General features: G+C 41.1%; 4 protein-coding genes across 7 annotated transcripts; 2 read left to right on the top strand and 2 right to left on the bottom strand.

The window, feature by feature from the left end:
• Positions 1 to 10,113: 10,113 nt before the first annotated feature.
• gdf7 (growth differentiation factor 7) lies at positions 10,114 to 13,141 on the top strand. Its single transcript, XM_070842335.1, has 3 exons — positions 10,114 to 10,221; positions 10,338 to 10,578; positions 12,186 to 13,141. The coding sequence occupies exons 1-3, from the start codon at positions 10,114 to 10,116 to the stop codon at positions 13,139 to 13,141; spliced, it is 1,305 nt and encodes a 434-aa protein (XP_070698436.1).
• A 1,162-nt stretch (positions 13,142 to 14,303) lies between these two features.
• Positions 14,304 to 19,436, bottom strand: ldah (lipid droplet associated hydrolase). The gene is made up of 7 exons (XM_070842747.1): positions 19,370 to 19,436; positions 18,555 to 18,703; positions 16,911 to 17,045; positions 16,545 to 16,714; positions 15,986 to 16,226; positions 14,947 to 15,029; positions 14,304 to 14,789 (listed from the first exon to the last, which is right to left on the bottom strand). Exons 1-7 carry the CDS (start codon positions 19,390 to 19,392, stop codon positions 14,601 to 14,603), a joined length of 990 nt encoding a protein of 329 aa, XP_070698848.1. The 5' UTR covers positions 19,393 to 19,436; the 3' UTR covers positions 14,304 to 14,600.
• A 4,915-nt stretch (positions 19,437 to 24,351) lies between these two features.
• Positions 24,352 to 49,015, bottom strand: apoba (apolipoprotein Ba). The gene is made up of 29 exons (XM_070842739.1): positions 48,958 to 49,015; positions 47,748 to 47,789; positions 47,062 to 47,174; positions 46,802 to 46,947; positions 45,126 to 45,273; positions 43,596 to 43,748; positions 42,578 to 42,702; positions 42,416 to 42,492; positions 41,877 to 42,333; positions 41,525 to 41,669; positions 41,278 to 41,424; positions 40,956 to 41,167; positions 40,071 to 40,278; positions 39,801 to 39,971; positions 39,478 to 39,681; positions 38,777 to 38,944; positions 38,457 to 38,662; positions 38,186 to 38,368; positions 37,876 to 38,006; positions 37,138 to 37,348; positions 36,602 to 36,774; positions 36,328 to 36,503; positions 34,900 to 35,021; positions 34,332 to 34,705; positions 26,434 to 34,005; positions 26,228 to 26,339; positions 25,955 to 25,987; positions 25,649 to 25,835; positions 24,352 to 25,527 (listed from the first exon to the last, which is right to left on the bottom strand). Exons 1-29 carry the CDS (start codon positions 49,013 to 49,015, stop codon positions 24,352 to 24,354), a joined length of 13,230 nt encoding a protein of 4,409 aa, XP_070698840.1.
• Positions 49,016 to 52,463: 3,448 nt separating this feature from the next.
• dglucy (D-glutamate cyclase) lies at positions 52,464 to 64,954 on the top strand. 4 transcript variants are annotated; one of them, XM_070842848.1, is made up of 15 exons: positions 52,464 to 52,525; positions 54,517 to 54,599; positions 57,586 to 57,739; positions 58,530 to 58,616; positions 58,923 to 59,076; positions 59,610 to 59,760; positions 59,914 to 60,036; positions 60,143 to 60,379; positions 61,082 to 61,199; positions 61,471 to 61,613; positions 61,762 to 61,861; positions 62,331 to 62,479; positions 62,666 to 62,785; positions 63,138 to 63,295; positions 64,337 to 64,954. In XM_070842848.1, the coding sequence occupies exons 2-15, from the start codon at positions 54,524 to 54,526 to the stop codon at positions 64,496 to 64,498; spliced, it is 1,932 nt and encodes a 643-aa protein (XP_070698949.1). In that variant the 5' UTR covers positions 52,464 to 52,525; positions 54,517 to 54,523; the 3' UTR covers positions 64,499 to 64,954. The 4 variants fall into 4 exon arrangements, with proteins under 4 accessions (XP_070698949.1, XP_070698951.1, XP_070698950.1 ...); XM_070842850.1 differs by lacking the exon at positions 52,464 to 52,525 and adding an exon at positions 53,820 to 53,844 and having other exon boundaries at positions 54,523 to 54,599; XM_070842849.1 differs by lacking the exon at positions 52,464 to 52,525 and adding an exon at positions 53,838 to 53,852.
• The last annotated feature ends 6,092 nt before the right edge of the window (positions 64,955 to 71,046 follow it).

Raw genomic sequence — 71,046 nt, 5'->3', positions numbered from 1 at the left:
AGCCAGTTGCTGCCCCCGCAGTGTAAGGGAGGCTGTTACCTAGGTTTTAGGGGTTAATCAGGGCCAGCGCGCGAGTTTTGTAATTTTGGTGACGTCATGGCTGCATCGAGGGGCTCTTCCGGGAGTCCGGTGGATTTCTTCCGATGAGACCCCGTGATTTGAATCCAGGCCAAACCTTCCGCTTAGTTTAGGTTTGTAACGTCCGAGGGAGTTTTGGCACCTGTTCCTTTGTTTCAGGCTTTGGAATGTACATGTAGACCTTCCCTTGTTCTCCCACGTGGCGAATACCCAACAACAGTTTCACGTCACAGGTCATCCACCACGGCAAGACTGAACACAGCAACAAGACACAAGGTAGTTATACTGCATCAGCAAGGTCTCTCCCAGGGAAAGATTTCATCTTGTGGATCCTGGTTCTGGTTCTCCTGCTGTGGTTCTCTGGTTCCTGTGGATCCTGGTCCTGGTTCTCCTGCTGTGGTTCTCAGGTTCCTGTGGATCCTGGTCCTGGTTCTCCTGCTGCTGTGGTTCTCTGGTTCCTGTGGATCCTGGTCCTGGTTCTCCTGCTGCTGTGGTTCTCTGGTTCCTGTGGATCCTGGTCCTGGTTCTCCTGCTGTGGTTCTCTGGCTTCATGAATCACTTATAATATTAGTCATGTTATTCACTGTTAGCATATTGATCATTATTAGTCATATTCCTATTGTCAGTAATATAGTTGCTCTGTCCAACCCCCACCCAACACGGCCCCCTGACAGAAAGACGCCCTCCTCTGAGCCTGGTTCTGTTCAAGGTTTCTTTCCATTAAAGGGGAGTCAGTTGTTATGAATTGGCGCTACATAAATCAAGATTGATTGATTGATTGAAAGCAGACTGGGGTTGCAAAATTTGTTGTTCAAGCTCTTTTGATCTTACTGTAGAAGCAGTGGTCGGCCAAGGAGCGTAGTGCAGCAGATGAAAGACACATTATCCTGACTTCCCTTCAAAATCAGAAGATGTCCAGCAGTGTCATCAGCTGAGACCTAAAACTTTTGCACAGTACTGAATATCATTTTATCGCACTTCCAAATAGTGAAATGGTAAATGGACTGCATTTATATAGCACATTTCAATCTTACTGGACAAAGTGCTTCACAGTGCCTCTCATTCACATGCACACGAATGGCTCCACAGTGTTTTCATTCTGTTTCAAGCTTAAACATTCACATCATGGAAAGAGAACTACTCAAGTTGTGATGACAAAACTTGTAAAATAAATATTAAATGTGTTTTACAAAAGTCTCAGCCTGTGTCTGTGTTCTTGATTCATCAGTAACTACTCCAGGCTCTTTTACATGACCCTTAAAATCTGAGGGATATATATATATATAATTTTGTTAGACAAAATCAAGTTTCTTATTATCACAATTATTTTTTGTGAAATACGGATTGTGGAGACCGTGGTCCCTGAAGTGCCTCACCAGGTGAGTATTGGTCTTGTGGTCTTTCCTTATGTTATACTTGTGGTGTGCGAGGCGCGTTGTAAGCGCGTTTTCAGTTTCCCCCACATATTGTAGGGGGCATTTTCTGCATTTGATTACATATATCACGTGTCAAACTCAAGGCCCGCGGGCCAAACGTAGCCCGCCAAGTCATTTTATGTGGCCCATGAGAGCTTACTTAAAAGGTGTATGTATAGGTGGAAACCCGGGGGGACATGTCCCCCACTTAATTAAATTAGTCTTAAATTAGTCTATGCTGCTTTAATGCTTTAAAGCATATTGACAATACCTAGATAGCACACATATGTCGACATTCTACTCCTAACATCTGTAAATGCATCAGAGGAGCATCGGCCCATAGCTAGTTTAGGTGAAGAGCTCAGACGCCGACTCCTAACAAGCTTGCTAGCTAGCTGAGTAAACATTAAGCCACAGACTCGATTAGCAAACGCCATTGCTAGATAGCTATACGTTTTTCCAGCACATGAACAATCCCCTTCTAGATAATAACTTAGTGTTGAATTCGGGAAAGGATCAGGTAACGTTAGTTAGCATTAGCTGTTAGTAGCAGCGGTTAGCTTCGGTGTTTGTACAGCTGCGGAGCTAGCGGTTAACCGGCAGCTAACGAAGGGAAGCGCTGAGTTTATTTAACACGGCCCGGTGTTTCTCATGGTTCTGTACTGGTTACGGGTTGTTGGTGTGTTCGTATTAACAGTAAAGCTAATATCCGTATCAGGGTATGTTTGAGTATAGTGCACCGTCTCTGGACTGAGAGACGCACTGCGAGCCGTTTGCTGAGCTCCGCAGCAGCCTGTGGATGCCAACGAAATCTGGAACTGTTTCAGGTCAATGTCATGACTTTTAAAACACCAAACGACTTGTTCGTTAGATTAAAATATGTAGGACTGTGAAATGTCACCTCCATGAGGCTGTTCAGTCAGACACAGATCACAGCATTACATCAAACGTAAGAGAAATGATATGGTGATTAAATTAATCAAAGTGTAAAATGTGTGTTTTATTTTGTCATGTTTTTTTTATTTATTTCAAGTAACAACATTGAGTTGTCACTAGTCCTTTAAACCCCTTACTTACCATAAAATCATCTTAAACCTAGTGCTGGGTAGAGTAACCAAAAACTGTAGTACTCAAGATGATTTATTTATATTTTTTAATCTCCTTAAAACCCCTTCAGACCCTGCGTCCACTGGAATGGACATGACACATTTATGGGTCTAGACCAATAAATATCTGAGATTTCATCATTTGAATAGTGCTTTCTTACTGATTGGTTCCTGATTATCCAGTCACAATGAAGTTATGACTGGTAATTTGATCTGAGAGAGCTGCAGACATCAGACAAGACAAGCATGGCTCTGAAGCTTGACAGGACGAGGGGTAAGCACCTTTATTTTCTTATAAACATGCATTTATGATGATTGTAGCCTAATCAATTTGCACTCAGCATAATTCAAACAATTCAAAGTGATGATATTTTATGTTGTTCTGAATATATTTCATAACTGCAAAGTACAGGATTTTTCTAAAGTTCAGTGTCCATTCCAATGGACATCAGGAGTTGGGTGATGTTAGCCAACAGTGTCAGTGTCACATTATTTAGTGTCACTATGCAAAGTCTGTGAGCATTTCATAGCTAAACTTTGACAGTTTATTTAGTATATTTTATGTATTTATAGTCCAACGGTGGGACAAAAAGCAGGCCCGATTTTTGAATGTGCCCCGTGCAGAGGTGGTCAAGTTGTACAATGAAGCAATGGGTGGTGTTGACCTGCTCGATCAACTTGTCAGTCTGTACCGTACCGAATGATCACATATGCTTTTTGAACTCGCTGTGGTCAACAGTTGGTTGGAGTATAGGCTGGATGCCAAGAGTGCCAAAATAAAGGCCAAATACACTCTCGATCTCCTCCACTTCAAGATGAATGTGGCCCAATGTCTAGTGAGGGTCCACAAACCAGTGGTAGCAAAACGTGGAAGACCCAGCATGTCTCCAGAACCACAGCATGTCCACCACAGACCACACATTCAGGATGTAAGGCCCCTACCCGAAGTGCAGTTAGACATGGTTGACCACATGCTAAATTATGACGATAAGAGGGAGGCCACCACATACAAGAGGCCCTACTGCATGGGAAAAACACACGTCTTTTGTGGCAAATACAATATCCACCTGTGCTTTGTGCCACACAGAAACTGCTTCAAGGCCACTCATCAGAAATGAGTGACTAGACAAAAGTATCCACAAGCTGATGTATGTTCCAATTCTTTGTGTGATCAATTTCTACATGCAGCCTACTATGTTAAAAAGTACGGCAATGCATTCATGAAATGTTACTGACAAAGACATCAGAACTGATGTCTTGATTTTATGTTTCCCAAAATCATACACAGGTTGTTCAAATTGTTCATGTCCAGACCTACACACAGACATACACATAGACAAACATGCAGACACATGCAGACATCTACTTCTAAATGTCAAAAACATATCCTTTTTCTCTTAAGTTTTTATGACATTTCACGCCCATCCAGTCGTGGCGTCCATTGTAATGGACATGTAAAAATACTAATAAAAAATTGACTTAGCAAAAATTTCCTTTTTTCCCTGCATTTCTATATTGGAGAGGAGTAAAAAGCAACTGTATAAAAAAATTTTTGCTCAGCAGAAAAAAATCAGGTCTGAAGGGGTTAAGTTACAGCGTCGATTAGGGGGACAATGACCAACCCTGGGCTCCCCTGCAGACTGCGTCTCCCTGCCTGTGTTCGTCTCCCGACCTGCCACGTTTTCTGTTCTCTTTATCCTTTCTCTGCTGGGGCTCTTTTGGCTTTGCTGCTGGAAATAAATTTATGATCATGAACTTGAATCATACCTGTCTCTTTATTTTATCCACACACAATAATATTACAGCATATTTTTGTTATGATATTGTCATATTCCTATCACATTTTAAGTAAATACATGTTAATTTCGATTATGGATTGGAGATATTTATGCTAATTGAATGATCCGACCTAAATAAAGGTTAGGCCTATATAGAAGCTGTAGAGAGGCCGCGCTGAGCATCTTTGACTCATCTTCCAAACATCGTCCGGAGGGAATTTTTATTTACCAAATGCTGATGTCTCGGCGACATCTTCCCAATGAACAAACTCTCCATAATACGTCTGCAACTTTATTCATCACGCTGACGTCAGCGAGATTTATGCATGCTATCTAAGTAAACTACATCTCCCACAATGCATGTCGATCTTTAACCGCGAAGTGACGGCTTCCCGCCACTAGAGGCCAGTATTTCTACATCAGCGATTAAGGACGGCGATTTTTCCAACATAAAATTTTAAAATACCTTCAAACATTTAAAAATGGCTAATAAGAGAAAAATTAATAACGTGTAAGGAAGGCAGTTTCAGGACAGATGGGAAGGCGAATACCTGTTTATTCTTCAAGGAGAAAAACCGGTATGTCTTCTGTGTTATGAGACGGTGTCCGTTGTCAAAGAATACAATTTACGTCGGCATTTTGATACTAAACACGGAGCTAAGTACAAGTGTCCAAGAAAAGCAACAAATTGCTGAAGAATTAAAAGGCCGACTAAAATCACAGCAGAATATGTTCACAAAAGCTACGGCCAAAAATGATGCAGCAGTGAGAGCTAGCTATATAGTAGCTGAGAACATCGCTCGTGCTTCCAAGGCCTTTTCAGAGGGAGCATTTGTGAAGGAGTGTATGCTGAAGGTTTGTGAGAAGGTGTGTCCCGATCAGGTACAAGCTTTTCGTAACGTCAGTTTGTCAAGAAACACCATCGCAGACCGAGTGAAGGAACTGGCAGGAAATCTGGCAACACAGTTACAAGAAGAGATTCGCAGTTATCTGGTGTTTTCACTATCCATTTTTATTCGTGGTGTGAAGTCGGACCTCTCTGTAACTGAGGAGCTCTTGGTTGTTGTTGCCATGCATGGGACCACAACGGGAAAGGACGTTTTTGATGCGGTAGAGAAGTCCATAAATAAAAATAAATTACCGTGGGAAAAGTTGGTTGGGCTAACTACCGATGGTGCACCTGCAATGTGTGGAGGGAAATCAGGCTTGGTTGGACTTGTGAGGTAGAAAATACAGAACAGCAACGTTCACACGCCTCTGATAGCATACCATTGTATTATCCATCAAGAAGCTCTGTGTGGAAACTTTCTGGAGCTGGATAATGTAATGGCCACTGTCGTGAAAGCAGTGAATTTCATTCGGGCCCGCGCCTTGAACCACCGCCAGTTCCAGCTGTTCCTCCAAGAGATGAGCTCCGAGCATGGAGATATGCCCTACCATACAGAAGTAAGGTGGCTGAGTCGGAGCAAAGTCCTCAAACGATTTTTTGAACTGAGGGAAGAAATAGCTCTTTTCATGCAAAGCAAAGGAAAACCCTTGTTTGAACTGTCAGATCCAGGCTGTGTGACTTTGCGATGTTGTGTGACGTAACCGAGCATCTCGCCCAACTGAATCTGAGGCTGCAGGGACGTACGCAAGTCATCACGCAGATGTATGGATGAGGGTGGAGTGTGAGATGGTGTCTCAGGTTGAGGAGAGATCTTCTTGGTGTGTTCAAGGACAGGCAGCATCATCTCATCAGCTTCAACCCGAACTTGACAATATTGTTATTAACTGAGGCAATCTTTTTTTGTGTTAATTAAATATGATGCTCTGTATTCACTGTGTTTTTCAGATTTATGTGTTAATACAACAGACATTTCTTTGTTTTTTATGTGAATAGTTTTGTTTGTTGATTGCTAGACCAATATGGGGACCTTAACATGATACATTGAAAGGATTTGTTACAATAACAGGGCAATAAGCTAGCATATATTTTTCTATCTATGTAATATTTGTAATTTGAATAATAAATACAGAAATTGTTATTTAACAATACGGGAAGGAGTTGTTACATTTATTTTAAATTACATCAATCATATTTAGTTACATTTATACTTACAGTTACAACTGGCCCTTTGAAGGCAACCATAATGCTGATGTGGCCCTCGGTTAAAATGAGTTTGACACCGCTGACATATATGCAGTTAGTTTGCTTTAGTGAGATGTCGGGTAGGGGGTAAGTCATTTTTGAAGTCCTGTTCTTGATAGTCCTTGGTTTTCTTGGGAATGTCTTTTGTGTCATAGGTGGCGGACGTTTTGCTCTCACTAAGAGGTCCTTGAGATTTGGATTTTTTCTGTAGGCTGATATGATCTTAAATCTTTCTGGTATTGTAGTTTCGGCCAATACTTCTTGGAAGTTTTCTTTGAGTCTGTGGTTGGCCTGTGCTTCGTATGTTGAATAGTTGGTCATTAGTGGAATGATGTGTTTGTCCTCGGGTGGGTTTTTTTTTTCTTGGATGTTCTGGAAGGTTTCTTTCTTGACTGTTTTCAATAGGGTTTTTGGGTAACCTCTTTTCTGTAAGGTGTGGAAAAGGGTTTGGACTGCTTCCTCTCTGTCTGTCTTTCTTGTGCAGATCCTGTTGAATCTCAGTAATTGAAATTCGAGGATTCCTCGGAAGGTGTGTTTCGGGTGGAAGCTAGTCCTGTGAAGGAGGGCGTGTGTATCCATGGGTTTGAAATACACCCTTGTGTCCAGGGTGCTTGTGGTTTTGAAGTCTGGTCCTTTAAAGGTCACTGTGTCGAGGAAGTTGACCTCTGTGTCGTGTGTGTTTGGTGTTACCGTAATTAGGTTGTGATGTTGGTTGAGAGTGTTTACAAATTGATCATAGTCTTCCTTGCTGTGGGTCCAGATGCCCCAGATGTCGTCCAAGTAGCGGTAGTAGTGTGTCGGTTGTTTTTTGCACTTTGTGAGTGCCGTTTGTTCCCAGTCCGCCATGTAAATGTTGGCATATGCTGGGGCAAATTTCTTGCCCATAGCGGTTCCTTTAATTTGCAGGTAGTATTGTCAGTCAAATTGGAAGTCGTTTCTTGTCAAGCTTAGGTGGAGTAGTTGTAGGATTTCTTGGTCCGGTCGGTTGTCGTCTGGGTATTTTTCTAGCCATTTTTTTATGGCTGTCATTCCTAGATTGGTGTCGATGTTTGTATATAGGCTGTTAACGTCTATGGTAAACAGGAAGCATGGTTCCTTGGTTCTGATCTTTTGGATGCGTTGGATGAAGTCTTGAGTGTTTTTGATGTAGCTCGGGTGTCGGTTTGAAAGTGGTGTTAAGAAAGAGTCCAGATATTCTGCGATCCCATAGCTCTCGCTTCCGCAATCTGACACTATGGGTCTCCCTGGTGGGATTTTGAATGGTACTGTCCAAGTTTCTGGGGGTTTGTGTATTTTTGGTAGGAGGTAGAAGTATCTTGGTCTTGGGTCTTTTTCTCCCTTGAGGTAGGAGACCTGTCTTTTTGTAAGTTTTCCGTTTTTGAGTAGTGTTTCCAAAATGTCTGAAATTAGTTGTCCCGTTTCCTGGTAGATAGGTCTTGGTAATGGTCTGTAGTATTTTTTGTCTTGTAATTGTATACTGCATACTTTGTCGTTTGTCTCACAGTTGTTTCTTAGGAGGTGGGCTGCGTTGTAGAGGTTAGCCCCTGGATAGCAATCCACCTGGATTAGTGGTAGTCTGTCCAGGTTGGAGTTGCCTATGATCAAGATTGATCTTTTTGGTTCTAGCTTCCAATTTTCCAGTTTGTTGCTGTAGTGTTCGTGTCTTTTGTACAGGTGTGGGATTTTGTTTGGTTCTGTTGTTGTCTCTGTAGTCTTGTTGGTTTGGTAGTACTCGTTGTCGGTGTCTGTGGCTGCCCCCTGGACTCCATAGAGGTGGTGGGGGAGAGGAGGATCTTGGCCAAACTGTCCTCCATCATGGATAACACCTCCCACCCTCTGCATCAGACTGTGGGGGCCTAAAGCATCTTATCTTATATGTTCACAAATTTCGTCCACATGTAGGCCAATCCTGTGATTAGAACTCTAGAGGATCTGGAAACACATTGGTCTTTTTAAAATAGTCCAGAGTCAAAAATGTTGGGAATCAGTGACACAGTGACATTTGCAAGAGGTAAATTGTTCAATACAAAAGACATGACAGTGTTCTTATACAGAACACTAGAAAAGCACTTTGGAAGTACATTAGATTGCACTGCCATCTGGTGGCAACACCTCCACCACTACAATCATATCGACCAAACCTATGAAATATGTGTCCCACAGTGCAGGTGGGCCTCCCTAGTGGGCTTCTCCTCACCAGCTCCTCCTCACATAACTTCACATTCTGAATTGTTTGTTCGTAGATAGAAAAAGGCACAATTCAAGGAGTATCTCGCCTTAAAAGTGAGTGATGGAAGTTAACATGTTACTCAGGTAATACATATATCAATCATACATGTCATATTTGCCCACTATAAGTGGTATGGAGTCACTGGGTCACAATACACAAAAGCAATTGAAAAAATGTATAAATGAAAATAAATATTTAATTTATGAAAAAAGTAAAAAGATAGAAACGTTCTAAAGTCCAATATAAAGAGAATCTGTATCCCACGCAGTCGTTAGGAAACAGGTCCACACGTTAAGGGTTGTACATTGGACTCGTGGTTTTATTATTGACATCCTTTGGTCTGATGATAATCTGGTATGATTAGTTTTATTGAACCTGTGTTTTTGAGTTTGACTCTGCCCAGTAAACATATTTTAAACCACCTGTCAGTATTTTGGGGTCAATTAAATGTTACTGTTTGACATCATTGGCTCATTGACTCCAAACGCCAGTGGTCACGCCTGCATAGGGAAATCTTTGATTTTTTTTGCATAACCTGCAGCAGGCAGCTTAAAGCCTTCCTGATACTGTGTGTTCTTTTAATACTAGACAGACAAAACTTGGGAAATTAACGTTTTTACCGGGACACACATTGTATGGGGGTGGGCAGTCCTTTGAGGCCAATCAACTGTTGATCTGACTGACTTTCTTAGTCCAGACTCAGCCTTTTGCGTGTCATGGTGGCGAGGTCTGGAAGGGGATATCATTGACTGTTTGCATCACCCTAGTGAAGGCCAGGTGGAGCTTTCTGAAGCACTGAAGCTTGTATCGAAAGAAGGGTTCATTACTTGAAGCCCTTCAACACAGCGCTCTTTAGTGCCATCTGGTGGCCAAAAGTATGAAGAGCAGCTTGAATCTCCAACTTGAAATGAACTCTTTCATTATGGTCGCCCTCTCTACAGAGTGGAGTTGACGGCTTCTGTTTAATATCATGTGCTTATGTAATTAATTAGCCAGTGGACAGGTAAGTTTAAATACATCATCTTGTAACTTATATGTATTTCTCATGTATTTTTTTGAGCTGGGGGTAGAAGTGCTTTTGAACTGGTAAAATGAACACATGAACACGCATATAAGGTTATTTTATTTGGTTTTTATTTAGGAGGAGGATTTGTTCCACGGTGGCTGAGTCTGTATCGTTTTCACGGGGGCTGAGTCTGTTTCTCTTCTTGGATATAATTTCTCTCCTGCCTTAGAGAAAATCCTCTCACATAGCACTGAGGAGGCTGGAGTGCACAGAAACTGCAGTGCAAGTTGATACAGGTGCGGGTAAACCGTCTTCCTTGTTGCCCAGAAGTGGAGTGGATCCTCCGTCCGGGGAATTAAAGGATCCGCCATGGATCTTTGGACTTCCACTGTGGTGTCTGCGGTGGCATTCCTCACCTGCCTCTCCACCACATGGCCTCCGGTAGGAGGCGCTGTGTACCCGCACATCTACACTCAGGTAGCGGGCACAGGTGAAGTGAAGGGTGATGATGCTCTGTCACCCTTCCGAGAGTCAAAGGGGGTTTTTTGGGATGTCTCCATCTCTCTTTATTCCACCTCGGATGTCCGCATCAGATGGATCGGGCTGTGCTCTCTCTGCTCTGGATTGCTCTCTGCGTCGAGATGGAGTCCACCGGACCCCCGCGGGACAGCGGCGTGGGGAGGAGGGAGCGCCCGCTGAACCGCACGGTGGTTCTCCACGACTACATGATGTTTCTGTACCGATCGCTGTCCGACCTTCACCGGGGAGACGCTCACTTCCCACGTGGTGGAGGGTCTGCGAACACAGCCACGAGTTTTGTGGACGAGGGAGCAGGTCAGAGCACCATTTAAAAGATTCTCCTCAAGCATCGTAAAAAGAAGCTGTTGGCTTTGTAATAGATGGAAGTAAAGACAGAGTAAATATTATTTTTTAATATTACAGCTAGATACATTTTTCTCACATCCTTCTGTGAGCTTTCCTGTGACTTGGCATTTGGTTTGATTTAAATGTTTTTCAATTGTAGACAAATTATCATTATCATTATTATTATTATCATTATTATTACCACCATTATTATTATTATTATCATTATTATTATTATTATTATTATTATTATTATCATCATTATTATTACCACCATTATTATCATTATTATTATCATCATTATTATCATCATTATCATTATTATTATCATCACTATTATTATTATTATTATTATCATCATTATTATTATTATTTATTGCCTCTGTTGGTTTTTAGTTACCCAATAATGGTAATAAAGCTCCCGTTTTGGCAGTTATGTTAGTAGCATGTTAGTAGGATGAATGAGCAGTAAGCAGTAGCAGGATCTTTTCAGATGTTCTCATTTATTTCTGAATCAGAATCAGAATCAGAATTACTTTAATAATCCCCAGGGGGATTAAAAAAAATTATAATCTGTATTATAAAGTGTTTATAATTGTTTATGATGATTTATTAAGTGGTTACACCCTGATGATTAACCTAATCATGAACCATTTATAATTCCTTTGTAAAGGTAGTCTTATTGTAAAGCAGCATTATGTAAACTATATAAAATGTTTAAAAACCATACTCAAACCGAGCAGAGATCCAATAAAACTTGGGTTTTGCCTGCAAAGACAAAAATAGTAGCAATAAATAAATAAAATAAAGCAAAACAATATTAGTTGTTCCCAATATGTGCTCCACACATACACTGAGCATCACATTCAAAGCTGCATACATGCATTTGGGTGCAATATAATGATGTGAGCATTTAGAACAAATGACAAACTCTAAATCATCAGATGATCAGACAGAGATCAGATATATATCACTTTTGTTTTTACTTTCTAGTGATACTAGTTAGTATGTTATGATAGTTTGTTAATCATCCTTAAACCATATTAAAATTTTGGGATTTGCTGTTTTTATTGCTATTATTAGTTCCCAGCAGGTCCATTTATGTACCATAAAAAACGTTTTAGGGCTGCGACTAACATCATTTCATGTTAGCAGCTAATGTATGAACTTTGTTTAGTACAGCAGAACATTGTAGAAAAAGTAATCATCAAAATTATCCAGACCTTTACGTAACATTTTCACTTTGCTTATGCTGTCAGACCAACAGGTGGAAACCCAAACACTTGCTGTTTACACTGCTTTGATTAATCGATTAAAAAATTTGGTCTTGATTATTTGACTAATTGATTATTTGACTAATTTCTTAATTGAATGTTCTTTTAAACACATTTTTGCATGTTAAAAGTATTTCTTCTGTTTCCTGTCTAAAGGTTTTATAGTGAAGGTGTAATCTAGTCTTGAGTATAGCTACCAAGCAGCCAGAGGTCATGTCCTCTGTATGCTTTTAAACAGCATTAAGAGAAGTAGTTCCAAAAGTGGATGTTGTATTTCTTATTGTAATCCCTCTTCATCAACAGATCTTCCATCTTGGGAGAGTGGTCAGTATTACATCTTTGACTTGTCCAACCTGCCCAGGATGGATGAGCTGGTGAAGGCGGAGCTGAGAATCCTAAGGAAACCTGCGCTAGACCTCCTAAGTGTCCTAACAAACGGAGGAAACTGCTACACCATCCGTCTGTACTCGTGCGCTCCTGAGCCGGCTTCTGATAGACAGCTCCTGGCCTCCCAAACTGTGGACATTCTGGATGGCAATCTCCCAAAATGGGAGGTATTTGATGTTTGGCCCAGCATAGGGGCCCACCAGCAGAATCCCAAACAACTAACACAGGTTTGCTTTCACCTCCTCGTGTTGTCCGAGCTGACCAACGAGGTGGCCGACCCGTCGCTTCTGGGGTTGGGCCGCCTCACTCGGCCGCCACAGGAGAGAGCTCTGCTGGTGGCTTTCTCACACGGCGACACTAGTGACAATCTGTTCAGAGAGATAATGAAGATGAATAATGAGGGAGGCGTATTTAGGTTTCCCAAACGTTTTCCAAAAGATGAGAAGATACGCCGGAGGAGGTATCACCAAAGAGCCTTGTCCAAACGGTCGCCTGGTGGTAGAGGGGGCGGAGGAGCAGTAGCTGGAAGTAGTGGAGGGAAAGCTGGACGTAGGAGGACCCGCTGCGGCCGTAAACCCCTCCACGTGAACTTTAAAGATCTGGGCTGGGACGACTGGATCATCGCCCCTCTGGACTACGTGGCGTACCACTGCGATGGGTTGTGCGACTTCCCCCTGCGCTCCCACCTGGAGCCCACCAACCACGCCGTCATCCAGACCCTCATGAACTCCATACACCCAGGTCTCAGCCCGCCCAGCTGCTGCGTCCCCTCCAAACTCAGTCCCATCAGCATCCTCTATATCGACGCGGGCAACAACGTGGTCTATAAGCAGTATGAGGACATGGTGGTGGAGAGCTGTGGATGTCGGTAGCACACAGAGCAGCTGAAGACACTGTAGACTGGACAGATTCTTAACCGTAAAAGACGGCCATGAAAAAGTTATATTCAGTTATTTTACACGCACACGTGTCCGATACACGTTTGAATGTACACATAACATTCACGCAATAATTAAGTGCACATACCATGTTTGTTCTTATATTAATGATCTTATTTAGACTGAGCTATGATCACAACAGATTATCTTGTTTTGTATATTAACCTGTTACAAGAACAATAAATTCTTTTACATTGCTTTATAAAATGACCTCAAAGCTGGATTTCTTGATTTCGCATATGTGTTGCCAGATGATTGTCAATCAGATAAAACACAGTGTCTGAGTGCTGAACTCTTAAAAAAGAATACCTTTAAGCAGAAAACTGTTATATGGGAATAACACTGGAAAATATCTAAACCACACATTCAGTATGAGGGCTACCTATCACACAGTGGCTTTCCTTTGTTGGTTAAACCTTTTGTCATCACTTGTTCAGCAGATTAGTTGTTACAAAACAATAACTAGGACGGTGTTCCAGTTCCAAGTTAGTAAAGCACATGTATGAATTGGGTTATTGTGTTTTTCAGCTAATAACCAGTTTGGAATGAAATTAATTCAAAAATAATAATTATTTGACTTAGCCTTGCTTCGTAAACAATATGTGAGCTTCACTTCGCTCTGGTTATCAATACTCTATGTATTTAGTGAATTCAATTTTTAATTTAATTTAATTTAATTTAATTTAATTCAAACTGGGCTTGGAATCCTAAAAGTGCCACCAGTCAGATCCCATTACAACTATAAGCTGCTCTGATGTGTCACTGCACAGTGAAAGTCAACTACTGAAAAATACAATATATGAAAAATAAAAAGGTGTGTAAGATGAATTCCCCCAGTGCATATATGATGTTTAAGTCACCATACAAAGGAAAGCACGAATTCCCACCTACACCATTGTGCATGTGAAAAAGAATAGAAAATAAAAGTGGCATAAGAGCAAAACGACTTAAAGGATTAACACTTGCCGTATACTTACATACTTACATGTGCTACAGTAGTGCATTTAATGGTTGCCTTGGAGATGGATGGCTGAATCTATATAATATAGTCAAAACAACACTCTGTTCATTTAAAATATGTTTTAGTTTCATTGGATCTTGTATCATTTCTTATACACAAGTAAAAATACTTAAAATATATCAGTTGTCATGTCACATTTGGATTATTTATTGTGCTTATTGTGATCAAAATAATGCCACTGTATTGACCAAAATATATTAAAATTATTTCTATTATAACACCGTCTGTGTTATATGTGAGCTTGCTTTTATTCTCAATTCCATTCCACGATTTCAGCTAATGAAACACTCAGCGCCTGCTCTGGACTCTGAGCGTTACCATTGGTGTTCCTGTCAGACAGGCAGAGGAGAAGACGGCGAGAGAAGGATGAACTCATGTCTTCAAATCTCCACTGATCCATTCCACCACCATTTTGGCAACTTCTCTTCCAGCATCCAGGACAAAGGCATGGCGGAATCCGTTCTCACAAAGTCTTAAATCTCCACGTGGGAAGTCCTGTTTGATGTCATGATAGTACTGAACAGGACACCAGTGGTCTGTAGCGCCATAGTAGAATATGAGCTGAAAATGAGAGCACACAGGCGGTTTGCAGCGGATTTCTAGTTTAAACGCACAATAGCAATTGAAAAGAAGACGTCACAAGTAAACCGTGAAGTGATAACTCAAGCATCTTTATATGTCATGAGGTTTTTATGTTATGGTATGTTATGTTTCTCACCTTTTTAAGATTTTTCTCGATGGTTATATTGTCTCTTTCCAGAACTTTCCTCATTTCCTGAGCCCCCATGTACATGGCATTGGCTACAAAGAGAAGCAAAGTCTCAGTGGCCTTGTCACAGCTTAACTGTCTTCTAAACATGCTAGAAGTATTAACCGACATGCAGACTTGCCGTTTGAAACGTCTGTAAAATGTGTTTTACACAGCTGATTAAAAAAAAAGTAGTTTTTTTCTTTTTGTGATGCTTTTTGATCACTGCTGGGGAGGCTGATTATGTATTCTCACACAATTTCTGTGCAAATTCTCCACCTCTGAAGACCAGATGTTAACATGGCACAGATGGATTTACAGGAATCACAAAGAAGGTTATGGTGGTAGAAGACATGCAAATTGAATATGGGGCCATTCAACCGGTTCTTAGAAAGAAAAGTTGAACAAATGTTACCAACAAACACAATGTCTGCACTGTAACAGCATTCATTACATTTGATTTTTATATATATATATCTGTTACATCTTATCATGCCACTGCATCTCCTTTTAGGCGCCCATGAATGTGTTTAACATTCCCTACCGTATGATTAATTAGATTTAAAGTTATTATAATAATATTTTGAGCCAGTTTTTCACCCAGGGTCAAATTGAACTGCAGCTCTGCAAAGTAATAGGAGAATTTACAGAAATCCCACCTCTGAACTAAGCCTGTGAGCTCTCCCTCCCTTGCAGAATATGTCTAGTGTCTAGTCTTGTGGCCGCGCTAAATCTGGCCCCTTGTGTCCTCTCCTGTCTTTTCACCTGTTGTTTAAACATTTCAAATTCTACAAACCACAGCTGACGTACAATTTACAACAGCACACATTTTCCCAGTCTGGGATCAATAAAGTACATCTGTCTATCTACCTGACCGCCAGCTGAGTAGTCAGTGTAAATGGTGGAATGATGTGCTTGGAAAACAAGTCCCCACCTAGCCTGTAATCACTGTAACACATCCTCAGTGAAAAGGGAACATCACAGGAGTAAAACAGAAAGCATGACCAACCTGCACAGTCTCCACTGAGTAAACCTACAGTGGGTTGGACTACAGCGTGGTCCAGAGAGCGGATGCCGCCAAACACCAGTTTGATGAGGGCGGCTTTGAGGCCATCGGGCAGCAGAGAGAGCAGGAAGAGAGGCAGGTAGGCCACATAACGCATGTGACACAGCACCGGGGTCATCACCTTCCCCTGAGGAGTCTGAGCCATGCGCTCAATGGTGGGAAACAGCATGATGGCCTTCATAATCTGTAATCAAGAAACAACGGGCGACATAAAATATCCCAATAGAAAATAGGCAGATCATAGGATGTAATCATGGAAACCCCCTCAATATAAAAAGGGAGTTTTTATGTAATTTAATCTACTTTCTTTTAGCATGACGACCAGACATTGGAGGGGTGTTTTAACAGCACCTGACAGCCTGCTCTGTTTAAGATGTTTTTAGCCACAGGTGTCACTATATCCTCTTTATTATACTGCCCTGTGGACTGGGGGGCAATTTTCAAGGTTAAATGTGATGCTTTTTTCCTCCAAAAAAAAAAAAAAGACAGATTGTAAGAAAACCTTGAGTTGGGGATCTCTCTTCATCATGTCCAGGATAATGTAACACCCGATGGAGTGCCCCACCAGGACCAGGTTGGTGTCTCTGGGTACATGTTTCCTGAGGAAGGCCAGCTTGTGTTCGATCTGCCCATTCAGACCAAACACGTCACCTTCTGCTGCTGAGGAGGCATCTGTGGAGAAACAGATTTAGAGTGGACCTTATCTCCACTGAATTAAATTCCCACTTTAATGTTTATGTCTTCTTTCAAATGCGACGTGTTTAGCTACAGAGAATCTTTGCCTACGCATTCTGGATGACGTGTTCAGATGTATTGTGAATACAATGCACAGTGTGGGAGCCCTGGTGAATTTGAAAATGAATCATACTTTCTACCATGTCCATGAAGTCTGGTGGTGCACAGTGGCCAGCGTGGCTCACAGCCCACACTGGGTGGCGGTATCCAAACATACTGTGAAGTGTTTGCATGAAGGTTCTATAGAAGCCCACTACACCTGGGTTACCTGTGTGGAAGGCAGCGGAAGGTTAGCATATTTCCTCACATACCTAAAGAAGGGCACAGGTGCTATTTCACTTTCAATGTTTGGATTCTTTCTAATACCCTGTAATTTAAACCGGTGGTCTTCTGCCTGCAACAGTGTTTCTCATTTTCAAGCGTTCATGATACCTTTCAGTCTCAAAACAATAAAATCAAAGACAAACCTTCTCTATTCTTTACATTTTCCAAACTGTACAGTACGGTTCAAAAGTTTGGAATTGCCTGCCACAGAAACTTTGATTCAGTACATTTTTACACAGTAATCTATGTTTTTCATACTTTCAGATTGTAGAAAAGTCTCTTTGCAAATGGCTGTTAGTATGTAAAGTAATGTTTGGTACATGAAGAACAAAACACTGTACAATGGTTTAACCAGGCTGACAAGTGAAAGGGCAGAAAGAGACAAAGGTTCTTTAACAGCAACAGTTAAATAACAATAGAAGAAATCCACAGTCACTGGTAAAAGAAATTGGAAGCTTAGCTTCAAAATCTGTGCAGATTTAAACCAGTGTTCAGTGTTAAGTGCAAAATAACACCTTTAACCAGCTGGAATGAAACTAACGTGTAGCTTTAGCAAAGCTGTCTAGGGTTAGCATTACTGGAACTGTATCACGAAATATCAGCTGAACATGCCATGGGTTGACAAATAACAGTTTACACGTATTGTGTGCAACCAGTGAATAAACTGCAGAGGTCCCAAAGTAAAACTCAAAAAATGTAGAGCCAAATGAAACCGTTGTGGTTCAGTAAACTAGGATCATCTACCCTTTTCTGGACTGGAAAACTCATTTAAAATGAAAGGTATATGGGAGGAAACAATGGTTACAGCTGTGTGCTCTCTCCATGCAGCACTATGGGAACATGGACTAAATGGACATCTGAATGATTTAATTGTCCTGCTTTTTGAGCCAAACTTTTTAAAATGTAAATAATACATATGGCGTCTTAACTGTACAGTTTTTTCAGTTCAAATAGCCGTTATTGAAGGAAAGAAGACAATCAATGAAACAGTGGATTCCAAACTTACTGACAATGTACATTTTGTATCTGACAACTTCTGAGTCCACTTTACATTATGATGGAGAGCAATGTTTAAGTGTGACCTGGGACTCACTTTTCAAATAGCTCTGCCTAAAATAACCTGAACTGCTGTTCCAGGCCACTATTGACCATTCCAGTCGCTACAGTCATGGGTGGGAACCCTGCAGCCAAATGTAGCTATTGGGCCCCTACTGACTCCTACCAACCACCATTACCACCAACACTTCTGTGCATTAGTCAGTTTGTGGTGATTCTATTTAGAAATGTGCACCATGCAAGTACAGTAACATAATAAAGGTCTTCAGTCTATATTTGAACAAAGGGGCCCTCTAAAGGATAGGGCCACCACGTGAGCTGATTGTGAAAGACCTCTAAATTGTGACCCGCGGGATTATATGAATACAGAACATTGCCTAACTCACTACTAGCTCACCTGGAATGATGAGAAAAAGCACCTTGCATCCCGAGTGTAACTGACAGGAGCCAAATTTAAGAACCTCTGTGATAGCTCCATCACAGTAGAGAAAGTCTGTGTGCGCTTCATCCCTCCTGTCTGGTGCTATGTTGTCCATCTCATTAGCTCTGAGGAAGAGAGAGGAAGAACAGAAGCGCCATGTATCATCATTTTACACACCCTTTAGGAACCTTGTGTCTATCTAATCGCATGGTAAACACATGTATGTACACGTATGGAAGAGGTGCAAGTGCATCACTGGGATAGGACAGTGTAATAATGTCAGCTGCCTCTAATAACTGACACTTTATCAGCAGGGTCCAAAGGTGATGCATTTCCTGTGTGGGGGGATTAGAGGGCCAGTCCATGGTCTACATGTGAGATGTGCTCGTATTCACAGAATTTCTCTTAAGAGCAGAAGGTAAACAACTGGAAACCCTTCAGTTTCCACCAGTCCAGTCCACAAACACACACCTGTATACTGTGGGACAGAGCAGTGAGAGGATTTCAACGTGCCTGATACGATTATTGCTAATTCGATGTGGCCGAACTACAGAATACTTTCAAGTGTCGCATCTGAACAGAGCAACTCAATACCAATCACCAATGTTACTCAATATCAATATGAAGCCGCATTAAATGTACGTATTTTAAATGGAGTTTGGTGTGAGGGTCGACACTTGCATCGACAATAGCTTAAATTAGTGAAAATTAAAAGGTACTGCGTGTAACATTAGCTTGAATCCTAGTGGCTGTTTTTTCCGAAGTATAATGTTTGCTAGAATATATTTTACCTCTTAACAGCGGTAAAAAGCATAAAGTAATGTCCTCCCCATTGACTGCGGGCTCCGTTTAGCTCAGTGTGAGGACTTCCTGCTTTACTCACTGCTGGATACTGATTGGTCAGTTTACCGACCGTCCCACAATCCCTTTCTTCTTTCTGTTGGTTAGCGTCACTCAACAATAACATCACTCCATCACTTCATTTCCCCTCTCTAGTCTTTCCCTCTGTGCAACAGTGCGCTGTTGATTCACATTATTTACATTGTTTAATATCAGTTATTTATTATTTAGTGCAAATCTGCAAAAGAAATGCAAACTTGTTGTCTTCAACAAGTAAACAACAACTTCTAAAAATCTAATCGTATGTAAAGAAATGCAGACAAAGATACGTCCTTAAATTACTCCCTACCATAAAGTTTCTAGAATTCATCTAAAAGCCTTAATATCTGGACGTCTGCTCAGTCTCTGAACCTGCAGCTGCATGTGTGCATGCATCATCCTGTAAATATAAGATTAAGCAGCGTGTTAAACCAAATGTAATTAGCAGTGTAATTTCAAAACTGCAATGTTGGAATGTATATAATGTATATAACCTTGGATTTAAACTAAAATAATGATATTCTATAATGTTAATACAGTTAAATGCAATACAATACACACCACAGAATATATGGGCTGTTACAGTAAAGTCTTTAGTTTTGAGTTCTCTGCCATTAAGGAAATCTGTACCAAACTAATGATAGAAATCACCAGTCATTTGAATGGTTGGACACCTACACTCTTTGATGTGGTACATTGTGACTGAAAGAAACACTTACAATCAATTGGAATTTGAAGTTATCATTTCAGGTGTAAAGGTGACAACATCTACAGGTGACTGGGGGCATTAGCCTGACCTTTAGTGAAAAACTGTGCACTGTCCCTGTGCAGCAGAGACTGGTTTCTGTTTGGGAAGAGTGAAAGTCAGATCAGATGGTGAACTTTCGCAGGTGCAAAAGGCAGCGACAAAGACAGGATCTTCACCATGGATTAGAGGGAGAGAAAAAAAAACATGACATTTTGACTAATAGGATTCAGTTGAATGTGCTGATGACACCCATATGCCAGTGTCTAGTCATAATAAAGGTCACCGTAGAGATGCAAGTGCATAGAATACAGTATATGTAGTATAGTATAGAATATACAACAGTAAGTTCCCCTCTCAGTAAAAAAATCTTTCAGTCTCCTCAGACTGGAGGAAATGGTGCATTTCCCAGACACTATTTTGAGCTGCAGATTAAACCACACTTGGTACTCTGAGTATTAAGGAAATTCAGAAAAGTAATTTCTTCTTATTATTATTCATTAAGGTAATTAAGTAACATGTCAGTGTAACATGCAGCGGTGAGGCTGACTGATGTGTTTTAAACATTAATGGAGCTCTATGGCACAGAGGGATAAGATAGATCAGCCGGTGAATTCATGAACAATACTTAGAAGGATCGATTCATTATTGTTGGTTAAACAAATATATCTTTTCGAGATATTTGTTTAACAGTGAGTAGAGCCCAGTTCTGCGTCAGATTTCATTTCATGAAAAGAATAGCCTCCCTATTCTTTACATTTACGGTTCAAAAGTTTGGAAAAAGTTTGGAATTGCCTGCCACAAAAGCTTGATTCAGTACATGACTGATTCAGAATAGCATGCTTGACTTATTAGTCTATGGTCATGTCTGTGAAGCTGTAATGTTCACCACACACCAGTAAACACATTTAGTGAATGAATAAAGCCTATGTTGTCTTTTTCTATAGTGATCCCTCTCAATAGCCAGTGTTTTTCTCCTTTGATGCTGTTGTTCTTGTAGTACTCTATCTCTTTATTGCACTTTATTTCTCCCTTCAACGCTTTTATGGTCCTTGCTTGAAAAGTTATTATTATCGGTGCAATTAGAGACCAAAATCAGCTGTTACAACAAGTCGGTTCAACATTTTCATATTCATATCCCTCATTTTTCATACTGTCTGAGTTCGAGGATCCCTTATCAGACTCACCAAACTCTGTTAACTGCACAAACGTGTCGTAAATTGGTTGTCTCAACCAGGTGAGTGTCGCCTGTTGTGACAAAGTGAGCATTTTGAAGATTTGATCATTTGCATAGTCGACATCCACGTGTACCTGTTTTGTTTTATTCACAAAAATGACACCCAAGAACAGTGGTGGAAAAAAACTACATACATTTATCCAAGTACAATATATCAGCACATTTTGATATACCTACCTATATCCATATTCTTACTGCTACTGCTACTACTAATACTACCACTACTACTACTCCTAATAATAATACAGTTTTCACAGTGTAAAACATAGTATGATCATCATATAAAGTGGTTAAAATCACGTCCACCTTGAGCAGCTCTTATGGCTCGTCGAGCTTCTTAGTTAGTTCATGTTAGTACACATGTTACAGTGCATGACCTCTATTTGTAATGGAGTACTTTCACACTGTGGTATACTTAAAATAAAGTAAAAATAAAGAGTAAAGAGATGAATTTCACGCTGCTTCAGCTTCAAGTCTTGCTGAAAGAAATCAGCATCAACAGAGGATGTTGGAGTTCCATAAATAAGCTGAGGCAGCTTTAGAATATACTGAACTCTATAAGTATTCATGCCTAAATATGCTGCTAAAACCTAAAAAATATCTATTTTTGTTGATTTTAGTAGAGTTCACATTAAAGCATTAGAATTAATCATAAATCAACCAAGTGTTTTTCCCCTCGCGAATAAAGGCAGACTAACATTTGTGAATGCCACTTAAGAACAAATCTGTTTGTATGAGGCCCATTGTTTTTCTATGTGAGGTGTAGACATATTGTACAATATGTCTATTGTTTTACCTGGGCTTAGTCATGACAGAATCCCACCACCTGACAGAGACAAAGAACATAATTGTGTAATTTAGTTCATAACAATACTGTGTTTACTTTACCCGTGATTCATGATGATGTGTGGTAAAACTAGGCAGAACACCGAGAACTTTAATACCTTTTGTAACCAACTATAATTTCCCCTTTCACTCATAAAACAAGCATGTCTTCATTGTCTTCAAACTAACTGCATTACTAAGCTGCAATACTGTCCTCTTTGATCAAAAACAGATAAAGAGAGCATGGCATCCTGAATAGGAATCATTTTACTACGACTTTCCATACAACACATTTTCTGTAAGAAACAGTGCTGCAGAGTGTGCAGTATCACAGTGTCATCATAGGAGTTCAGAAAGAGGTCATTTTTATCAAACAAGCCTTTTTCCATCATGCCGTTCTGCAAACATTGCGATTTTATTTGACAAGGGTAATGTGAGTTTACCACAGCTCTACCATTCCTAACTTTATCTGACATTAATATGAGGCTCCAACAGTCTGAATTTGACAGCATTTTTGGTATAAAATTCCCTCCTGGTTTTTGCCCTGACAGTATTTCTGTGCTGAGCTGCTCTCAAGGGATGGCAACACAAAAGGAGAAATGTGTCATAGATAAGCCGGATAAGCGGCAGAAAATGGATGGATGGATGGATGGTGTCATAGAAAGACTACAAATTTGGAAGATATTTGATTTGTCCATACTATAGAATTTGTATTTGCTTAGTGGATATTATGGATTTTGATCCTTACTGACATTGGAACCGGATGATGAAGGGATCTCTCCATGTACAGCATGGACTAGAGGAATGATTACAGCAAGACAAACAGTTTATGGACATGTGGGTTTTAAAATAGACTTAAACAAATGTGAACCTATCCTTTGAGCAGCAGACATTAGTGGTCAATAGTCATTGCTTAAGAGAAAGATTAGACAGAAGGAAAAATAGCGGCTGAAATGAGCCTGGCTCAGTAATAGTCTGAGCTGTGACACACAATGATAGAGAGGGAACCTGTGCTTAACAACATTAACCTGTGAGACCTCTGACCCTCTGAGCCCATATTAACTCCCTGTTCATCTCTATCACTGCCAGTACTGTATGATATCCTTCAGCTGGAAAAAGGTATTGCTTCAGGTTGGCTGGTTTTAATATGAGTAACGACAAACAAAATGTAGGATAATGCACCACACAGTCACAATTTCATCTGAAAGAATATAACACCCAGACCACTCTTTAGACCACTTGGGGCGACTGTGGCTCAGAGTTAGAGTGGGTCGTTCATCAGTTGGAAATTCGGCGGTTCGATGCTCAGCTCCTCTTAGTCAGCATGTCAAAGTGTAACTTCAGTGTAAAAGAATAGTCTCCAACTTAGATTACTCCTGTGTGAATGATGTGGGGAATGAGGATGCAATGTAAGGCTAGAAAGGTGCTATACCAATACAGACCACTTACACTCAAGATAAGGCCTCAAGATCAGGTCCAAGTAGAATCCACTTCAAGGTTCTTATCATCAGTGGTGGAAAAAATAATTATTAATTCTGAAAAATAATTCAGATCTTTTACTTTGTACTAGTTTTTACTAGTTAAAATATCAGTGCTAAAATACAATTACAGTCCTACTTATAGCTCATACATATTGCTAGGGAAATGCACTGGTTCTACAAAAAAATGGCCCTAAGACAAATATATTATTATATGACACTATTAGATTGTAAATACTGATGCATCCATGTGCACTTTCTGTGAGACAAATGTCTCCCTTTGCTACTACTCTACCCATTCTTCCATAAACATCCAAATGTTTTTGGTCTTTTGATTTACTAAGGATATGTTGAGACAGTATGACCAACACAAAAGTCAGCATTCAGCAATGTTTAATTGAACACCATTATCAAACAGTAACTTTACATGGAAAAACATCGATAGGCCATAATTGTATAATAATAAAGAAATCTTGTATGTATTTCATGAGTGAAAACGCATTTTAAAAGTTCTCTCTCGGCATCAAACAAAGTGTCATTTTTTTTCACACAGGCATATAAATTTGGTCATTTAATTCAAATTACCTACTTTATGAAGTGAGCCATTAATCACTGTCTAAATTGCGACGGCCATTCGTTGAAGGACTTCCAATGGAAGGGTAAAGGAATTTCAAAGTCCATCTTTTTATCGGTCACTCTAATGTATGGTGCTGTGCTCTGGGAAGTCCTTCTCATTAGATTGATGCCTTCATTAAGTCCACTATAGAGATGTGACTGCAAAGTATTAATAAACTCCTTGGTGTCATTATTTACACTCTCCATACTTAAAGCATCATAAGCCTCTTGAGTCCTCAGTTTGCCAAGGTCTTTATACTCAGCCACATATCTCTTTGCCTCCTCAATATGTTGTTTTGAAGACTGCAGAACCTCTGCATATATGGCATCAACTTGGGCAGCAACTTCCACATTTTCATCTCTTAAGTAAGTGATGAAATTGTCACTTTTTTCAGTAATCTCCTGGAAAAGGTCATTAACTGTCTTGTGCAGGAAAGCGAACCCCCTGTGCACAGAATGTCTTAGCTGATCATATATAGATTTAGTAGAAGACAATTTATCCATGATCTCATTTCCATTAAAAACAACGCCAGTTACAGGTATGGTGAACTCTGTTTTCCTGATGTATTCAGAAATCATCTCCACGAGGCTGGCAAGAGCTTGCATTACCCCGTCAGCGACTCTGGACAAAGATCGTCGAGCTCGCTGGACCATCTCCAGGCTCGAGATCTTCTCCTCAGATCCGGGCACTGTAAACTTTATGTCACTCAAGAACTGTGTGCTTGAATCTAGCAAGACATACATTTCATCTTCAATGCGTTTCAAAACTTGTTTAACATCCTGAGCCAACCTGTCTATTACATTCTGCACTCTTAAGGACATCAAGCTGTCAGAGGCCTTCCTGTATATGTCTGTTCCTTGATCATCAAGGTGTTTGATTGAATTCTGCAATTTGTTAAAGGGAACCTCATGATAGGCTCTCTCAATGACATTGGAAACCGTATTTTTCAGCTTCATGCCACCACGGTTGAGATCAAAGCCAAAGTGGGCAGTGTGATACTTGTTAATGAACTTGAGCATGGCATCAGTCATAGCAGGAATCCTATCCTTGGTCCCCTCAAACACATCATGGAGGAAATCCCAATTCCATGAAGTTTGTACAATCAACTTTTCAGAGTTTCTTAGCGTGGCTTTGGTGGTGAAAACATCAGTATCCTTTTCAGGAGTAGACTAAAGTTAAGGGAAGAAATTGAGAGGAATAATAGTTAAAACAGTGTACTACATATAGCATCACTCCATCTGCAGACACAACAGATAATATGCAAAGAAAAGAGTTTAAAGAGTGTCTTACTAGGTAGCGACCGAACAGTTTTCCATACAATTGTGATGTGGACCTCCGCTGTAAATGCAATCCAAGGAAACCAGATGATGGAGAAGACACAGATGCAGTGATGCCATCTTTGCGGGAAGCAAAGCGAAAGCTCACATCAGCAAATGTTCGGCTGGTAATGTCAACATTAAGAGCATGATGAGACTCCCTGTAAAACAGAGAAAGAGTTAGTTAATAGAGATATTTTCTTCTGCATCTTTGGTCAACCCATTCCTGAGAACTGTTCAAATATGCAGAAAACCAGCCTTTGGATGAAAAAAATCTTACATCAAATCAGCCTGAGGGGTTTGGCGCTTCATCCTAAGAAAAAAAAAGAAATTTTTTTGATGTTCATCATACATTAGCATGTAACAACATCAGACCTCCTACCCAACATAAGAATTCTTCTTCATTTCTTCCTCACAGTAGCTCTGACAGCTAATTTTTTTTTATTATATTGGCAGAAATTAACTTCCATGGAGATTAAATTAAGCTACCAAATGTAGGTTTCAAATCTAATGACAAAAAGAATGAAGCAGAAAATATACTCAGTACACTTACCTTAGGTTTTGTGTCAAAACATGTTGCCAGTCAACATTTACATCATTGTGAATCAAGCTGCACTTCCCATTTAGATTGATTATTCCATTATCAAATCCAAGGGATGCACTCGCTAAGGGGGCATAAGCAATATAAAATATTATATACGTTGCAATGTCTTAGATCCAGTAATTCTCACAAAATTCTCTTATCAAATTAAGTCTTACCTGAGAGGTCATATTCCAAGAAGATTAAGGTAGAAGTACAGATGGAATTCAGCGAAGTTATAAGGCTCGACTGCTTTTTCTCCACACTGGCAGTTGTTGACACATTATAAATGGAGGAGGAAACCTCCAGAGTAGTAGTAAGGGCTCCAAAAGTTGGGATAAAAACACTTGAAGGCACATGTAGGACAATTTCAGGGATTTCAATTTTTTGCTCTGGAATAACAATAGTTGGAAGTTCAAAGTTTGAAATCTGGCTTGTGATTTCATTTAGGCTGATTGTGTGCTCTCCAATAGTAAAAGATTTTGGTAATGTGAAAGATGAGACTGTGATGTCATAATGTGGAATCTTGAATGCAAGGAATGACATTTTCCCCTGTAGATACTCTGTGTTTACATCATAACTGGGCACTGACACTATTGGCAAGCCAGGTAACATGATTTCAAAAGGAGTGGTGGTGATCACCTTTGGGATGTTAAGATTCTTAGGATCAATTGTAAAGGGTTCCACATGCAGGTTGGTAAATGGCACATCAAAGGCTGGAACTGAGATTGCAGGAAGAGTGAAATGATGAGAAGCATCAGGGTTTCCTAATTGCATATCTATATTCCCTATGGAATGCTGCATTTCTTTAACCCAAGAAGGTACTTCGATGCTTATCTCAGGGATGTAGAAAGTGACACCATTTTCAAATAGTGTAGATGGTATTGTATACTCCAGACCATCCATGGACTTTGTGTATACAATGCTGGAAGAGATGTTAAGGAACTGTAAGTTGTCCATATTTGTGAACTGATCAAACTTTAACACGTCCCAGAGATTCCTCTGATATACAGGAAGCTTAACTGACTTCAAGAAAGCTAGGTGGCCTTCCACTGATTCGGTTATGTCCATGTGTACAACAGATTCATCATTGGACATGAGCAAATCAAAAGCATGGATGAGAGATGCCAGCTGTTCCTTTCCACTCCAAGTGAAAGACTGCTTCTCTGAGTTGATGGAAAGGTTGATGGTCTGAATGAGTCCAGCATGACCAAAACTACTCGGCTGACTTATATCAATGTTCAGTGTTGTCTTGAGGGTTGTTAGAGGAACAAAATCTAGTTCTCCTTTAATAATGTGCTCTCCATTTGTGTTGAAAGATGAAAAGTCAACATTGTTCTTGCCCGTGTAATCAACTGTTGCAAACAAGCGCCGCAAGGAGACCTCAATGGCCAAGTTCTTATTCAAGTCGAACTGGAAGATGTTATTGTTTGCGCTTCGTTTTTGTTTCTCCTGTTTGTCTATGTTTGAGTTTAAGGCAGTCCTGATTGTTGAACGCAGACCATTGGCACTAAGGTAGAAACTGACAGAATTTTCTACATCTCCAGCAAAGTTACATCTGTCCATTATCATTATGTCTGACTTCCCTTGATTAGAGGTCTCCAGTGACACATAGGAAGACAGTGCTTCCAGTGCCCAGTTCATATCAATGCTTCCTTTGCCTGCAGACTCAATCAGAGGAATGTTAAACATGTATTTTAGCTTTTTCACTGAAACAACATTTGGCTTGGCCTTGGTATTTCCAGTGAGTTCTTGACTCAATTCCAGATTAAGGAAAGGTAGATTTATTTTTGCAGAGTTGGCCACAGAAACTTCCAAGCTCCTTTTGGTGAGACTAAAAGCACATTCATGGTTTGCTTCCACATTGTCATGCTCCAGGGACACAGAGGTGGCCAGTTTTATACCCCTCTTTCTTGTCAAACTAGTGGTGCCATCAATTTTTCCATTCAAAACTTCAAATACAGATGTTGAGGATGCACCAAACCGAGCAACAACATCAGCCTGGTTGTATAGGCCAGCATTAGCACTTAGGGTAATCACAGTGGATTTGAAAGAGAAATCACAAGTTATGTTACCCATGGCCGGGATCACAATGTTGTTCTGAATAGCTGGTAGAGTGAAAGTGGGTAACTTTATTTCACTTAAAGTTTCTGGAACATGGATGACGGGTAACTCCAAAGATGGTAGCACAAGGGTATAGGATGGCACAGAGAAACCCAGTGCTGGAACTTTGAAACTTGGGGTACTAACCTCCTTTGGGACAAAGTAACTAAAGGCCGGCATCTCAGCCCTAAAAGCAGAAACCTGAATATTAAATATTGGTATTTTGTATCCCGGGACAGTGAAGATTGTAGGAGGCAGACTAGAAGTATCAATTTTGTGTTTGATATATCGTGACTTTGCTTGGTTGTATGAATCTTTTAGAAGTGCAACTACTTTGTCTCTACATTGTTCAAATTGTGCCTGAATGATGTTGGCATTGTCACTAATTACACTGTAGATTGGCTCAAGGTGCAATTCAAAGCTGTGCACATCAGGGCTCTTGTAGTAATGAAGCTTCAGGTTCATGTCAAATGACTGTTGAGGAGTGGTAAGCAGATTTTGGAATCCAGCATGTTCCCACAGAGAGAGATCCCTGACCTCAGGGGTTTTCATTTTGAGATAAGGTATGTTCATTTCAGGAATAGAGAGAGGAACCGTCAAAAATTCCAGATTAGCCTCTCCATTAGCTGATGAGTGAAAGAAGATGTCCATTTCATTGTTCTCTGCTGTGAAGTTGTGATTATACTTGTACTGGTTGAATCTTGCAAAAGCAAACCAACAAGCACGCTGCTTCTCAGAGTTTAGTACAACACTATAATCATGCTGGAGATCTACCTTACCAGTAAGTTTAAGCGGGAAGAAAATCTTTGAGTTTACTTTGTTCTTAACATCAAACTCAATTTCAAATGGATGGGCCCTGAATTCCAATGAGTTGGCCATTGATCCAATTAAATTTCCAATGAATTCAGCATCATGAGAGCCTGCCAGTGCAACTTTCAAGTCCCCAATATGAGCCTCTCCATTTAAACCCATACTACTCTTCATGACAGATGGAACTTCAGTGTCACATCTTGCTTCAACAGTGATATGGCTTAAGATCACTGATTCAGTAGTAAGCGATTGCTTTGATTTCAAGGCTTTACAGTCTGTTTCTCCAGCAAAAGTTAACTTGACAGTGTTAAAATTGATGCTTAATTCTACATTGCTTTTGTGTTTACCTTCATCAGCATAATTTTGAATGGACCATTTTCCATTACCAGTAGTTTCACCAGTCACAGTAATTCTGCCAGATTCCACTGTGCCTGCTATATTCTGTTGGATTGATGCCTGACTTGAAGTTTCTATCGATGCGATGTCCAAATTGTGGTTGTAAGTTGTGTCTATGGCTGCAGAGATTCCACTCTTCAATGTAAGGGCCATATTGTTCACCAAGTCCGCTGTGTACATTTGGGTTGTGGCCTTAGTAGTAGTCTTAGCAAAAGCCTCTGCAGAAGAGCCAGTGAGTGTCAAGGATCCTTCGTGATCAATGGAGAAGGCCATATGCGTAGCTTTCACTGTTTCTGTGAATAGCAACTTCTTCATTCTCGGAGCTTCCAACTGAGCAGTGGCTTCAAAGGTGTATTCGAGGGACTCAATGGGTGATTTGGCATTGGAAGTAATAGTGGCTGTAAACTGTGGGTTTTTTGGTGTGGAAGTAGAGTTATCAATCTTTCCTGTAGTTACAAGACTGTAATGCGGGGAGTCCACTTTAAATTCTCCCTGGAGTTTGCCAAAAACTGGGATACAAATATCACTGGGAACCTCAGGCAATTTAATCTCTGGAATTGGAAGCATTGTGATTTCAAAGTCCTTTAGATCTAATTTGGGGATGGTGATGACTGGAAATTTTACTTCTGAAAGTGTTATTTCTGGAAAGGTGAGATCCGGTAGTTCAAATAAGTAGAGAACTTTTAGGTCACCAAAGATGTCTTCAGGGTCAGGCATTTGGATCTCAAATTCTCTGATGTTGTCTATGATTGCAACTATATTTGCTTTGATCTCCTCAAAGTCTATAGTAAAGGCAGGAATTGTGTATGAGTTGAGGATGGTGAACTCAGGGACTGAAATTTGAGCTGGGATGCTGATCTCCTGCAGTTTGTTGAGGTTGATTGTAAATGCTGGAATGACAAGGTCAGTGAGAGGTATGGTAAACACTGGAAATTCAATCTCAGCTCTTTTCAGCATGCCCAGAACACTATCAACAGTTTGCTTAATTTGGTGGATGGTCTTGCTGTCCTGTGCCATTTTTCTGATCTTCTCCATCAGCTGGTTAACCTGTGCAGAAATGTAGGCAACCATGTTGCTGTAGGACTCACTTGCTCTTTGGAGGTAAATGTACAATTCATCTCTGATATCCATGTCAAAGATTCTTTGTCTCATATCCTCAAGGATATCCTTCACTTTTGTCTTGATGTCATTGTAAAATGTAACATCAATCACATTTTTCAGTTTCTTTAAAGTATCAGCCACCTTTGTGTTTTTGAGTTCATCCAAATATGTGAAGATAGAATTTTGAATCTCTCTGAAAAAATCCCTCACTGCCTCAATTTTTTCCACAATCTCATATGTTTTAATCTGCTCGTTGATATAGCTTGTTAGTTCGACAATCATCTTGTTGGTATCATCGACGAATGCACTGTAGTCAAATTCCTTGATTGATTTAAGCATTGAAGAAATGCCCTCATTAAGGTCATCAATGCTTTTCTTAAAGTCAATTGCTCTGAGCTGACTTGTCATACTGTGCAGAAATTGCATAATTTTATCATTAACAAATTCAAATTTGATAGATTTCAGAGCGTCCACCACCGACTGCACTGTCTCATCTATTTTTAATTCATCGATGAGAATTACTACCTGATCCATGAATTCTTTAAATTTAGAATCAAGATTGTATTCTAAAAGTAGATCCCGAATATAAGTATACACTGTATTGAATTTTTGGGGGATTTCATATTCATCAATCCAGTTGACAATAACATCATTCATAGATTCAATCACTTTTGCAATCTCTGAAGAGGGGATTTTATATGATAGCTGCTCAAGATACATGGCCAAATCAATTGAGAGAAGGTAATTATTAACATCTTGGAAAAATATGTTGACATCAAAGTTCTCAATGGCCTGTTTCATTTCAGACAGTTTGTCTTTGATTTTCTCCAAGATTCCATATTTAGAGTCAAGCTCTCGCAGCCATGCAGTGCTGTGTTCTGTGAGCTTCTTTAAATCAATCTGTCTGATGATGTCCTCGATGGCATCGAGCACTTTGACAAGTGACTGCTTGATTTTATGCTTCTCATCAAACACCTGCAGCTGATTTCCAATTTGTGAAAGTATATTTGTTAACTTGTCTGATAAGTGTCCAGCCTCGACATAGTTTTTGACTTCAAGGATGAGGTCTCTAATTTTGGTGGCAATGTCTATCACCGTATTTTCCAAGTACTCTCTCAAGTTGTTCATTGCAACCTCCAAGTCATCCATTGTTACAGCAAACTCATTCATTAAATAATCAAGTTTTGCTTTTACTTGATTCACTTTGTTCTCCAAGTCCATTTCTTGCATGAAGTCACTCACTTGCATTGGTAGCCTATTTAAGTTGGCTCTAAAGTCAGTGATTAGCTGATTAATATCTAAATTGTTCATGAACTGCTGAAGTGATTCTAAGGCTTGTACAAGTGTGCTCTTTAGCTGCTCGAAAGCAGCAGGGAAGCTCTCGATGAATGGGATCTGAATGATCTGACAGTTACTGCTCTTGTCGTACTTAAGGAAACCAGCCACACTGAATTGTTGTTCTTCTGGTATTGATCTCTTGGATTTGCTAAATTTGCTGAAAATGTCCGTTAACATTCCTCCTGAAAACCCAAATCCAATCTTCTCAGGATTATTGTAGGTACTGATTTCCTGGTTATAAGCATGGTCGTTCAGTTTAGATGCTACTTTCCAGATTAGGGATTGGTCACTTGGTGTCAGAAGGCCATCAAATTTGTTTTCTAAACTAGTGGAGGACTCGCCACTTGCAAGCATATGTGTAGTTGATACCTGACTGTCATGTGAGTATGCAACAGCTAGGGGTTCAGCTTTAAGTAGCAACTTGCTGTACAGCTGACCGGCATGCTTGCCGTGTAGATGAATTTGTCCTTCACTGTTGACAAGAGCATCCACAGTGAGGCTAAAAGGCAGGGCCATGGTCTGAATTCTGCTGTCAAAACGTAGAGGCTCAGAATTTACGCGTGCTTCACATTTTGATTTAGAGGAAAATCCAGCAAACTCAAGTTCACATTCATGACTTAGCTGGGCATCCATCACACTTCCAGATGTGCTGCATTTCATTGTTCCAGCCATATCATCATAGTTGAGTTCATAGGTATGTTTAATGTTGTGTTCTTTTCCATAAGCTCCATTCATACTCCCACTCAGATCCATCTTAAATGGCTCAAGCTTCATATGGCCTTCATTGTCCAAACTGACATCATAAAACTTGATGTCATTTGTCATATCAAGTGACATGACAAACGGCTTCATGTCAACCTTGGTGTCTTGCTTATAATAAACATCTTCACAGATGAAGTTTTTAGTCTTGGAGTGGAGGGCAAGGGTCCATAGAGTGAGGGTAAGTGTGTTGATATTTTCTGTGTTCATTTGCTTTAATGCTGCCATGGTATTGCTAGAAAAGGTCAGAGCCCTTCGGTTCAGTACAATATTCATGTTGTTTCTTGTGCTGGCATCGTATGCATGGCCCTTGAGGACACCTTGCAAAGCGGCTTCTGCAGTTGTGATTTTACCCTCAATATTCAACTCTCCTCTGCTCTCCTCAGCCATCGCTTTGGTCATGGAGGACAGGGTTGCTCCATTGTTGTCGATGGTACCACTGAAAATATTTTCCACTGCGACAGGGCTACACTGAATGCTGTTGGTTCCACTTGTGGTCAGACCATTACTGTTAACCACAACAGAAGCTTTATGCAATCCACGACCTATTTCAAAGGTGAGGGAACCCTCAGAATTCACCTCAAGTCCATTCGAATCCACGGATCCCGTTACAAGTGAGTATGCCCTATTTGTGTCATCATCTGCCTGTGACTCAATTCTGAGGATGGCCATTTGTTTGGACACGCCAAGCTCAACTTTATTATTGAGTGATTTACCCATGGCTGTGCCAACAGCGCTGCACTTGAGGGTCAGTTGTGCATCTTTATACTTGAGCTGTGCTATATGCTTGAAGTTGTCCTGTAGGGCATTGGTTTTGGATACAATGTTTAACTCAGAGTTTGCGTAGACTCCATGGATCATGTTGTGAACTTGGATAATTGGTGAGTTGAAGTGTAAGGTGGACTCTCCTTGTCCTTCTCTATCTAATGGGCGCAGGTTGTAGCTGTGAGAGTAGGAGGTATTTGTGAAGAATGAACCTATTTTAAGTGATCCATCCACAGTGCCATCTCCTGAGACTTCATCTGAATCTAGAGTGGAAGTTGACTGAGCAGAGTAGTAAAGAGAGGCTTGCAGGCCTATTGGACTAGAGGCTTCAATCTTGTAGTTGGCTCTTGCATTAAATTTGTTTGTTACTCTCAGTGTTTCTGAGACACTGAAGCTTGTGTCAATGAAGCTATGGCTGAAGGAACTATTCAGAAGATACTTCAGATTATCATCTGCTCTTCCTGACATCATTCCAGCCCCTTGAAGCAGACAAAGAAATTATATCAGTATCAAAATCAATATCTGTTACAGCACAGGCAAAGATGAGCTCTAATGAGCGCATGCTTTATGTTGAAAGCATTCCCACACCTCATTAAAAGCTCTTAATATCACTAGATTGCATCTTTCCGGATAGGTCACACAAAATAAAATATATATTTTTGAACAACTATCAACCATGTTTCTCGCCAAACATGAGGAAAGTCTGCAAACCCTTAACCATCATGCCACTTTCTCTGAGTGAATATTGCAAAAGCCCATACCATTATTCAGTAATCATAAAGAATTGTCAGTTTAAGATGTTTACCTTCAAGTTTGTATGACAGTAGGTTGAAAGGTGACTGGGCCATTGCCTTGTACTGTGCAATGTAGTTAGGGACGTCGACAGTGTTGTTGCCCACAGAGATGGAGCCTTCCCAGCTGTAGAAGTTGCTGTTGATCTTGGCGGATGCCTCAGCCAGACCAAGAAGGGGAACAGTGAAATCTAAAGATGCCGGTACAGTGAATGATGGTAGTGGATAGGTTTTGGAAGGGATATATAGGCCGATCTCTGGTAAATTTATAAGAGGCATAGACAGTGTCGTTGGAATGTTCAGTTCCTCTGACTTTTTGCCTCCAAGTGGAAGAGGAAGCAAGATGATCAGCTTATCCTTGTTGAACTGGTATCGGAACAAGGTGTCACTGTTGAGGTTAAAGAAAAGCATAATATTGTTCCAATTTTAGACTTGTGTCTGAAGATATATCTAAAGATTGTGAAAGGGAAATGTCGAAAGGGAATCGGAGGACAGAACCTCTAGTATAGCTGAACTGTTGAGTTATGGTTCATGCCCCATAATATTTGAGAGCTTGTAATGATCTCCATATCAAACACTTACGAATGCAGAAACAGTTTCTCTGGCAGAGCTGGCAAGGTGAGATCTGAGATGCTCCTCTTACTCCGCAGGCTTGCAAGATAGGGGATGCGTGCTGTCAATTTTTCCAGCCATATATTACCAGCCTTCAAGGTGACATGAAGATAAATTACATTTCACATAAAACAAAAACTATAATAAATGATAAATTGCCTCAATTGACATCACTCAGTTGTAACCTCTGCCAGACCTTTGTAGCTTGCTCCTTATCTCCGCTTAGGTTAGAGCTGGGGTGTCAAACTCATTTTAGTTCAGGGGCCACATACAAGCCCAATTTTATCTCAAGTGGGCCGGACCAGTAAAATCATAGCATAGTAACCTATAAATAACGACAACTCAAAAATTTTCCCTTTGTTTTAGCGTAAAAAACAAAACATTATGAATGACCTGAAATTTGTCTTCTCTGTAATTTTTACACTTTGCAAAGTCAACGTACATATGCCGTATGTTTGACACCCCTGGGTTAGAGGCTCCAGGGTACATTAGCCACCACTACCACAAAACACTTGAACCTCCCACTACAAAAAACCCACAAGGAGGCACATCTATGTCGCGCACTTGGACCATTTCAGAAGCTGAGCGTTTGCTTGACTGATTAGCTGACTTGCTGAGATTTGCTATGATTTCATGCTTCTAATATAAGCATGCGGGCTACGTTTCTCACTCTGTCTGGTTTAAATGTGTTTCTTGTATGTATTTTGTACTCTGTTGTGCTGTATCCTACAGACAGTGGGTTAAAATGAAAGTGAAAGTGTTTTTCCACATTCATGACAAACCTCTCGTTGTTAAAGAACCCTCCGACACGAATAGTATTCATGTGGTGGTGGTGGAATATGAAATTGAAAACTTATCAGATTCTCTTCATCCTTTGTTTGCCTGACTCATCTGCTCTGTGCTGCTTGACATGGTTGGGCTGCAGCTTCCATTAAAATTAGACCTTGCGCATATCCTTAGTGGGAAGCTTCTGAAATGTACCTTGGCGCTTCTGCTGGTATTTAAAGCATTAGAGTGGGTGCAATCAACTCCGGCTGTAAAATGGCTCCTGATGCCCCTTGTGGGTTTTTGCCTTGAGTGAACAGCTGGCAGGTTTTTACAATGAAAAAGAATAAAAGACTATATCTCTCATTTCAGTGCATTTTTTTCTATCCTTTTTTCTTCAAACTGCTCATCGTATCATAGGAGTGCAGTACTAAATACATGAAAATGGCTGTGGAGGTACTATCCACACCAAAAAAGTACTCATTATGTCCTCTGCCCAGAAACTTTTCACCAAAATGTATCTTTAGTTTTTGAAATATTATGCTAAATAGCAGACAGAAATACTAACTGGACCGAAAACACGACCTCTTTGAAGAAAGTAAAAAGAGTCAAAGTATAATGTCAAAGTGCTACCTCAATTCCTTTGGTAACAATGTGACGCAGTTTCATATCAGTCTTTGCCACTTTCTGGTCCAGGATATTATCAATGAGCTCTTGCAGCTGCCTGTGATGATCCTCTAAATTTGGGATCATTTTCTGAATCTCTGAATCCAGGTCTGATTTTAGTTCCAGTTCAAGCTTGTCATCATCTATCAAGAGAAAATCCAAATGAATCCACAAATATACAAATTAATGAATGCTCTAAACCTGTCATCTATGTTGAAGGTGTGAGTTATGGCTGAGTTACCGTATTTGAGGGTGGCTTTCTGTAGGTGGGATGTCTCAGGGAGGTTGATAACTGTCTCTAAGTCCATTAGCACACCCTCAGCCTTCTTCAGGGTTGCAGTGATAGAGGCATCCATTTTCACTGCGGGAATGATCATCTGGAGTTGCAGCATGGCATCCTTCATCATGTCAAGTCTACAATACAAAAAGGACATATAGGCTGATAACATATGATTATTACTTACTCACTCATTCCCTGCTAAAAAAAATTGTCTCAAGCATCAGTGGAAATGTCTCTATGTGTCGGCACTGTGATTGACTGGTGACTAGTCCAGGGTGTACACTGCCTCTCGCCCAGTGTCAGCTGGGATTCGCTCCAGCTCCCCCCCCGTGACCCTTATGGATAAGCGGTATAGACAATGGATGGACCATACTTAGGGGAGCGAAAATACCAGTGATGTGGAGCCTCAAATTGTCAAGACTGCTCTTCAACACAACTGCAAACAAACCTTTCCGTCCTTAACTTGCAAGCTACAGTAAGTAGTAATAACTATGTACCTTGTGCGTCCGACAAGAGTGAGCTGTGGGATGTTCCTGTTGGTTACATCAATGGTGATACCTTGCATCTTCTTTCCTTTAGCATTACTGTCAGTTACAGCTAACTTGATGCCTGCTTCCACATCATAGTCGGGAATGACAACCTCAGTGGTGAGAATATTTTTATTGCGGTCGTATTTAAGAGATGCAGTGGCCTCTGTTGAATCATCACCTGGTGACAGCAGAAATTGAAGTCAAGACAGTTGCCCATATTAATGTCATAGGCGATGTGTGCACTTCATGTACCCTTACTGCATACTATTGCGGTGATAGGCTTAATGTTGTGGTACACATACTTTACATTACAGTTCACATGCCTGTACCAACCTGGGATGGTTCACACAATGAGCACAATATATTCAATGACAATATTTTTTACATCCGACAGCAATATTTAAAAAATTTGCTTTTAAAATATCCAAATATGGCAACTATGTTATGGTTAACAATTGAGAAAGATAGTGGAGATGGCAAATAAACTGTGCATAAGGTATGATTATGGTTAGGTACCTAAAACTCTTGGTTATGTTAAAGAAAACATTGTAGTTACTGCTATTAAATAGGTGAATGTTATTTGCTGGTCCGTCACCTGCAAGACACAATCTCTTCCATGAAAGTAAGACGTAATGCACACACACACACACACACACACACACACACACACACACACACACACACAGACATTGATAATGACAGTACCTTCTGCCTTCAGGGTTAACTTCAGAGCGTCTATTCTAAGCCAACTCCTTCTACCCTCTCTGGACGTTTCATCAGTGATGGTGGCAGTGTACTCTGAAACTTTCCCCGTGGGCTGAATTTCAACCGCAAACCTGAGAACACAACACAGGTTTTATTAAATGTGGCTCTCCGGTTAAATCTGTTTACTATCTCGTTAGTTAGAATAAAGAGTACTGTAATAGGGTCATTAAAATATCAACCACTAACAGTAACCATGTGTGTATTTAGGCTATCCAAATATAAACTAAATCAAAATGACTCGTCCTCTTACCTGGTGTCTCCTGTCAGGGGATAATATGGGGCCTGGTCCACGGAAGTAGCGTTAGAGTAACGCATTACTGTGCACAGGTTCAGACCACTGAAGAGGGGCTGGCAGTCCTCTGAGTCGGCCTGGTCCTCCATCAGGGATGGCACTACTGTTGTTTGACCGGAAGAGACTGACAGTAGTGTATTGCTGTGTTTCAAAAAGAGAGAGTTATGGGGTGGTGAGAGAGAACAACACCATGCTGTTTTTTGTGTCATTTGACACAGTTGCTACTGACCTAATGCTGATCAGCTGCTTGTTTGACTGAGGAGCAGGGATGGAAAGTCTTATCTGGTTTCTGTTCATGGTGACCTTAGAATTGAGGGAACTCTCATGGTACATGTTAGTATGCATCTCAATCCCAGCCTCCACATAGTCTGGGATGTGCACACCCATTTGGGTGATGAATTCTAGCCCAACTGAAGGCATGAAGGACAAGTCCGTCTGCGAGGAGAAAGATGTAACAAAACAGCTGTAAACAGCATTTCACAGGAGACATACATATATAATTGGAATTTTGTTTTACATGTAAACTAAGATGAAGAGAAGCTAACTTACCATTTTGTGTGAGTAAGTCAGGCCGCCTTTGGCTCCAGGTGCAAACACGCCAGCCAGTGAGAACTTCAGAGGGAAGCCGGAGGCGGTGGGTAGAGAGAAGGCATTCTCCATGAAGATGTAGTGCGCAAAGACTTCATTGTCAGTACTAGAGGTCAATGCTGAAAATGCCTGTTTTAAAGAAAACAGGTTGCATGAATATATCACTTGCAGTTGAGTCACAAATCTCTGTACAGCAAGGTTTAGAATCATCATGGACGTCTGCTCTCAAAGTGTAACTTTTTAAATGGCTGTAAAATCAGACCAAAATGAAGCGATATAATCAAAAAGAATGCAATTGTGACGTATAACTTAATGTTAACTACAAAACTTTGTCCAGTTTGTTGACAGCTTCCACCTCACTTGCAGCCACTAGCCATGACAATGCTGACACAGACTTTACAGCACAGCTGGTGGTGTTTGTGTGGACGATGTTTCACGATTTCTCGAAAGACGACGAGTTATGGATCAGAATTTGGATTGAATTTGTCTCTTTAGATCTCATTAAGGTCTCATTTTGAGTCATGTGGCCAATAAATAACTTTACCTTGACGAAAAGCACTGTGCTTCGACATTTTTGGCAAATTAACTTTTGGTCTTCTAACATGGCACGTGTTTATCAGTTTTTTTCTCTTGCAAAGTTGATTTCAGGAAACATATCTGACCTTGCTAGGAAAAATCCTGAAGAAAACATGGAAATACATGAACAGTGTCTCAGTCATCTTTTTCATATCACTGGTCTTCATGTATCCTATCTCATTTCCCAGAAGTCGAAGATAGGCAATGGCTTCAGGGGCTGGAGAGAAACGCAAGTCATTGATGAGCTTTTGGACGCCGTTTGTGAGATCCTCCAGAAGATCCTGTGGAACCTGAGGAGATATTACAATTGAATCGATTAGTTCCCGTTTTACAACTTTTACAAGTTGGACAGGCAGGGTTTTATTAAAGAAAAAAAACACATCATATATGATATGTCCAAACATTTCACCTGTCTCTTCATTCTGTCTCCGTTGGGGGCAACTCTGTCTAGAACTTCTCTGAGCATGTGGGCTTTGTCGCCTGCCCAGTACATGACTTTGGAGATAGAGTCTGGGAAGAAGCCCTTTTCTCCAAAGAGAGTGTCAATGGTTGGTTCAAATCCTGTTCCCTCAACACCGACCTTGAAGGGGGAGATTTGGAATGTTAAAAAGTCTTGAAAAAGCTCATGTGTGTGTTTTATTTTTTACCACATATAACAAATGTGCTGTTGAAAACATACCTCAAAGAGATCATAGTTGTAGTCAAAAACCTTTAGAGTGGTCTCCAGCATCACCTCCTTAGGCAAGGTGTCTGTGGCATCGAAAATGATGTTGCTCTCTACTGAGCCCAAGGGAGAGTCTATTTTATAGTTGTGTGAGATGCCATCAAATACCTTGTTTGTGGGTGATAGCTGGTCTGTCAAGGCCAACTCAATGTACTTCCTGAGTCTTTAGTAAGGAGAATAATGAAAGTCTTAGTATGATGACACATTGACAAGACAGCCTTTCTTTTTCTTAGATCAAAAAGAGGTCGTAGGCAAAAGGTTTTTACCTTTTTTCCACACCCCATAATGTTTGACAACATTGTCTTTACTCATTATTTACTTTGATGTCACTTTAAATCCCTAAAATATTAAAGGGAAACATTACACTAGATATGTTGTCTGTTAATCAGGAAATATATTGAACAGAGTTTTTGTCACTTGGGGGCAAAAGAACCCACAAGAGCAAGATTATCATTCATAGATATTTTTCTGCCTCCCTAATAATTTATTTGTACAGGTAAATGTTGAGTAAGTCTTTCCTTTCAACTTTTCTTTTTTTGCACTGAATAGAACTGCACACAATTTCGTTGTACTCCCTTGCAATGACAATTAAAGATTCTGATTCTGATTCTAAATGCAAGATCTTCACCAGCCTGTCGCTAGTTTTTTCTGCATACAGAGGTATTATATCAACATAGTGAGATTATTTTCTATTATTTTATCACGGAAGAAAACTTTTGAATGTGCCAAGATGCTGGACACAATTCACCTCTATTTGGGCACTGTAATCTACTGCTACTGCATTTATTCTATATCTAAATAACTAGCTAGTATTAATGCCGGGCCTGGCCGATTACTCACTGGTGCATTTGTGGCTTGTCCGAGTTGTAAATGTTGCTCAAGTGAGAAACCACAAAGCTCTTGAGCTGCTCATCTCTCATGTTCTCCAAATAGCTCACAACGTCTGTAACCACAGCTTGGTCTGGGTTCTTCATCAGAACCAGGTAGGCTGCTACACGTTTTTCAATCGGGCTTTGAGCATCCTGGTACACTTCCATGAGACCGTTCCTGACCTGTGGTTGGCCAAATATTACATTTGTAAATATGACAACCTGCATACTGTACATTTTCACAATATACCAGTTTTAGTCAATAAGTATTCAGTGGTCTGTGTGAACTGTACCTCATCATTAATATCCATCAACCTAAAGGCCTGTACAGCTGCCTTTTGGTTTGATAGTGGAATGTCTGTTTTCTTAGCACACCGTAAAATGGAGGAAATCAGGCTGGGGCTGACGGCTTGCATGGCTTGACCCATGACACCAACAACCTGGAGGTTAGAAAAAAAGTATTAATCAGTTATTAGTCAGATTCCCCCTACAAGAGCTGACTTATCACAGAATGTAGAATTCTTGATTCGTTATCAGTACCCTCAGTACGAGGAAGGACATCTCTTTAGGGTCACTGGGAAAGTCCGAGTCATAATCGAGGATTTCTCCCGAGCAGTCATTTAAGAGTGTTTCCATGAACTTTGACACATCTGTGACCACAGGAGTCACTTCTCCTTCATGGAACCTTTGGAGGAGAGACAGAGAGGATAGAAGAAGATGCTGTGGTTTGAGGTTTCCCTCTGCTGGTCACTTGTAGAAATTACAAAGTTGACCAAAATGGAACTGCTGTGCTTTAACGGGTCATTTACGATTGAAATATAAAGCTACATTAATATAAAAATTAAGAAAAGATTATGTGTCTGCTTTTTAAAGCCATACCTAATTCACTTACTTCTTGACTGTGTTGGCTAGAGCGTACATGATCGCCCTGCTTTGTTTATACTGAGCCACGCTGAGCATATCTCGAACACGTGCGGCATCAGGGTTGGACTGTAAACTCAGCCCGTAGACCAGAGCGTCCACCTCTGCTGACACCCCATCAATGGTCCTGATAACCTGGAGGATGGCACTGGTGCATTCTGGGGTTCCACACTGGAACAGGGCCTGCCAGGTGAGCCAGCCTGACATGTCCACCATCTCAGAGACTGTCTGGCTCAGGGTCTCATTCCTCAAAATGCGCAGGCCGGACACCAGCTTATGGAAAAGGCTGGTCCTCTTCTGACCCTGATCTGTGCCCGCCAAGGCCACAAGGTCCCGCAGGGTACTCAGAACAGCGTCCTTTGTCTGGGCTGGTGCTTTATCATCAGGGTCTTCAAAGTGGAGTGGCTTACTCTGGCTCGGATTCACATCTGTGTGCACACATATGCATTGGCCAATAAGAAATGTAAACCGAAGCTATATATGCCAGGCATGCTTGAAATGACCACTCACCAAATACTCTGTTCTGGATCCTTTTAGAGTTTTGGAAACTGAGATCCTGGGTCACCACAGATGAAATTCCATTGTCCCTGAAAAGCAGATTATATGATGATGCAAAAGGTGTAACAGCGCACATATAAATACAAATACATACGCACTTAGATGATGACTTACTCGTGAGAGAAGGGCAGGTATGTGTGTTTCTCTGTGCACATGGCTGCCATGATGTGCTTTCCCTTGTTATCAAACTGGTAGTTGCAGTCTTGAGAGCTGGTAATGAGCTTAGACAAGGGGCGATGCTGGAAGCAAAAATGTTTTATATGTGTTCATGGTAATGTTGTATACGTTCAAGATTTGAAGTCACTTATTTTAATTTAATTTTGGCAATCTAGGCACCAAAAGTTTAGACAGACGTAAGAAAGCATTGGCAGGTCACACAGACAGAACCACTCCATTTTTCATTTCCCATAGAGGCCAAATGCTCTACTAGTGCGTCCTACTGTAGCAGCAGTGCACTCGTTGAGGTGATTTTATTGACATTGCCACACATAATTATAGTAAAAATAGTAAAAACTGAAGCTTAAAACAAAATGTACCATAAAGTGCTATTTAAAGTGTAACTTTCTGCAAAGAGCAGGGCTGCTGGGTGACAATAATCCTCACCAATGTTCAGAGCCTTCGCAAAAGAGAAAGGTTGGCCAATACTTGCAACCTGGACTATTGTCTCTAATGCATCCACTGTAGTCGTTAGGTGTCCAAAACTAACTGTGATGAAGAAAGGAAGCCAGCTGGACCAGCCTTTTGACACCCCTCCAACTTTTGAACTCCGAAAAGCCAACTCAGGTATAGATTTTGTAAACATTGCTCTCCAATTTAAGGTAAGCAGAGATTGTGATGTTTGATTTAATTTAAATTGATATGCTCAACTTTTCCCCTGGCAATTTCCAGAAGCTGTTTCCCGCCTTTCCCTGTTCTAAAGTCAATGACCATGTATCAGAGTCTATTGATCTCTGACCTCCTTATAGATCAGAGAAAACAAAGACTTTGTTCCCTTCAGAAGCTAATAAAGTGCCATATTGTCTTTAGCAGAAGTCTTCGTTTTTACGAGCAGGTGTGATATTTTACCAAAGTCTTCATACACAATAAAACAGTATCCAGTCATAGGCTGTAAAGGCAGGTGCTAATGTCTCACCAGCTTTTGCAGCAGGGCCAGGGGGCTGTTGGCGAGTTCCCTGCTGTAGAATTGGTCACACTGGGACAGATCTCTGGACAGTGTCACATGTGTGGCGATATCCTTCCTGGCATTCACCAGGTAGTCCGTTAAACACTGGCCGTGCACGGTGCTCTGGCAGAAAAAAAAGAAGACAGCAAATTTAGTGCTCTTGTGTAATCACTTCTCCTTTAACTCTCGTTTTATCTTTCGTGGTGTGCATCTTCGTTTATATCTGCGCCGTGTGCTCATTTGCTATTCAGTTTACAGACACGGGATCAATCTGACATCTATTATAATGCATCTTCATCAGTCAGAAAACTGTAGTGCTGCACTGATTAGAAGTGAATGTGGAGGAGAAGTTGCTGTGTGGGAATAAAACCACTGTCCCATGGACGCAGAAGAGTGGAGGAGAGGATGCTAACACGTGACTAACTAACACCGCCGGGATTACTAAAAGAAGGAGGGCTCTCTGTTCGGCAGTAGTTCTGGATGTAGTAATCCTTCCTGAGACTATCTCAGTGTAAAACTTTAAGAGTAACACATGGCTCAGTTCCAACACCTGCCACAACTCCAACTACAGTCTTGATGATATGCTTTTAACTGAAACCTGCCTAAACAACAGCAGCAGTACGTCAGTCCCCACTCAATCATCCCCTACTTAATTCATTTTCTGCTTTATTAGTGACTTCATTATTAGTGACAGGAAACAGACGGGGGATGACATGCAGCAAAGGGCCTGGGTTTAAGTTGAACCCGGGCTGCTGCAGGAAGGATTAAGCCTTAGTAGTACACACTCTGCCAGGTGAGCCACTGGGGCGCACTGAACAATAAAAGACCTTCTCTAATTTTGCCTTTATTGGAAAAAATATTGAGAAATCGGTTTTGATTAGATTAGATTCAACTTTTAGTTCCATTCCATTTAGTTTGTTTCCATTTGGATCAATTTACAACTTCACAATTTTAGAGTTACTGCATTGTAACTGTGTTTCTGGTCTATTGTATTTATGTTATTTGATGTATTTTGTCTCATTTTATGTCATTTTAAAATCTAATTTTATCATTTATTTATGTTTGACTTCGTGATGTTTACTCATGTCTGTGCTGTCTAACTGATGTTTATTCTGCTTTGAATTCTAGAAGAGGTGCACTTACTCAATTTTGATTTTTGTCCTCTTTTCAAGGTAAGTTTTTTAGCAAGGCTACACTGAGGAAGCTAGTATAATGCATAGTGTGATATGTGTGCATTGACATATTAATGCTATTTATTGTGTGTCCTAAATATGTTTTTATTGTAATAGCTCTCTATCTTATATATATACTACATATATAAGATAGAGAGCTATTACAATAAAAACATATATATATATATATATATATATATATATATATATATAATATCTTATTGCATCATCATTATTTTCAATTTTTCTTTATGTACTTTAAGAGATTACTCTTTCATTTCCTGATCCTTTTTGCAGAAGCCTCTTTGGGTTCTGTGAAGATACAAACCATGAGGCTGTTCTGTTCATCCTCTGTGACGGGCACCATGAGTGCTGAAACAATTCCTCTCTTAATGTTCAGGATGTTGACCGGCTCATCTGTCGTGGGGTAAAGCTGGATTCTGGTGACTTCCTCCACAGAGAACGGCAGAGGGTTCCTGGGTGACAAAAAGACAGGTCACTTTATATCTAGTGATGCAGTAAACAGCATTTGTAACAGTATTTGTGTGTTTCTACCAGAAGGATTTCTGTTCAGTTCCATTACTGGCAGTCTGAAAAGGTCCTGCTGCTTGTGCCAATACATCAATGCAAATATACATTAGGTCTCACAGCTCCTCCGCTAAACACTAAATGACTGTCTGTCTCGTTAGAAAGACAGAAAGTCATATGAAGTCCAACTGTTTAGAGTGCAGATGCATTGCTATAAATCTGATTTATTTCTCTTCTATACGCATCAGTTTTATGACCACACATGAAGATGGCCAAGATGGCAAAAATCTTTCTTTTTTTTCCTCGTGTTGACATTGTCATCGTTAAAAATGATGTGTGTCATATATGACTGGAGCCAATCAGGTTGGGTCCCTCTCTACAGTAAGAATGCAGCTGTATTCAGGGGTAAATCACACTGCTTTAGTTGCTAGTGTGGTAACTGTGTGCTACAGCTGAAGTGAGTATGGTTGATTGTTAAGGTAAAAGTATGTACATTTTACACACCATCAAAATACACACTACTCACAAAAAGTTAGGGATATTTGACTTTCAGGTGAAATTTATGGAAAATGGAAAAAGTTAATGCGACAGTGATATTATATCATGAAAGTAGGGCATTTAAGTAGAAGCATGCAATGGTAATTTCTTCATTTTAAACAATTTATTGAAAGAAAATCTAACAACAGTGGTAGGTATACCACATTTTCAGTGTCTCAATAAATTGGGACGTGGCCAAAGGACGTCCACTCCTCTCCTTTCTGTGACTCTTCCAGTCTCTGTATCACTGTTCCAACCTCCTGATGACACTCTGTGACCCTCTAAGCTCAGTGAACACCTCCGTCTGAGGACTTCCTGTTTGAAGCCTCCAGTGTTGAGGTGCTGCTGATCAACTGTTAGGTGTCGTCTTGGTCTCATGATGTCAGAATGTGAACAGCAGGATGAGGAGGACTGTTTAAATACCAATTCTAACTGATGCAGGAAATGTATTGGTGGATTCATGGATCAAACCTGTTGTGAATGTTGCTGTGAAGCTTCTTGTTAGAGAACAGCAACTTGTGCAAAAAGTACTGAGACACTGAACAGTTGGACATGTGCATTCAAAAGTTAAGAGAAGGTCACATTAAGTTCACCTGGAAACTTGTGAGTAGTGTATGTTTAATGTCTCCACTGTGAAGACGTGAAGTTTTAAAGGTGCAGGTAGGAGGATTTTGCTACATTTGGATAGGCAGGCTAGGCTCGCTGTTTTTTTTCCTCCTGTTTGCAGACTTTGGAACAGCTAAGAGCAACCTATCCTACAGGGCCTCAGGCTGAGATTAAACTAGGTAAGAGTTTAAAGTTAGCCTTGCTTGTCATTTGCCATTTTACTTTGTTGAGGCTCGATGTGGGCACTAAAAAGTAAACCTCGTTTTTCATCTGAACTTACAAGAGACATCACATTATTGCGCGTGCATCATGAGAAGAATGTTTTGCACTAACTTTTCCATGGCGGCCTGGAAGGCCTCCGAGCCGGGGGCCTGCCTGTAGACCGGCTGGCCCTGGGGATCCATGACAGACACCTCGCTGAGAGCGCAGGCCCTGGTGCGCATGATGAATCTGCAAGTCTGAGGGACTTCGATCTCTACCTAAAAGATATGTGACAGTGTACACACTCAACGGAGAGACAGTGAGGGGGCTCAGATAAGAACATTCTGTTATCAAGCGAAACGACAAAGTGGGACGCGTAAACAGTCATGTACCTGACAAGAGACTTTAGGGCCGTTCCTCAGGTTGGCAGTGCCCACCACACCATTCCTGCTTTCTGTGGTGTACTGGTAAACATACTTCCTATAAGCTTTGAATCTGGACGCCGCTGCAATAAGATAATGGCACATCACATGATTATACTGACTCACGCTGCATCTGAATGTCTAGCCTCGTTCCTCAAATAAAACCCATAGGATCGCTCTGTTCCACATCATCACTTGCCAGCAGACCTTCAGACCCAGAGGCAGCGAAATGTTCCCAACGTTGAAAGAACTATTGTACTGAATCACAAACAGCACAGAGCAAGAGTCCAGCAGCATCTCTTGCTATCTCCAAAAACAGGTCATGTGCTCATTAGTTTAGAACAGCCACCATCGATCTGTTAGCAGGTCAACGTGTTTATTTTCATACCACTCACCCCCCCCCCACCCACCCACCCTCTATATACCCTATGCACATACACCCTCAGCTCTTTCCAGGTAAACACACTGTCATCCCCCCTGACTAAGTTCAGAGTTTTTGTAATGACGTCAATTTTGGAGCTTTACGGAACGATTTGACACAGAAAACAAATGAAAATCACCAAATTACAATCTTCAAATAAACATTTTGAAGGTTTTGTTGATGGATTAACGGACATTTAATGTTAATATCACTGATAGTGTCGAAAACAACTTACACAGACATGGTGAAGTTTGTTCATTATTGTCACTGCCTTCCTCTGGAAAACAAAATAGAGTGAATGATCATGTAAATGATAAATGTAAGGTTAATAGGCATTAGTGATTATAATGTCAATATATTCAGATTGTGAGGATAAAAAAAAAAAGTCTTGTAATGAAAAGGGGAGAGCATGTTTGGGGAGTCATGTCCCTTTAAAGTAGCAGCAGTGGCAAGAAAACCATCGTGAGCAAGGAGGTTATTTTACAAACTTTAGGACTAAGCATTCATTTCATCTGCTTTGCAATTCATGAATGACTGCTAGCAGGTTGACCGTATATACAGTAAACAGTATATTGTACACATATTTTACAGATATACTTTAATAAAAAAAAAAAAACTCCCTTAACTACATAGTACTTGGCAACTCCTAATTAAGTACCATGCAGGACTTTGTGTTCGTATAATAACTGCAGACACTGAGATTTAAGATGTGACAATCCAACAATTGAGTCAGAAATATTTGGAATCAATCAACTAAATGCATAATAATCAACTTAAGACCTGCTGTAAACTGTCACAAGTATAAGTGCTGGACCTTTTTCTCTGCAACATTTTGACTCATCATGAAAAAGCAATAATAACACAAATAATGTCTGTATTCCGTTCACACGCAACAGGAAGCCATGACAGTGAGCCAGCATGCAAACATTTCAGGACCCTGGAAAGTCATTTTGACACGGAAAAGCACATTAATGATAAAAAAATAAATGATGGCTGAATTCCATTTTTAGTTTCAGGGTCCTGGTGTTGTTTACGCTGGCTCACTGTCACACTGTCGTGGTTTACTGAGACACTTGAATATAACAGAAGTATTACTTTAACCCTTTAACCTCCTCACCAAGAAAAAAGCAATGAAAAAATGTATTCTTTATATATTTTATTTCCTTGGGGTACTAATTACAAAAATCTATGTTTTTTTATGAACAGACACCACATTTTTTGAAATATTGGCCTCTACCAAACGGTTGAGATGTCGTAAGTAAAACATGTTTTCAATAAGATATAGTGAGTCAAAATGTGCTCTACCATATGGTTGAGCAGAAGGTTAAAGGGTTAAAAAGGCCTTTAGACAGTAGCTACCTCACAAAATGCTTTGTTTAAAAAAAATGCCATGAAGTTTATGTACGAATCAAATGACTATGAATTTAAAAAGGATTCCTACTTACGAGCCAACGTACAGCTGCTCAGAAGCAGTAACAGACACAGCTTACTGTAACCCATCATGGGCCACTATGTTTTTGAGCCCCCTCAATCTTGACTAACACAGTAAGACCTCCACCTGGATCTTTTATAAAGTCCCCCCTCCCCCCAATAACCCAACCCTGCTGAGCACCAGAGGTATGCAGGCACAGCAAAGCCTGTGAGGTCATTCCAAAGTTCAAATTCTGACGAGTATCGAAGGTTATTTTTGGGTAAATAGCCCTTTGTAGGTGAGGATTCCTAGCTAGCTCCAAACCTCAGATACCTCAGATACTGGAGTTCTTGTTGCAGTCATTTCTACTTTAGCATTAAAATCAGATCAAAATGACTGAATAAATGTAACAATCCACTTCATGTTTCAGTCAGTCACTCCTGGAACACTAGAATCATTGTGGTTATAGAGAGACTATATGAAACAAATCTGCTTTGATTTACTATATCCAACTACACGGGTCTATTTATAGTATTTTGGTCGGAGGAGGGGTGGTTGCTGGAAGATGCACTTCCGTCCTGAACAGCCCAGTGGTGACTCTGTCCTCAGGGGGGAAAAGAGGATGTTGTGCTGTAGTTTCTTTCCTGGACAGACATCCAGACACTTAAATGACTCAGTGAGAAATGAAAGAGGTCACAAAGTGCAACTAGGGTGAATGTGGGGTTGTTTAAAGTAGTTATGAATTAAAAAGAGGGTAAGGCTGCAGTACAGTACACTACAGTATAATATAGTGCCCCTCGATAGATGGGGCCTTTTATACGACTGATTTGTATGTGTGTATTATACTGCATGTGAATAATACTTATAAATATATATTATATTATAAATATATTCATCGTTTAGGTTATTATTCCAAAACTGAATGGAAAACTAAGAATACGGGGTGAAAATCTGAGAATATGGAATGAAACATATTTACTCAAACCTGATCAGAGCATCATACTGGCACCAAAGACTGTTTCATTGCAGATATGTAATGCTAGCCTCATAATGAATGAATTCTGGGGGCAACAATCCAATCATAGATACAGTTAATCCATTGGCTGGTGCAGATATTGCCCACAGTAAGAAAACAAGCAGACGTCTAAAGCGGGCAGTGCGTGAACATTTCCCCCCCACCCCCACATTTCTGATGCATTTTTCTCTGCTTTATCATTAGAAAGAAAAAAAGTCCTTATTCTCATTTTCACAGGGAAAATAATGTCTTTATTTAACGTTTGTCACTAATTTATTGCAGACACCTTATTAACATACACGAACACAAAAGTTTTATCCATTCAGCTTAATCAGTTTTATTCAGCATTTTTAGACTTGTTTCATGTTCGCTATCTTTCATTCTATAATTTCATGTTTCTATTCAATTCTCTCAGTAATCACTTTTTAAACGGCATGTCATATGATGTGATTAGATTTTTATATTTCAGTTACAGAGTGAACAGGTGTGAAGGGGAGAATGCTGCAGGGGAGAGAAACTTTGACACAATACATCCCTGATCAAACACATCTGGTAACTTTGTGAAACTCAAATTCATACCGACTAATATTCAGAAAAGACATAGATATGATTGGTATTTTTACACTTCCTTGCAGATTCTAAACCCAGCATGACTACCTCTTATCGTCTCTGCTAGCCCATTCGTGAAAAGGGATTATTTCCTTTTTTACCTTGAGAGCAGATGGCACACGTAAACAGTGATTAAATTTTGGTTTAGGTTTTGGTGTTGGGGGTAGATTTGCATCTTCTCCGTCGTTGTGCCCCATCAAGAGCCCATAGCAATGAAGTGGGTGTGGTCGACCCCATTTGGCTGGCGTTGATTCCTGCGCACTGCCCATCCTGCACCGCCCACATTCAGCACAAGAAGGTATGAATTTGGCTTTGGCAGGCGATGGCTGTTCTCCAGCTGTCATGCATGTTTGACTGTTCCCAAATCAATCAATCAATCAATCTTTATTTATATAGCGCCAATTCACAACAGCATTATCTCAAGACTCTTTCCATAAAGAGCAGGTCTAGACTAAACTCTTTAATTAGAGAGAAAACCCAACGATTCAAAATTAAGGATTCAAGAATTCCCACATGAGCAGCATCAGATGTTATATTGAGCAACAGTGGCAGGAAGAACTCCCCTTTAATGGGAAGAAACCTCGAACAGACCCAGGCTCAATGTGGGCGGCTTCTGTAGGGGTCTGTGTTGGGTGAAAGTTGGACAGAGAGACAGAGAGAGAGAGGGACAAAGACCAAAGACCTGTCAAAGCAGAGTCCTAGAATTCTGGAGCAATAGTGATTAAAGGTCAGTGCATGTGTGTCAGAGAGAGCTGGTTTGTTTAAGATATGTTGTGTTGTGATAGTACAAGAAAGGAGGCATCGTTTAAAACATCCCCTCTGCACTTTTTACAGCCATTTTTAAACTTGCACATCATAAGTAGGGTACTATCACGTGTTTGAAAACTCTGCACTGGTCTTCTCCTGTGTACTTTAGTTGTACATTAAAAGGAACTGGCCGTAACTGAAATGTAACTAAAGGGCAGCTCCACCCCGACATGTCAAAACACAATAAAGGAAATCAATTGTATTGATCCAAGTTGTGCTCAGCCAAGTTGTGCAGCCCTTGTAGTTAATATTATGCTACACAAATATATAGATAAATACACATTTCAGGAGGCCCACAGTTGCTCTCTGACTGTCTAACTCAATGGACGGCTGCACCTTGGCAGGAGCTGGACTGGCGCAAAGAAGACGGCAGTAGCGGTTTACATTATCTGATCTTGCAGCAACTGAGAAAGATGGTATGAATTTATTCTTTACTCGTGAAATGGACTGTTGCACTGTTAGCATATCATCCAGACAGATATTATTTTACAGTTGATAGATATATTTTAGGGTCAGTGCCAGTCGCAAGCTTATATTCCCTTGGGGTCTACAGGAACAAAATGCATTTCAGATATTTCTTCCTAACCAGATTTGTTGTCTAATTAGGAAATAAAGTAATGTGAGCAGTTTCATTGAAAGCAGAGTAAGGTTAAAACACCTTTACCCATCATTTTTGCATTATCCCATGCCATGTTAAGCCTGTAAAACTAAGGTAAGGGTGCCAGCAAAGAGGAAGTGATCAGCTGGCTGGTCTAGTATCTCAACGCCTTTTCTTTTCTTTTTTTCTTACTTCCTAATTTAAATGATATGCTGTTATCAGTATTCGTGACAGTTGTGTTCTCAGCTGTATTGTAAATTACTATAATATACCACATATGTCTGTGTAAACCTTAGTGGGGGAAAATGTTTATTAAAAAACAAACAAAAACCTTTACTGGCACTGGGCTCTGTTTTAATCAACTTGTCAACGTGCCAATATTAACATTCCTTCTGGATTTATATTTTTTGCTGCTCTTTTCTTCGTGCGTGTGTTTAAGTGCGTGCTGTTGTATGATGCTTTAATTGTGAAGGCAGACCGGAAAAAGAGGCACTTCCGCAAACAAAGGTAGTGACGCATTTTGCACCGCTGATACGGATTCAACTTTCCTAAAGGAAACTGAAATAATACTTTGTAAGTTTCGTTTAAATGAATAGATGACGGTAAATGTGTACCAGCGAGTCATTTGGAAAAAGGACCCACACCTGGTAACGAACTGTGGTCACGGCAGCCTCACTTCGAAAAACACGGTCTAACTAGCCGCCATATATTTTTTGTCATGCTCATGTACACATGATATTACGGTAAGAGACCTGATTTCGAAATTAAAGCCACACTCCAGTAAATGTGATAACTGCATAAAATACATGCTTATTATGAATTAATAGTTGAGAGATTAAATGTATTATTTATAGATGCTCTACATGTTTATTTGCTTGCTTGAAGGAAACCTTCTGTTACTACAGATTAATTTTACTTCAGATTGATACTATAACACAGGGGTGTCCAAACTGTTTTCACTGAGGGCCACATACAGAAAAACATCCAAAGGGCTGGGCCACTCACTAGAAGTGAGCTATGTTGCTAACTTTAATCCACTAGAGGTGATGTACCCCCCCCCCCCCCCCAGCACCAGCATCAGCATCAGCATCAGCATCAGAGAGGGAAGCTTGAAATAGTCTGTTAGAGCCCTGGTGCTAAAATCAACATCCTTACCTCCACTTTCTTGCCCCTCGGCGGACACCATAGATTCCTTTGTGCTCCCCTGTCCCAGCTGGAGCTCCATCCGTCGTACCTCCACACAGCTCGTCCCATTTAAGTCCCATCATGCCAACTGCACCTGGCACGGCTTCAAACACATCCTCACCCGTCCTGGTTCTCTTTAGCCTGCTAACATCAAGCAGCTCCTCCGTAATGTAAAAGTGATCTTCATTAGTTATTAGCTGTGCTCTCATCACACACCGCGTCTGAAACTTTCTACACTCACTTTCTCTCTTACGTTTCCTTAATTCTGCCATTTTGGGTCACCTGTAGCACATTTCTTCTTCTATTACTCATTTTATAGAGAAGCTGCCTCGTTCAGGACAGTTACTCCACCTAGTGGTGAGACTAAGAAGTACAACACAGTCCAGCTCAGGTTCCCCGTGTGGGCCGTGTTACAATACAGTTTTAGAATTTCCTGCAGGCCTGCAGTACTGTCTGAACATCCTGGGATGTCAAGCAAACAAACAAACATGTAGTACATTTATAAATTATACATATAATCTCACGACCATTAATTCATAATAAGCATGTATTTTATGCAAAGTTATCACATTTACTGGAGTGTGGCTTTTATTTCGAAATCAGGTCTGTTCTATTACCGTAATATTACGTGTACACGTGCATGAAAAAAATACATAGCGGCTAGTTAGACCGTGTTTTTCGAAGTGAGGCTGCTGTGACCGCAGTTCGTTAACAGGTGTGGATCCTTTTCCTAACGAACATCTGAACCCAATATTTAGAAATATTGCTTAGAGTTCAACAGCCTTAGCTGACTCGGCTGTGCTCTGAGTAACGTAGCTTCCGTGCAGCTAATGCTGGTTGCTGAGGTCACCTTCCACAGACCAGAGCAACATCAGGGCTTTTATTTTCACAATCTTCTCTCTGTCCGCGACTCTGTGACTTTAGGAGTCATTGGAAGAAGCATTTGAAAAGACAGAGCATAAACTAACAGTCTTGATATGGATCCTTTACTTTTTTTTTTTTGTGATAATTCAATTTGAAAAAAGATACAGAGCAAGGCATTTTACAGTTTATCTGCTTGACAGGGTTCACTGGTGGACAAATTCTGTCAAACTATATGACAGCCTGGCCAATATCAGGCCAACTATAATAGATAGAAGTCTTGAATTAAACACCCCCACCACCACCACCTTTCATTGGCCTTCTCACCCCTTTCTTTGCTTGTTGAAGAATAGTCAGTCAAAAACATTACTAATACCTAAAAGAACTTTTATTATACATTCTAAATTCCATAAATGACCGACAGTAATGTGAAAGACTTTCGTATTGTAAATGTTTGTAAATGTGTGTGTGTGTGTGTGTGTGTGTGTGTGTGTGTGTGTGTGTGTGCTGATGTGTAGCTGGAGCATGCTGACTGCAGTCAGGGCTGCCAGATGTTCCCTCAGATGCTTCAGGACGATCTCTGTCTGTACCATGCACTCAGGTAAAACATACAGAAACTATTTCCCTTTCTATCTGGTTGTCTGTTATTATTGATATTGGCTTCTACTTGTGTATTATATGAGTTGGGGGATGAGTTGCATGTGCAAAGAAAGTAAAGAAACAACAGAGGAGAGCATAAGAGCAAATAACCACGGTGGTTTTTTTGTGACATGGCTCCTGCAGCCCTGTCATCCGCTCTCAGAAACACTCAGCTTTAGCTCCTGCTTCTTAAAATAAGGGAAGGTGAACTTTTTTGGCCTCTATGTGCAGGAACAGCTGAACTCCACCGGGTCGAGCAGATCATCTACAGTACAACTAAAGTGGTAGTAATACCAGCAGTAACTGTCCTGTACAGAATAAGGTATGACTGATTCTATAAACAGTGAACACGATATGGACGAGTACGGTATGTATACAGTACAGTATGAACGCTGGAGGACCAGATATATGCAGTTACAGTACGGACAATCTGAATCCACTATAGGTGAGATATATAGAGTATGGACAGTGAGGTGCTCCGGCTTCCTCCCACAGTCCAAAGACATGCAGGTTAGGTTCATTGGTGGCTCTAAATTGCCCGTAGGTGTAAATGATTTCTCTTTTTATGTCCGCATTGTAATCAGCTTGGACAGTAGCGTAAGGTTTGTGTTGTGTCCCTGACATACATAGAGCTCAGTATAGTAGAGGATCCCGTTGCAAAAAGCAGACTCACTGCTGTTTAGAATGCGACATGAGACTATGACTACAGCATGTTATACTGGAACGGCAGCTGATCGAGTCGATTCTACTAGTGTTATTGACGCCGAGTGCATCTGTGGATCACAGCAGTTGTGACAATATACATCTGTACACCTCGTCCAGACTGCCCAAGAAGTTGGTTTTCTCTGCACACACCGGGGACACATAGCTACGTCGAAAAGACATTGAAGAGAGTATTTTCATGACATGGGACCTTTGGGTGTTTACATCGCCGAAGATGTTCCTCCCTGTTGATAGCTCTCCCTTCACCCCTCTCTCCTTTTCAAGCTTGAACTTAGTTCCACCCGGTTTGTCAAAGATTAATCACATCCGAGTCCTCTTTACTTGAACATTAACCCTGGTGAAACAGTCTTTGAGTCTTTGCCAAGTTTAGATCAAGTCTTCTTCCACCGCTGCAGTCTTCTGTTGCTGTAGACGGACTCTGGAAGAAAATAGTTGTAGTAGTCGTTGGAGCAGCTTAAGGAAGTGTGTGTTCTATGATGGAGCAGTCCGACTTAGATTCTCTGAGTCCTGCTGAGTTGAGGCTGTTGATCAGGCAGGAGGATCCCAGAATAAGAACCACAACTGGATTAGCTAATGGTGAGACCCAGCGGATCACCTATCTATCTATCTATCTATCTATCTATCTATCTATCTATCTATCTATCTATCTGTCTGTCTGTCTGTCTGTCTGTCTGTCTGTCTGTCTGTCTGTCTGTCTGTCTGTCTGTCTGTCTATCTATCTATCTAAATTAAACTGCGGGCCAGTAATTGTCTAGATATGATTGTGCCAAATGGAATCACAAATTTCAAATCAAATCAAACTTTATTGTCACATTCACATCCTACACAGTACAACACATGGTGTTACTGTGTGCCTGGCTTCAAGGGCAAAGCTGATAGAAAAATAAAGTAGAATGTAATCATTTCTTGCTTACGTTAGAAATAACCAGGGTGGAGATGTGAGGTGACCATGACCAGGAACCTGGAAGTGGTCGAGTGCTCCACCTCAGCTCCACTGATGTATCACCAGCATGGTTTGGTAACGCTGCTGGGCGTTACCACCTACTACACATAATGGGGGTGCTCCTGCTGAACTCTTAAACCGCTTTTCTGATAGTTTAACTCTGTTAATTAGCTGGGAGTAAGTTGGCAGGAGAAGCAGGGTCATGTGGTCTGGCTGTCCAAACTTTGGTCGGGGTGGGGGGGTGGGGGGGGCTTTGCAGCTGCCAGAGATATTTGTCTAAGCAGGGTCCAGGGTATCGTTCCCCCTAGTGGGAGTGTGAACATGCCGGTGGAGTTCAGGCGGAACAGGATTGTTTCTACAATCTACAGTAAAGCTACAATAAAAATACAGTCTGTTTGTTTCTGACATGGGACCTCGTAGTTCCTTCAGTGCCTTTTTTTGAATTTGCATCAGGGGCAACAATAAAAACACTGGTGGATTTAATGGGCAGATAATATGGTCAACATCGGGAAAAACTGTCCATCGACTCTGACTGCATTTCAGCACCATCGATGTAAATGCAGAGTCCAGAGCCTCGTGTTCTGTCAGTGTGGAACACGGTCTGCTCATCAAGTGCTATAACGTGGTCTCCAATATTATGATGGATCCTTGTCTCTGTGAAGATGTGGGCACGCCAGTCTTCTTCTTATTAACCATCAGGGATAGAATAAGGTGATATGAGGTGTCTTTTTTGTAATTTGGCTAACTCACAGAATGGTGGCTAATTGCCTACAGCTGTTTAGATGAACCCACAGCAGTTGAAATCAACCGCTTGCTTGCTTGAATTTTGATTGATAGGTGTTTGTTTCTATATTCCATGTAATTTCTACCCTCTCCTAGAAATGCCGACACCATCAACTCACTGCGCTGCAAAGAGGCAGATTGGATTTATACTCTCAGTTTAGCTTTGTGGCCTAAATGAAGAACTGAATTTGTCATGTTTCCTCAAACTGATTTGCACTCGTGGTAATTTATCTTAGTAATTTTATCTTTGTGAGATATATCTGTGTTTCTGGTGATGTTACAGTGCTCGGTATGTGGCAACTGGACATTTACTGCTGCGACGTTGTAATCTGTTAGGACTATAATAGATAACAGATCAACCAGTGTGCTCCAGTTACTTTTTTCCCTTGGAAGTGCCTCTTGACTCTTCTACTTGAGAAGATTCTGTTCTTTGTTTTGTTTCTATTATAAAATGCTCCAAATGTGTGTGTGTGTGTGTGTGTGTGTGTGTGTGTGTCAGGATACCAGCAGGCTAACGTGGTCATCCTGCCCAATCATCTGGCCGAAGACTTTGAGGCATTCTGTCGCAAAAATCCTGCCCCATTGCCGCTCCTTTATCGCAGCCAACCAGGAGAGACTTCCTGCCTGCCTCTTGCTAAACATGCCGACATAAGGTAGAACACACACATACACACGTGTACACTCCAAACTGAGCAGGTATCACACAGGGTTCTATTATTCTTTGACATTTTGTATTGGTGTTTCTCTTTTTCCTGCTCCAGTATGACAAGACTTTGTACAGAAGCCACGCAGTGTTTAATAAAGCATTCAGCGAGCATTCTTTGTCATAGATCTGATTAATCTGTGGCTCAGAGGTAGAGTGGGTCGCTCCTCTGAGTCAGCATGTCGAAGACAGTGGGCACGACGAGCCTCCGAGACGCTGAAGCATAGAAAGAATAGTCTCCTGCAACTTAGATTCCTCAGGTGTGAGTGAGGATGTGATGGGAGCGGTAAGCAGTAGTCGAAATGACCAGAAAGGTGCCATACAATGTCGTGGAAAACTCTAATAATGAGTGAGACACTTCTGTAAAACAAATGTCAGCAGCACTGCTGGATGTTTCTCACTGGGTGTTACTGCAGCTCTGGTTTACTGGTGTGTGTGTGTGTGTGTGTGCTCATGGTTTTAAAATGCAGCAGAACTTTACCATAATGTTGCCTTTCATGCCACTGGCCCGCCTAAAGCTGTCACATATCGCTGCAAATATTCTAATTTCTCATTCAGTGAAGGTATTTGAATGGTGAAACTTATTTTTACATCCATCAAATGTGGACGATACCGTTTGGATGAATGTAGATGTAGAATCCCTTGAATTCGTCCTTCGTCTTCACTTCTGTGTGACTGCCTTTAGTCTTGATGTCTCAATGCGACACGTGATGTGTGTTTTTGTCCTTGTGCGTCTTCAGGACAGACATTTCTCAGTACTGTGTGTACGAAGAGGGGGGGTTGGTGAAAACAGTCTCCAGCCTGCAGAGTTACACCACTCAGCCAAGGTAGACAAAGACACACAGCACCATACTAACTGTTCAAACTGTAGAGGACAACCATGATGTATTTTGTGCTTCTCCAAAACAGCATCTTATAATCAATCCAGCTTGCACTCCTAAAAATCCCAATGGACAGCCTTTCTTAGTCAGACTGTTTGTTACTATTTCATCAGCTGGCAGACTTGATTTTTTTTTTTATTCTTTATTTTATATTCTTTTATTAGGGTTAGAATAACTTTCCCAAAGAATAAACGAACATCACATCCTTTGTGATCCTACCAGCCTCACTTTTGAACTATCTTGTCCTCCCAGGATTGCATCAGAGCAGCAGCCTGTGCATCATGGGCCATGGTCAGACATGGTGTGTTTCTACCTGGGCTGCAGTTTTGGCTTCGAGGGCAGGCTGAAGAACGCTGGAGTCCCCATCAGAAATGTGGAGCAGGGCACAAACATCAGCATGTACAGGGTATGGTACAAATAACTCCAACAGTCCTGTGTGTGCAGCAAATGAACTGTAACACAGATCAGACAGAGGTGAACTACAGCGGCACACCACAATACACGTGTATCTTGGCCTAATAATTCTATGCATCATAGTCTTGTGAATGTGGCAGGATGCGAACACCTTAAATATGTTGTGCGTTTAGTTTGGGGGTGGGGGTTAACTTTTAAGAACAAGTCACATGGTGTTCGGAGTTGGTGACTTGGTCCATTTACTGAATTCTGTTTGTCTACCATCAAGCCTTTAGGATTAAGCTTTGTTAGCTGTTTGGACACATCGTTCAGCTGTGTACATCACACCACCACCGTGAATATATTCTAAATTATGCACAACAGGTGTGATATAGGAATTTTCTCAATTATTCCCATTTAGCATTTGGTCTATAAAATGACATCTTTTCATCTTGATCTTAAAATGTCTTATTTTGGTGTGTGTGTGTGTGTGTGTGTGTGTGTGTGTGTGTGTGTGTGTGTGTGTGTGTGTGTGTGTGTGTCCAGACTTCCATTCCCTGTATTCCTGCAGGAGTGTTCAGCTGCCCTCTAGTGGTCACTATGCGTCCTGTTCCAGCTGGAGCGTTGGATGCAGCCGTGGAGGTTACTCACCTCAACCCACTAGCACACGGAGCTCCTGTACACATAGGAGACCCAGGTACACACACACACACACACACACACACACACACACACACACACACACACACACACACACACACACACACACACACACACACACACACACACTTTACACAGCATACTAACCTTCATTTACCAGTACATACCTTGACATTAGTTGTGTGTGCAGCTCTCCTAGGCATACAGGACCTGTCCAGACCGGACTATGGGGAGCACGTAGAGCTGCAGCCTGGTGATGTTACAATGTTCTGGGCCTGCGGAGTGACCGCTATAGAAGCAATACTCCGCAGCAGTGAGGAATACGGCTAATTCTGTAGCCGCTCCAAGATGTTCTCTTTGACTTCATAGTTTCTAAGAAGTGATCAAGTATCCAGACTTCATGTTCTGTCTCTTTTCAGAGCCGTCTTTGGCATTCAGCCACTCTCCAGGGTGTATGTTCCTGACGGACATCCCAGACTCTCCCCCTTCTTCCGCAATACCTCCACCCCGTGACAGTGTACACCCTCCCACCGTGGATCTTGAACTGATCCCCGCCAGCTTCCTGGTATCCCACAATCCTTTGTTCTACAGCTTGGCATCTCGGAGGGTCGTGGCAAAAATCAGACAGCTGGATACAATCATTATAGAGGACCCAGGTAAACACATGCAAAGAATAGAGTGGATGAACAAAAGGGATGGGGGATTAATAAAGTATCGATTTAACTGGAATGTTAGATATTTGATGATTTCACCAGCAAAACAATAGTCTGCAATCTACATTTAATTTTTTAGCCAAACTAGTTGCGTGGCTCCAGGGATGGCAGTGTTGGTCAGTCTGCAGACTGAATCATCTTAACTACTGGATGGATTATCATTACATTTTGTACAGACAGTCGTAGTCCACAGAGCAGGAGCTCTTACTGAGTCTGGTGATCCTCTCACTTTTCACCAAGTGCCACTATGAAGTTTACATCTGCGGTTTGAAGGCTCCATCTGGCTCACGGTGTGTTTGTGCCGCTACCGGGGAAAAGTTTGGCAGATCTCATGATGAGCAGCTAACCATCCAAAGCCCCTTTGTGTTGTCGAAATACATGAACAGAATCAATCAATGAATCTCTTCATGTTTGTAGTAAAGTCTTAGTCCTTAATGAAAGTTTAATTTTGTAAAGTTTTACAGCCTGCCATGCTGCTCTCCTTTGTTGCTCAGTGTACAACGACACAGCAGACAAAACAGTCCAGCGATTTGACTTCCAAAATGAGATTCGAATCGGTCGCCTCGACTGATGATTTGAGCTATCCACATTCTTTTTGAAAGTCACAAAGTGCTCTGCTTCGTCTTGATGTCTGTCTGTCACCAGGTCAACGAGGGATTAAAGCTTTATTTGTTGAGGATGAACTCTTGCGCTCCTGTCTGGCACTCTCCCATGCATCCTCTGTTGCCATAACAACTGGCTTCCCCACACACTACATGCACAGGTACTTACACCCATACACATGATACACAGGCGTAGTTATACACTGTCATGCAGCGGCACTGCACACTCATCTTCAAGTGTTCTTAAAACCCATTATCCTCATCCTCATTTATTTTACTAACCTTTACAGCTCAGCTCACACTGCTGAAACGCCGTGTTGTTTGGTGCCACCTTCCTGTTTTGTATTTCAGAGCATGACATCTCTTAACTTAAGCCAAGAACAAGCAGGGGGAGGTCCGGTGCAGCGATTGATTTACTGTTATGTCCTTTAGCCCTCCTGATGAGACTGATGGCCCACCTGGAGCCATTGCCATGGCAACCATGCTGCAGTCACTAGGGAAACAGGTGACAATGGTGATGGACAAGAGAGCCTTGGACATGAACCAAGCAATCATTGATGAAGCTGTGAGGTCAGGTGGGAAAGAATTTGAATCTAAACATCACAAGGACCTCTTGACGGCACAAGAATTTCATTATCTTTCATCGTTGCTCTTTAAATCTGTGTACTTTATAAAGAGAACGCATGGTTCTACATGGTTTGATGACTCTGAGTCCACTCTCAGGTGTGCTGAAAAATCCAATTCCATTGGTCTCCTTTGAGGACAGCGGCCCAGACTCTGCACTACACTTCTTGTGTCACCATGGAGACCCTAACAAGCCCAGGTTAGCTGACCTGTCATGTGTTTGCAGTAAAAACGAGGATACAATAAAACATTAACAAGGAAGAAAAAGTATTTAAATCAGACATGAGTTTTTAGATTCGTCTGGGTTGGTGCTTATTTGTGTCCTCGGTATGGATATGTGATTTTAGTGTCTTGCCGTCGGGTGCTGTTGGGGTCAACAGCATTATTTCAAGTATTGATTTTCAAAAATTTCAGTGTAGGAAAGTTATAGTAACAACTCAAACCTAAAAGAGAAATGAATGATGAAAAGCATGAACGCTGAACAGACTGTAAAAAATCTGCATGGTTATTTTGATATAGGACTTTAGCTATCCTAGTGTTGTATGGCATCTATCCCAGGCAGTATGTATCGCAGTAAGTCTGCACGCATAGACAAAAACATATGCCAGGCAGCGAATGTGTAATTCGTGAAAGTGATGTGCTTATAATCTTTTACTCTTCAATACCAGGTACGACCACCTGGTGGCGATAGAGCGCAGTGGACGTGCTCAAGATGGAAATTACTACAACATGAGAGGAATAAACATCAAACATCTGGTGGATCCCATCGATAACTTGTTTATTGCTGCCAAGGATATACCAGGGATTAGCACTACAGGTAGAGTATTACTTTCATTATATTACCTTTAGTTGCAATAGTTTGTAGCAAGTCCCTTTGATGGCCTTGGCTCTGTGCTCCTGCTGCGCTTTGGAATATGAAAAAATAGGTTAAGGTCCTGACAATGTGTACGTTTCTCTCCACGCTCTGATCTTCCCCCCCCATTCTCCTCTCTTGTCTCGGCAGGAATCGGCGATGGTGGTAATGAGTTGGGGATGGGTAAAGTGAGAGAAAAGGTCGTGAGCCTGATGCCCAAGGGGAGTCTCATAGCCTGCGACGTCCCCGCTGACTACGCCATAACTGCTGGTATGGACAGGTTATGCTGATGCTGTTGATACGGGAGCTTCCACGCAGCACAGAAACACTTTTAACACTGCATATAATGACATCACATGCTCCTGCAGGTGTGGATACATAGTCTGTCAGTACATCCAGGTGATACTGGCTGTGACATGTAGTGTGACAAAGCCTGTGTTGCTTGATGAGAGGCTAGCTTGCGATGCATTCCTAGATAATCAGTCTATGGAGTGCATCATTAGCCTCTGAGAAAGCAGTAACACTCACACAAACACTGCGTAGGAGTTTTCCTTGTCAGGATTTTCTAATGTCACTATTTATTTGCCTTCTCCCGCTCTCACCCCGTCTCTCCCTCCCACAGGGGTGTCTAACTGGGGAGGATATGCTGTGGCTTGTGGGCTCTACCTGCTCCACACTTGCCCCTCTCACCAGCGATACCTAAAGAAAGGCCTGGGACTGGAGCGGACAACTTCCCAGCAGCTCCAGGACTGGACTGCTAACCTGCCATCTGTGGACAAGGTAACAGACACACACATGCACCAACCCTCTTCTGAATATCCTCTGGATTCTCACTAATGATCTAATAATCACTTCTGTGTGTTTTAACGATCGTAGTTATTTCCATAGACTGTATATACAGATGGATGACACGTCTCTGCTTCCTTCCACTGTGCAAATGAAGCCAAAATATGGCTGTCATGTAGTTTTTATAGCATCAAATAACTAATTAAAACCAAATTGATCAGAAAAATACAAACCTGAACGTACACCAGCATGAGAAGAACTACCTAAAATGACAAACCATCTTTAGGAAAACAATTCTTGATGTGTACTTTGATCTTTAGTTTGGCCCTTGTCCCATCTGCTAACATGGCAGGGGCCACTTTAGGGAGCTGTACTGCTCCTGGACATTTTGCTATGATGACACACACACACACACACTCACAATGCTGTCTTTATCTGGAATAAACAGTAGTAATAGGTCAAACAGCTATGTTTAATGTGAAAGGTGTCCCCCAAGTGACAAACCCACAGACAATTATCACCTGACTCTGCACTTCCCCTGAGTTGCCTGTTTTGCCCTATTGTGTTGCTTTTCTAGCCTGCTGATGCCGCTCTCATACGTGTCGCTTCCGCCAGGCGGCTGTTCTCATTCAAAAAGCTCTGATAAACCCACTGTACACTACCCACCCACCCCACAGACACAAGTTAGAGACGAGCTTGCGGACACGCAGACGCAGCTTCTCCTCGCGAGTTGTGAGGTGGTGGAGACTAAAGCTGCTAAAAAGAGAGTAAATACGGGACAGTTGCCTGGAAGACAATTCCAAATAAATGCTAATATGATTCTGTGTCTGCTGAATATGTAAATGTGTAACCGTTCGCTGACACTTTGACCATAATGACTTTATAAGGTGATCTCTCTCTCAGCTCGTTCTCCCAGGAGGCCAAAGTGACTCATAAATCTAAAACATAGAAATCCAACAGCTTCCTTTGATGACTTGTTGAATGAACCGAAACAATCTACACCTCTCTCTCTCTCTCTCTCTCTTTCTTCTTCAGGAGGAGTCTATCCTTTCCATTCTAATGAATTTCGGGATAAGAAGTGGGAAGACTGGTAACCTGGCCATGGAGGTGGATGGTTTAACCTTTCACCCCACACACTCTGAGATCATCACCAGACTACTGGAAGCCACACTCGACACCACCACTCCAAACCCCTGATCAACCCCTCCTGTCTATTCTCAGCAGTATTCTGAAGAGGCACGGTGAATGATCTATCTGTGAGATTGAATGTTAACATAACCTCGACTGATTGAAAACTTGTGTGTTGACGGAGGCCAAATACCTGTGAGCACCGGACAAAGCATGCATATGCTAACAAACGATCAATGTGCCAGCGGGGGGAAATACTGTTTCCTCTCTATGCAGATTGCCTAAAGGAAGTGAGGGAGAATAAAAGAAGAGAATAAAAGAAGTGGTTTATGTGTGTGTGTGTGTGTGTGTGTGTGTGTCGGTGTGAATTTTAGATACTGCCCTGGTTACCTTTCAGTCCTTTCCTTGACTACAAGGGACAAAGCAAAGTAGACTCAAAGTAAAACCAGCTCTTTTCTCTCTCTTTGTCTGCCTCTAATGAATAAATCAGCTCGGAAATGTTTGAAAAAACAATGTATGACGGTTGAGATGAGTCTTCGTGTTGTGGCTAAAAGTAACTAGCAGGTGATGTGTGAACAAATGTGATGGGAATGGAACAAGCACTAGATGTTTTCTCCCTTAAATTGGCTCCGTGACGTCCTTGGACGTTTGAACATTAGCAGATGCTGGTAAAAGTTGGTTGGTCTTAGACAAGGCAGGGCAAATGTGTTTGTACAGCACATCTCAACAGCAAAACAGTTGAAAGTGCTTTACATAAAACATTCAAAGTGACAAAGTGAAAAAGTAAGACATTATAAAAGACATTTAAATCTAATAAAACAAAGTAAAAATAAGTTAGAATAGAATAAGACAGGTATAACATTACAAGACTAGAAGTTACAGTGCAAGAAATGAGAAAAGCATCTGATCTAAATGAAAGGCGGCGGCACACAGGAAAGTCTTCAGCGTTGGTTTAAACGAGTCGCAGCAGACCTGCAGTTGTCTGGGAGTTTGTTCCAGATAAAACTGAACTTTGCCTCCCCTATATTTAGTCTTGGGGACAGAAAGCAGACTTGTCCCGAACATTCTGCGAGGTCTGGGTGGTTCATAACAAAGCAGCTGATCAGAAATGTATCTTGGTCTAAACCACTGAGTGCTTTATAAACCAAATCCTGTTGAGACATAAGTCCTTGAAGTCTTGATATATTCTCTTGGTGATAGTCAGTTTAAATCTTGAGTGAGCTATTGTTGCACCAAGACAGTCACAATGTTGCTAGTGACTGTGTTCTTACACGAGTGTCACTTTGAACACGGGCATATGTGCATTTTAATTCAATTAGATACATTTAATTCTCCTCCTGAATGTAAATTTAATTCCGTTTATTCAGAACAACACTGTGATCAGAGTGCCACTGGATCTGGAGGTGGTCTGATGGTGATCACAGCTCAGTTGTACAGTGCCCAACACGTTTAAAGCCCAACTCACTTTGCATCTGGCACTAGCTGACAAGTCCTCCCTCACAAAAGGGCATTTAAGAAATCATTATCATCATCATCTAGTAAAATGTGCAGGATGGGGGACAGATCAAATGCATTAGCATGCAGACAGCTAACACACGGCTGCTGTTCCTTCAAGTTCCTCCTGAGTGTAGTCAAAACACACGTGAACAATAGCGAGGCTTATTTTAGATTATTTATGATGTGGAGGTCCACTGGGATGCAGATAAATGAAGTGAACACATTCCACTGCTCAACAAGTTGAATCTCAACCTAAAATTTACACCATGTGGCCTTTCTCTTCACATGTATAAATCTGACAGTGGACACGCAGAAGCAAAAGAAAGAAACACTCCGGAAACATTTCTCTTTGGCATGTCCCTGTAGCACAAACCTTCTAAATTGTTGTTGTTTTTAATCTTTTAAATTCAATGGCTCTCCAGTCCTCTGTGGGTTTAGAAAATAGATTTTGAAATTCTGTAATCTTAATCTTATGAGGAATTCTTTTGAAGCAGAAATACTAAAACAGTGTGTCAGTTCTTAAAAGCACTTTTTATGGCCCGAAAAAGCAAATGAAATATCTGTCACATTATAATGAAGGCATCATTCCCAATTGAACTCAATGACCGTTTTAATGGATGCTTGTGGTGCACATTACAAGAGCAGCACTCCACTGTGTACTTTACACTGCACGTGCTGAGACATTCAATAACTCAGATCGTCAAGAAAGTGATTTCATTAAAGTATGCCGTTATTCTGAAGTCTCACCTATAATTGTTTTATTCTTTTCTAGATAATAATTATAATGTGCATTAAAGCTGCAAGCAGCGTTGGAGATCTTCAGGAGGTCTTCCACGGTTCTGGAAACTCTCTTCAGCCTCAGAGAGGGATTGAAGAGGAGCTGCCAGCTGCCCAGCGCACACTCTCAGCATCCCTAGCTTTGCTCCTCTTAAGCCTAAAGAGCTCCTGCTGAATCTGAATCAGAATTCTTTTATTGTCGTTGTGCAAGAAGCACGACAACATTGAAATAAAAACAGCAGCGCTCATGGGCAGTGCAAAATACAGAATAGTGCAAAAACTGTACAGTTCACGGGGGGTGGGGGGGGGGCAGGCGTATTTACATTGGATTTTTTGAAGAATAAAAAATATACAAAGTGAGCCTGGCTGGTGGTGAAGGTGAGGCTGAGTTAGGGTGGGGGTGGCAGGGAGCTGTGACTGCCTGATAATGGTTGGTGTGTTGTTGAGGGGGGGCAGTCCACAGAGGTTCGAAGTCCACTGAGAGGAGGGAAGGGGAACACAGCCTTCAGCGGCCTACCCACCACCACGGACATTTACACTAGCAGATGCAAGAAAGGGGCCATCTGCATCATGAAGGACCCCCCCCCCCCTTACTGCCTCACACAGGTCCGACTAGAGGACTAATGCCACCCTCATGGAGGCTGTTTCTGACAGTTTGGTCAGTAGCCCGCTGGAGGTCTTTTTGTAGGGCTGTGGCAGTGCTCCTCCTGGTCCTCCTTGCACAAAGGAGCAGATAGGAGCAGATAGGAGCAGTCCTGCTGCTGGGCTGATGCCCTTCTACGGCCCTGTCCAGCCCTCCTCATGTATCTCCTGGTATCTCCTCATGTATCTCCTGGTATCTCCTCATGTATCTCCTAGTATCTCCTCCATGCTCTTGAGACTGTGCTGGGAGGCACGCATGGACTAGAGACGAATCAGTCAGGACGGATAAGGAGAGAATAATTGTCTGTGGCCAACATCTGCAAAACCATCTGCTGTTTGGGGGTCGTCTTGCTGTTTCCTCTCCACTGCACCTGTCGTCACTTTGATTTGCACCAAAACAAAAATTGATTCACAGTCTCGTACGTTTCCTAACTGGACAGATTGATATCCTTGAAGTTGAATTGACTTGGTGTTACACTGTGATGATTAAGTGTTCCCTTCAGTTTTCGAGCAGTGTAGAATTTCTTTCCCCTACATTATCTATCACTCATGTCTAATCAACCCACAGCGAGTAAGAGTATGCATGTAAAGAAAGTCCAACACTGGCTGGTTTGTTTTCACTCCAGCTCCTCTGACACGACACTAAATATACACACATGGCCGTTTAGCCTTCCAACCAGAGTCTGCTTACTGTTACTGCAGTTGTACAGCCACAGCCTAGAAATACAGTAACTAAACACATTTAATGTTTTTGAGAAAGCAGCTCTTCAACCTCAGCTGTTTACATCAGCATCTTTCCCGCCTCTCCCTCTCTGTGGCTCTTTCTTCACTTTGGGTAAATTACAAAGGCCAGACATCTATAGAGCAGAGAGATGGAGAGGAATGGAAGGCTGTTATTGTGTCCATTTAAAGCTTGTTTTCTTACTAGTTGACCAAGCTGGGAGCAAAATCCAATGTGCATTAAGCATAGAACAGGACTTCAAACCTCATGATCTTAGATAGACCATCTCTGCTATTTCTGCCTCCCCCTCAAAACGTGTGGGCGAAGATCCCCTGTCCATCCCAGCACAACACAGATAGTGTGTGTGCTCCGATCCTCCCCTGAAAAGAGCTGCTTTACGCCTCATGGGTGTGGTTTCCACTGCGTTTTAATTTGACCCACAGAAGAACATGTGCCTCTTTTCAACTTGGATCAGTAGCTTACACAAGAAGAAAATGACCGTGTGTAAAGCACAGCAAAGGATGACTACTGCATCCATAAGGTTATTTCAACTGGTGGTTTCATATCTAATACAGTTACTTGTTGTGGTGTGAGTGGTGGCTTCCTTCCTCTCTCGGCATCATCTGCTGTCTGTCTGTCTTGCCGTATGCTATCTTCTTAGCCTTGCTTCTCTTTTGGAAAAATTAACCTGCTCTTTTGAGCCACCTTTATATAGGTTCTTTTTTTTTTGGGTCGAATTTCTTTTGCTTTCCGTTGCCCGAGATGATGCCTTCAAAGAAAACGACTCAAGAGAAAGCGCAACCTTGTTCATCTTCTTGATCTTCAGCTTGGGGAAGGAAAGAAAATTCTCTTGTGATTGCCACAAAGTTACTGGTCATCCACTTGCAAGCAAGAGGAAATCATTGACACTCACACTCATACTTCTGTGCTAATTATTTTTTAATCTATATAATTAAGAAAATAAGAAACTAGCATAACATGAACCAAATACAAAGAGGCCATAGATTTCTTTTAGGAATGTCGACCACTGGCATTATTAGATGTAGCTGAAAGCTTTAACCTTGAGTTAAGTTGTCTGACTATTTCCAAGGTCACGAATAAACGTTTTAATATGTTTTAATATGTTTAACTTTAAAAAGCAATTCCAGTTACATCTGTGATATAAAGCCGAGTTTCAACATCTTCTTGTCTTCTTCTCAGCTTTGTTTGGTCACACTGTTCTCCTCTCCCTTCATCTCCTTTTCAACTGTGACCTTCGACTCCAGCGTGGCCCAAGTTTAATGCGACTTCCTGCTGGATGACAGCAGCAGCCAGGAGCAGCTGATTCTGCCAAGATTAATACACACACACATTCACATGCATACACATATTCTACCTCCCCCAGTACACACACACACACACACACACACACACACACACACACACACATCCAGAGATTACAGACAGATCTCCCATTACACACATTCAGTCTGGACAATTAGCACACTTACACACACACACACACACACACACATCACAAGTGACTCCGGAGGAAGAGTTCTGTTACAAAAACAAACACAGTGACGTACCAAGAACGCTTTTGTTTTTATACATAGTCATTTTCATTTGCAGCTCCTGATTCACCTGACAACTGGATTTATTAATCTCCTAAAACCAATAAACAAGAATTAGACAACGAGCCAATCATAACATCTCCTCACTTCACCAGGCAGTGAAGTGAGGAGACAGAATACTGTAGATACTGTAAGAAAAGCCCCGCTTCACTGGTACCGTTTTCTAATGAGGTTTGAAGTTAAAATTAATGGGGGTTAATTGATGTTAACGGTTAATAGACTGATTACTTTAGAGATCATTAATAAACAAACAAATAAAGAACAAACAAGTGTAAATGAATTAATTGCCATTTTTAGCTGCATTATTACTACTAAAAGAAATGATTAACACCACCACTCAGTGACAATGTTTTAGATTTCTCTGGACGATGTGACTCCTGTTCTGAATGGCAGCTACTACATTTTGTGGAGCCAATGAAACCAGCCACTTCAAGGTCAAAGGTTGGAGATCAATTCTGAATATATATTCTGAATTTTATGAAACTACCTGATCAAACAAAACACCCTTGTTTCTACATCAGTTCAGTTTCATGAATAACATCAGCATATCTCCAACACCAACTGGACGAAGGTTCGGCCTTTAGGCAGTACAGAAGATTTGGTTAAAAGGACCTAGGACACGTACAAAAAACAGACTTGCGCCTGAGGAAAATTACACAATTGAATGTTGTTTGAGTATGTTTGGCCCAGTGCTGGCTTTGTACTAGACAGACACTGATTTGAAAGTCTTGCCTCTTTTTGGGGGATATTTAAAATGATGCACAATAGAGAGTTCATTTAAAAACTAGTGTAATAGTACCGCAGACATGGTGTATTGGATTTACATGATGAAACTAAAGAGTCATATAACTCAGGTTACCCAGGTTGCCAGAGGCATGATGGGATGAACACTACTGCACATGCTCAGTGAGTCACATAATCTGATTCCTAATCCAGAATCTTAGATTTAGATTTTTATTGTGAGTCATTTATTCTACATGTTTTCTAAACACCAGAGATCAAGTTCTCGGGTGCTTTGCTATAAAAGCCTTCATGGAGAATCTTCACTCATGTCATCATCCACAAGGCAGCAGAATGTCTTCATCATCCAGGAAAAGAAGCGCTCAAAGCAGTTCTTTTTCTTCTCCTGGTCTTTGCCGTCATCTGAGAATGAAAGGACATGAAAAACCTTGACCATCCTCTGAATAACAGCAACGTGGAGTGTGTCAATCATTTAGAAACAACTTCAGATGACTTTTTTCTCACCAAAGGTGGCGGTACAGAGTGATGAGCTGTCCAGATGGATGCCGGCGGTCGTGTTGCTATAAAAAAAGATAGAGTCACGCTCTTGTGTTTATGCCTACTGATGTCTGATAACCCTACGTGCA

This window comes from Pempheris klunzingeri, chromosome 13 (genome assembly GCF_042242105.1).
Source record: "Pempheris klunzingeri isolate RE-2024b chromosome 13, fPemKlu1.hap1, whole genome shotgun sequence".
In the NCBI taxonomy this organism is placed as follows: domain Eukaryota; kingdom Metazoa; phylum Chordata; class Actinopteri; order Acropomatiformes; family Pempheridae; genus Pempheris; species Pempheris klunzingeri.
Note: the sequence above shows the minus strand (reverse complement) of the source record. Positions and strands in the feature narration are given on the sequence as shown.

What these genes read in the sequence shown, in the direction of transcription:
- gdf7 (XM_070842335.1), top strand. Translation starts at nt 10,114, where the DNA reads ATGGATCTTTGGACTTCCACTGTGGTGTCTGCGGTGGCATTCCTCACC. An exon ending in ACCCGCACATCTACACTCAG is followed by an intron (nt 10,222 to 10,337) that starts GTAGCGGGCACA and finishes TGTCCGCATCAG; the next exon opens with ATGGATCGGGCTGTGCTCTC. An exon ending in TTTTGTGGACGAGGGAGCAG is followed by an intron (nt 10,579 to 12,185) that starts GTCAGAGCACCA and finishes CTTCATCAACAG; the next exon opens with ATCTTCCATCTTGGGAGAGT.
- ldah (XM_070842747.1), bottom strand. Translation starts at nt 19,392, where the DNA reads ATGCTTTTTACCGCTGTTAAGAG. An exon ending in GCTTTTTCTCATCATTCCAG is followed by an intron (nt 17,046 to 18,554) that starts GTGAGCTAGTAG and finishes CCTTCCACACAG; the next exon opens with GTAACCCAGGTGTAGTGGGC. An exon ending in ACTCAGTGGAGACTGTGCAG is followed by an intron (nt 15,030 to 15,985) that starts GTTGGTCATGCT and finishes TTCTCTTTGTAG; the next exon opens with CCAATGCCATGTACATGGGG.
- apoba (XM_070842739.1), bottom strand. Translation starts at nt 49,015, where the DNA reads ATGATGGGTTACAGTAAGCTGTGTCTGTTACTGCTTCTGAGCAGCTGT. An exon ending in GACAAGCCACAAATGCACCA is followed by an intron (nt 40,279 to 40,955) that starts GTGAGTAATCGG and finishes TCCTTACTAAAG; the next exon opens with ACTCAGGAAGTACATTGAGT. An exon ending in AACTGTTCGGTCGCTACCTA is followed by an intron (nt 25,528 to 25,648) that starts GTAAGACACTCT and finishes CCTTAACTTTAG; the next exon opens with TCTACTCCTGAAAAGGATAC.
- dglucy (XM_070842847.1), top strand. Translation starts at nt 55,837, where the DNA reads ATGGAGCAGTCCGACTTAGATTCTCTGAGTCCTGCTGAGTTGAGGCTG. An exon ending in AGAAGCAATACTCCGCAGCA is followed by an intron (nt 60,037 to 60,142) that starts GTGAGGAATACG and finishes GTCTCTTTTCAG; the next exon opens with AGCCGTCTTTGGCATTCAGC. An exon ending in TGATGAAGCTGTGAGGTCAG is followed by an intron (nt 61,614 to 61,761) that starts GTGGGAAAGAAT and finishes GTCCACTCTCAG; the next exon opens with GTGTGCTGAAAAATCCAATT.